The sequence below is a fragment of the Mesoplodon mirus genome (genome assembly GCF_964341445.2).
Source record: "Mesoplodon mirus genome assembly, chromosome: 2".
Classification (NCBI taxonomy): Eukaryota; Metazoa; Chordata; class Mammalia; order Artiodactyla; family Ziphiidae; genus Mesoplodon; species Mesoplodon mirus.
Window position 1 is genome coordinate 105,692,687 of NC_138977.1, and position 72,089 is coordinate 105,764,775.

Here is a 72,089-nt window from a genome sequence, read left to right on the forward strand (position 1 = left end):
AGTTTTATAAATTGAATTTATATTTTTTTATTGGAGTCATATTCCATTGTGTACATGGACCACTTTTTCTTGGTGCATTCCTCTGTTGATGGACATTTTCGTAGCTTCCAAGTGTTGGCTATGGTAAATATTGCTGGAGTGCAGGATTGCCAGCCTGTGTCTTTATTTACTGTTTTTTTTTTTTGCGTCGTATGTGTGCCTCTCACTGCTGTGGACCCTCCCATTGCAGAGCACAGGCTCCGGATGCACAGGCCCAGCGGCCATAGCTCACGGGACCAGCCGCTCCACGGCATGTGGGATCTTCCCGAAACGGGGCATGAACCCATGTCTCCTGCATTGGCAGGCGGACTCTCAACCACTGCGCCACCAGTGAAGCCCAGCCTCTGTCTTCTTGATTCTCATCCCCTCAGGCGATAGGCCCAGCAGCGGGTATGCTTGATTGAATGGTAGCTCAGTATTTACCTTTACATTATTGGCTCACGTCCCACGTTGAACCAAGGGTAGGCATTTCTCCAGAACCCCTTCAGCATTTATTGTTTGCAGAATTTTTGCTGATGGCCATTCTGACTGGTATGAGCTGATAGGTTTTTGTAATTTGGATTTGCATATCTTTAATTATTGCTAATGTTCAGCATTTTTCCACGCCTTTTAAAATTTCTGCTACAGAAAAACAGAAAAAAACGGAGAGTACAATTAACCTCTTGAAATTGTCTTCTTGGATGGTTGCCCTCTGTTGAATTTTGTGGTCAATTTTCGACGCCAGGATTGTTTTGGAGGGCAGGTGTCATTTACAGGCCTGCAATGAGTGTGAATATTTAGTGACCATTAGCACTGGGTTTAAAGCTGCTGTTGTGGGAAACGGCCACAAGGCGGCAGCATTTCTCCATTCCCAAATCTGGTTACTAGGGCAGCAGAGCCTTTCTGGGACCAATGGAATACAGAAGAAGGCATCATTGAATTCTAATACAGAATACCATGTCCTGGTGGATGGTAGAATGAGCAGCAGGGTGTAGGAATTAGGAACTACTGGATGTATATCCTCGGTGGCTTCACTGACTGTCCTGACATCCTTTACCAGGTCCCTAGCTGCCCACGGGGCTCTCATGCTCAGGGCACTCCCAGGTTACGGAGTTCACCTGCACAACTACCCAGCAGCAAATGGGGCTCTCGTAGTCAGGCCCCTTCCAGGATATGGGCCTAACCTGGGCATGTCCCCAGCAGCCCACGGGGCTCTCATGGTCAGGCCACTCCCAGGTTATGGAGCTCACCTGTGCATCTACCCAGCAGCCCATGGGGCTCTCGTGGTCAGGCCCCTCCCAGGATATGGAGCTCACCGGGGCAGGTCCCGAGCAGCCAACGGGGCTCTCATGGTCAGGGCACTCCCAGGTTATGGAGCTCACCTGTGCATCTACCCAGCAGCCTATGGGGCTCTCATAGTCAGGCCCTTCCCAGGATACGGAGCTCCCCTTGGCAGGTACCCTGGCAGGGCTTGGCACACAGGAACCATGCACATAGCCCTCATTGCAGAGCACCCCAGATTGCCTGTCACTCAGAGCTGACACAGAGCACCTCAGAGCAGACTTGAACTAACAAACAGCAGCTCTGACAGGTCTGTGACCCTGGGCATCACTCTGTGTGGCTTCACTCTGCCTGGTCTTCCAGAGACTTCCACTGCAGCCGGGGCACCAAGCCTCTGTCTCCACCCATCACCCCTCCTCTCCCTGACTCCTGAGTTCCTCTCATTAGGAGAGGGTCTTCTTGAAGTTGTCTCCCACTCATGGGCCAGATAAAATGATTAGAAAACAAGCCGGAGCTGCAGCCCCTTGTGTATCGTGACTCTCAGGAGCCCACACGTGTTCCTTGGACGTGGCCGGTTCAGCGAGGTCCATTTTCGGCAATGTGAGCCCCTGAGGGGTGAGGATTGGCTGACCTGGGCAGCCTGACCCTGCCGGCCAGCCCTCCCCAGGTGTGCCTGGGTTGAGGTCAATATAAACACCGCTCCAGGCAGCAAGAGCCCCTGCAGCTGTGCCTGACGTCATATTCTCTGCCCCGTCAGCAGTCTCGGGGCTGTGCTGGTGGGAGTGAGCGAGGGGCCACAGCTTTGTGGGAGGCCCGGTGTCAGTGGGGCTCTGCTGGACTTTCTGCAGGAGTTGCCAGGCTGCCATCTGCTAAAGAAGAGGATGTGTCACCCATACCTATCGCTGGAATTGCTCCCCGGGCAGAGGTGAGGAAGGAAAAAAAGCAGTGGGGGCCGGGACAGGAGGGGTATCTCAGGCAAGGAAATGGAAAGCTTCCAGAAGAGCGCCCGGGGCCAGGACCATCGTGGCTGGACTGCAGGCACCAAGTCGGCCTGCGTGCTGTCGCTGGTGTGGCTCCAGGGCCCTTCCTCTAGGCTTTCAAGTCCTTGTACATATTCAGCTGTTTTACCTGGGAAGGGTGGGAACAGTTCAGCAGCAGCTGGCCTGGGGCTCAACTCACGTTTACTCACAGACGCCTCGGCACGGTCCCCCAGCTTTGCAATGAGGACGCTCCTTGCGGGGGGCTGCTGGCTGCATGGCAGATGTTCAGAATTGTTGACCACTGGAGCAAGTGCCCTGATAGGATTTTCCTCTGTATAACTGGTGGTGTCTGTTCTTTTTTTTTCTTTTTTGGTTCAAGGTAGATTTTATTCCTCTTTAATGTATTTATAGATATAAGCATGGAAATTATTCATTCATATAAATACATCTTTGTGAAGGGAAGAACATTTTTCTGTTTTATTTTTAAATTTTATTTATTTTAAAAATTTTTGATATTTTATTTATTTTTTATACAGCAGGTTATTATTAGTTATCTATATTATACATATACATGTATACAGGTCAATCTCAGTCTCCCAACTCATCCCACCACCACCACCCCATGGCTTCCCCTCCTTGATGTCCATAGGTTTGTTCTCTACCTCTGTGTCTCTATTTCTGCCCTGCAAACCTGTTCATCTGTACCATTTCTCTAGGTTCCACATATATGCATTAATATACAATATTTGTTTTTCTCTTTCTGATTTACTTCACTCTGTATGACAGTCTCTAGGTCCATCGACGTCTCTACAAATGATCCAGTTTCACTCCTTTTTATGGCTGAGTAATATTCCATTTTATATATGTACCACATCTTTATCCATTCCTCTGTCTGTGGGCATTTAGGTTGCTTCCATTACCTGGCTATTGTAAATAGTGCTGCAATGAACATTGTGGTGAATGTGTCTTTTTGATTTATGGTTTTCTCTGGGTATGTGCCCAGAAGTGGGATTGCTGGATCATATGGTAATTCTATTTTTCGTTTTTTAAGGAACCTCCATACTGTTCTCCACAGTGACTGTATCAAGTTACATTCCCACCAATAGTGGAAGAGGGTTCCTTTTGTCCACACCCTCCCCAGCATTTGTTGTTTCTAGATTTTCTGATGATGCCCATTCTAACAGGTGTGAGGTGATACCTCATTGTAGTTTGGATTTGCATTTCTCTAATAAGTAGTGATGTTGAGCAGCTTTTCCTGTGCATCTTGGCCATCTCTGTGTCTTCTTTGAAGAAAGGTCAATTTAGATGTTCTACCCATTTTTGTATCGGGTTGTTTGTTTTTTTAATATTAAGCTGCATGAGCTGTTTATATATATTGGAGATTAAACCTTTGTCCATTGATTCGTTTGCAAATATTTTCTCCCATTCTGAGGGTTGCCTTTTTCCATTCCCGTTGTTTTAACAAAAAAAGAAAGAAAGAAAAAGATGCAGAACACACATGTGCATAAAATATGTCTCTTGAAACTGTCGTTTTGAAATGTGGACGTCTTTTGAAATTTTTGGTCGATATACGACCCCAGGATTTGTTTTCAGAGCAGGTGTCATTTACAGGCCTGCAATTATTTTGAATATCCACTGACCATTAGCGCTGGGATTAAAGCTGCTGTTGTGTGAAACGGCCACAGGGTGGCAGCAGTTCTCCTTTACCAAATCTGGTTACTAGGGCAACAGAGCCTCAGTGGAAGTCGTGTTCTAGGTTGTAATTTAGAAGGGAATGTGCCAGGAGAAAGCCCCTTATGTTTGTCTCACTATTCTTGTTCTTTCTTTAAATTTAATTTTTATTTTTATATCACAGCAAGTTTGAGTAAAATGTTTGGCTTGTTGTAGGTGTGCAAGATATGGTTCTTTTACACATATACCTATGTCTGTTCTTCCTGGGATCCTTTTCCCACGTACCTTATGACAGAATGTTGAGTAGTCTTCTCTTGGTATTTCGTAGGTCTTGGTGATTATATATGTCACCTGTGTTTGTATATGTCTCTTAACGCCAATATCCTAATGTATCCAATCCTCACACCTTTCCATTGGTGAACCATAAGTTTGTTTAATGAATCTGTGATTGCCCTTCTCTGTGGAAGTATCTTCACTGGTATCAATTTTTATGTAACACCTCTAAGTGATATCATATGATATGTGTCTTTCTTTTTCTGACTTACTACAAGTCATGTGATTACCTCTAGACTCATCTACGGTGCTGCACATGGCATTGTGTCCTTTCTTTCCTTGGCTAATATTCCGTCTGTACATGTACCAGTTCTTCTTTGTCCACTCATCTGTTGATGGACTTTTTGGTTGCTTCCATGTCATGGCTATTGTAATGCTGCGGCAATGCACATTTGCCTGCCTGTGTCTTTGCAATTCTGTCTTCTTAGGTTATAGGCCCAGGAGTGGGCCTGCTGGATCATATGGTAGCAAAATGTTGACCTTATAGAGGCACCTCCATTCTGTTCTCATTAGTGGCTCTTACCAGGTTATGTCACACTTAAAGTTGATGGTATGCACTTCTCCACAACACCCTCAGCATTTACTGTTTGTAGATTTTTTTTGCTGATGTTTATTCTGACTAATGTGAGCTGATACCACTTTGTGGTTGGATTTGCATGCGTCTCATAATCACTTGAAATTCAGCTTTCTGGCATGTCCTTTTTTGCTTCAAACTGTGAGTACAGCTTACCTCTCCAAATTGTTTTCGTGAAGTAGGTGTGACATTTAGAAATATTTTGGCCATTACCTCCCTCAAGATATTTTGAGGGCAGGTTTCATTTACAGACCTCCAGTACTGGTGCATAAGAAGTGACCCTCAGCACACGTTTTAAAGCTGCTGTTGCAGGTAATGGCCAGAGGGCGTCAGCATTTCTGCTTTTCCCAATCTGGTAACTACGGAAACAGACCCTCCTGACAGTGGTGTTCCTCGGTTATATATTAGAGTGGAATGTGACCCCAAAACCTGATGTGTCCTTACTTATGTTAGTTTTATAAATTGAATTTATATTTTTTTATTGGAGTCATATTCCATTGTGTACATGGACCACTTTTTCTTGGTGCATTCCTCTGTTGATGGACATTTTCGTAGCTTCCAAGTGTTGGCTATGGTAAATATTGCTGGAGTGCAGGATTGCCAGCCTGTGTCTTTATTTACTGTTTTTTTTTTTTTTGCGTCGTATGTGTGCCTCTCACTGCTGTGGACCCTCCCATTGCAGAGCACAGGCTCCGGATGCACAGGCCCAGCGGCCATAGCTCACGGGACCAGCCGCTCCACGGCATGTGGGATCTTCCCGAAACGGGGCATGAACCCATGTCTCCTGCATTGGCAGGCGGACTCTCAACCACTGCACCACCAGTGAAGCCCAGCCTCTGTCTTCTTGATTCTCATCCCCTCAGGCGATAGGCCCAGCAGCGGGTATGCTTGATTGAATGGTAGCTCAGTATTTACCTTTACATTATTGGCTCACGTCCCACGTTGAACCAAGGGTAGGCATTTCTCCAGAACCCCTTCAGCATTTATTGTTTGCAGAATTTTTGCTGATGGCCATTCTGACTGGTATGAGCTGATAGGTTTTTGTAATTTGGATTTGCATATCTTTAATTATTGCTAATGTTCAGCATTTTTCCACGCCTTTTAAAATTTCTGCTACAGAAAAACAGAAAAAAACGGAGAGTACAATTAACCTCTTGAAATTGTCTTCTTGGATGGTTGCCCTCTGTTGAATTTTGTGGTCAATTTTCGACGCCAGGATTGTTTTGGAGGGCAGGTGTCATTTACAGGCCTGCAATGAGTGTGAATATTTAGTGACCATTAGCACTGGGTTTAAAGCTGCTGTTGTGGGAAACGGCCACAAGGCGGCAGCATTTCTCCATTCCCAAATCTGGTTACTAGGGCAGCAGAGCCTTTCTGGGACCAATGGAATACAGAAGAAGGCATCATTGAATTCTAATACAGAATACCATGTCCTGGTGGATGGTAGAATGAGCAGCAGGGTGTAGGAATTAGGAACTACTGGATGTATATCCTCGGTGGCTTCACTGACTGTCCTGACATCCTTTACCAGGTCCCTAGCTGCCCACGGGGCTCTCATGCTCAGGGCACTCCCAGGTTACGGAGTTCACCTGCACAACTACCCAGCAGCAAATGGGGCTCTCGTAGTCAGGCCCCTTCCAGGATATGGGCCTAACCTGGGCATGTCCCCAGCAGCCCACGGGGCTCTCATGGTCAGGCCACTCCCAGGTTATGGAGCTCACCTGTGCATCTACCCAGCAGCCCATGGGGCTCTCGTGGTCAGGCCCCTCCCAGGATATGGAGCTCACCGGGGCAGGTCCCGAGCAGCCAACGGGGCTCTCATGGTCAGGGCACTCCCAGGTTATGGAGCTCACCTGTGCATCTACCCAGCAGCCTATGGGGCTCTCATAGTCAGGCCCTTCCCAGGATACGGAGCTCCCCTTGGCAGGTACCCTGGCAGGGCTTGGCACACAGGAACCATGCACATAGCCCTCATTGCAGAGCACCCCAGATCGCCTGTCACTCAGAGCTGACACAGAGCACCTCAGAGCAGACTTGAACTAACAAACAGCAGCTCTGACAGGTCTGTGACCCTGGGCATCACTCTGTGTGGCTTCACTCTGCCTGGTCTTCCAGAGACTTCCACTGCAGCCGGGGCACCAAGCCTCTGTCTCCACCCATCACCCCTCCTCTCCCTGACTCCTGAGTTCCTCTCATTAGGAGAGGGTCTTCTTGAAGTTGTCTCCCACTCATGGGCCAGATAAAATGATTAGAAAACAAGCCGGAGCTGCAGCCCCTTGTGTATCGTGACTCTCAGGAGCCCACACGTGTTCCTTGGACGTGGCCGGTTCAGCGAGGTCCATTTTCGGCAATGTGAGCCCCTGAGGGGTGAGGATTGGCTGACCTGGGCAGCCTGACCCTGCCGGCCAGCCCTCCCCAGGTGTGCCTGGGTTGAGGTCAATATAAACACCGCTCCAGGCAGCAAGAGCCCCTGCAGCTGTGCCTGACGTCATATTCTCTGCCCCGTCAGCAGTCTCGGGGCTGTGCTGGTGGGAGTGAGCGAGGGGCCACAGCTTTGTGGGAGGCCCGGTGTCAGTGGGGCTCTGCTGGACTTTCTGCAGGAGTTGCCAGGCTGCCATCTGCTAAAGAAGAGGATGTGTCACCCATACCTATCGCTGGAATTGCTCCCCGGGCAGAGGTGAGGAAGGAAAAAAAGCAGTGGGGGCCGGGACAGGAGGGGTATCTCAGGCAAGGAAATGGAAAGCTTCCAGAAGAGCGCCCGGGGCCAGGACCATCGTGGCTGGACTGCAGGCACCAAGTCGGCCTGCGTGCTGTCGCTGGTGTGGCTCCAGGGCCCTTCCTCTAGGCTTTCAAGTCCTTGTACATATTCAGCTGTTTTACCTGGGAAGGGTGGGAACAGTTCAGCAGCAGCTGGCCTGGGGCTCAACTCACGTTTACTCACAGACGCCTCGGCACGGTCCCCCAGCTTTGCAATGAGGACGCTCCTTGCGGGGGGCTGCTGGCTGCATGGCAGATGTTCAGAATTGTTGACCACTGGAGCAAGTGCCCTGATAGGATTTTCCTCTGTATAACTGGTGGTGTCTGTTTTTTTTTTTCTTTTTTGGTTCAAGGTAGATTTTATTCCTCTTTAATGTATTTATAGATATAAGCATGGAAATTATTCATTCATATAAATACATCTTTGTGAAGGGAAGAACATTTTTCTGTTTTATTTTTAAATTTTATTTATTTTAAAAATTTTTGATATTTTATTTTATTTATTTTTTATACAGCAGGTTATTATTAGTTATCTATATTATACATATACATGTATACAGGTCAATCTCAGTCTCCCAACTCATCCCACCACCACCACCCCATGGCTTCCCCTCCTTGATGTCCATAGGTTTGTTCTCTACCTCTGTGTCTCTATTTCTGCCCTGCAAACCTGTTCATCTGTACCATTTCTCTAGGTTCCACATATATGCATTAATATACAATATTTGTTTTTCTCTTTCTGACTTACTTCACTCTGTATGACAGTCTCTAGGTCCATCGACGTCTCTACAAATGATCCAGTTTCACTCCTTTTTATGGCTGAGTAATATTCCATTTTATATATGTACCACATCTTTATCCATTCCTCTGTCTGTGGGCATTTAGGTTGCTTCCATTACCTGGCTATTGTAAATAGTGCTGCAATGAACATTGTGGTGAATGTGTCTTTTTGATTTATGGTTTTCTCTGGGTATGTGCCCAGAAGTGGGATTGCTGGATCATATGGTAATTCTATTTTTCGTTTTTTAAGGAACCTCCATACTGTTCTCCACAGTGACTGTATCAAGTTACATTCCCACCAATAGTGGAAGAGGGTTCCTTTTGTCCACACCCTCCCCAGCATTTGTTGTTTCTAGATTTTCTGATGATGCCCATTCTAACAGGTGTGAGGTGATACCTCATTGTAGTTTGGATTTGCATTTCTCTAATAAGTAGTGATGTTGAGCAGCTTTTCCTGTGCATCTTGGCCATCTCTGTGTCTTCTTTGAAGAAAGGTCAATTTAGATGTTCTACCCATTTTTGTATCGGGTTGTTTGTTTTTTTAATATTAAGCTGCATGAGCTGTTTATATATATTGGAGATTAAACCTTTGTCCATTGATTCGTTTGCAAATATTTTCTCCCATTCTGAGGGTTGCCTTTTTCCATTCCCGTTGTTTTAACAAAAAAAGAAAGAAAGAAAAAGATGCAGAACACACATGTGCATAAAATATGTCTCTTGAAACTGTCGTTTTGAAATGTGGACGTCTTTTGAAATTTTTGGTCGATATACGACCCCAGGATTTGTTTTCAGAGCAGGTGTCATTTACAGGCCTGCAATTATTTTGAATATCCACTGACCATTAGCGCTGGGATTAAAGCTGCTGTTGTGTGAAACGGCCACAGGGTGGCAGCAGTTCTCCTTTACCAAATCTGGTTACTAGGGCAACAGAGCCTCAGTGGAAGTCGTGTTCTAGGTTGTAATTTAGAAGGGAATGTGCCAGGAGAAAGCCCCTTATGTTTGTCTCACTATTCTTGTTCTTTCTTTAAATTTAATTTTTATTTTTATATCACAGCAAGTTTGAGTAAAATGTTTGGCTTGTTGTAGGTGTGCAAGATATGGTTCTTTTACACATATACCTATGTCTGTTCTTCCTGGGATCCTTTTCCCACGTACCTTATGACAGAATGTTGAGTAGTCTTCTCTTGGTATTTCGTAGGTCTTGGTGATTATATATGTCACCTGTGTTTGTATATGTCTCTTAACGCCAATATCCTAATGTATCCAATCCTCACACCTTTCCATTGGTGAACCATAAGTTTGTTTAATGAATCTGTGATTGCCCTTCTCTGTGGAAGTATCTTCACTGGTATCAATTTTTATGTAACACCTCTAAGTGATATCATATGATATGTGTCTTTCTTTTTCTGACTTACTACAAGTCATGTGATTACCTCTAGACTCATCTACGGTGCTGCACATGGCATTGTGTCCTTTCTTTCCTTGGCTAATATTCCGTCTGTACATGTACCAGTTCTTCTTTGTCCACTCATCTGTTGATGGACTTTTTGGTTGCTTCCATGTCATGGCTATTGTAATGCTGCGGCAATGCACATTTGCCTGCCTGTGTCTTTGCAATTCTGTCTTCTTAGGTTATAGGCCCAGGAGTGGGCCTGCTGGATCATATGGTAGCAAAATGTTGACCTTATAGAGGCACCTCCATTCTGTTCTCATTAGTGGCTCTTACCAGGTTATGTCACACTTAAAGTTGATGGTATGCACTTCTCCACAACACCCTCAGCATTTACTGTTTGTAGATTTTTTTTGCTGATGTTTATTCTGACTAATGTGAGCTGATACCACTTTGTGGTTGGATTTGCATGCGTCTCATAATCACTTGAAATTCAGCTTTCTGGCATGTCCTTTTTTGCTTCAAACTGTGAGTACAGCTTACCTCTCCAAATTGTTTTCGTGAAGTAGGTGTGACATTTAGAAATATTTTGGCCATTACCTCCCTCAAGATATTTTGAGGGCAGGTTTCATTTACAGACCTCCAGTACTGGTGCATAAGAAGTGACCCTCAGCACACGTTTTAAAGCTGCTGTTGCAGGTAATGGCCAGAGGGCGTCAGCATTTCTGCTTTTCCCAATCTGGTAACTACGGAAACAGACCCTCCTGACAGTGGTGTTCCTCGGTTATATATTAGAGTGGAATGTGACCCCAAAACCTGATGTGTCCTTACTTATGTTAGTTTTATAAATTGAATTTATATTTTTTTATTGGAGTCATATTCCATTGTGTACATGGACCACTTTTTCTTGGTGCATTCCTCTGTTGATGGACATTTTCGTAGCTTCCAAGTGTTGGCTATGGTAAATATTGCTGGAGTGCAGGATTGCCAGCCTGTGTCTTTATTTACTGTTTTTTTTTTTTTTGCGTCGTATGTGTGCCTCTCACTGCTGTGGACCCTCCCATTGCAGAGCACAGGCTCCGGATGCACAGGCCCAGCGGCCATAGCTCACGGGACCAGCCGCTCCACGGCATGTGGGATCTTCCCGAAACGGGGCATGAACCCATGTCTCCTGCATTGGCAGGCGGACTCTCAACCACTGCACCACCAGTGAAGCCCAGCCTCTGTCTTCTTGATTCTCATCCCCTCAGGCGATAGGCCCAGCAGCGGGTATGCTTGATTGAATGGTAGCTCAGTATTTACCTTTACATTATTGGCTCACGTCCCACGTTGAACCAAGGGTAGGCATTTCTCCAGAACCCCTTCAGCATTTATTGTTTGCAGAATTTTTGCTGATGGCCATTCTGACTGGTATGAGCTGATAGGTTTTTGTAATTTGGATTTGCATATCTTTAATTATTGCTAATGTTCAGCATTTTTCCACGCCTTTTAAAATTTCTGCTACAGAAAAACAGAAAAAAACGGAGAGTACAATTAACCTCTTGAAATTGTCTTCTTGGATGGTTGCCCTCTGTTGAATTTTGTGGTCAATTTTCGACGCCAGGATTGTTTTGGAGGGCAGGTGTCATTTACAGGCCTGCAATGAGTGTGAATATTTAGTGACCATTAGCACTGGGTTTAAAGCTGCTGTTGTGGGAAACGGCCACAAGGCGGCAGCATTTCTCCATTCCCAAATCTGGTTACTAGGGCAGCAGAGCCTTTCTGGGACCAATGGAATACAGAAGAAGGCATCATTGAATTCTAATACAGAATACCATGTCCTGGTGGATGGTAGAATGAGCAGCAGGGTGTAGGAATTAGGAACTACTGGATGTATATCCTCGGTGGCTTCACTGACTGTCCTGACATCCTTTACCAGGTCCCTAGCTGCCCACGGGGCTCTCATGCTCAGGGCACTCCCAGGTTACGGAGTTCACCTGCACAACTACCCAGCAGCAAATGGGGCTCTCGTAGTCAGGCCCCTTCCAGGATATGGGCCTAACCTGGGCATGTCCCCAGCAGCCCACGGGGCTCTCATGGTCAGGCCACTCCCAGGTTATGGAGCTCACCTGTGCATCTACCCAGCAGCCCATGGGGCTCTCGTGGTCAGGCCCCTCCCAGGATATGGAGCTCACCGGGGCAGGTCCCGAGCAGCCAACGGGGCTCTCATGGTCAGGGCACTCCCAGGTTATGGAGCTCACCTGTGCATCTACCCAGCAGCCTATGGGGCTCTCATAGTCAGGCCCTTCCCAGGATACGGAGCTCCCCTTGGCAGGTACCCTGGCAGGGCTTGGCACACAGGAACCATGCACATAGCCCTCATTGCAGAGCACCCCAGATCGCCTGTCACTCAGAGCTGACACAGAGCACCTCAGAGCAGACTTGAACTAACAAACAGCAGCTCTGACAGGTCTGTGACCCTGGGCATCACTCTGTGTGGCTTCACTCTGCCTGGTCTTCCAGAGACTTCCACTGCAGCCGGGGCACCAAGCCTCTGTCTCCACCCATCACCCCTCCTCTCCCTGACTCCTGAGTTCCTCTCATTAGGAGAGGGTCTTCTTGAAGTTGTCTCCCACTCATGGGCCAGATAAAATGATTAGAAAACAAGCCGGAGCTGCAGCCCCTTGTGTATCGTGACTCTCAGGAGCCCACACGTGTTCCTTGGACGTGGCCGGTTCAGCGAGGTCCATTTTCGGCAATGTGAGCCCCTGAGGGGTGAGGATTGGCTGACCTGGGCAGCCTGACCCTGCCGGCCAGCCCTCCCCAGGTGTGCCTGGGTTGAGGTCAATATAAACACCGCTCCAGGCAGCAAGAGCCCCTGCAGCTGTGCCTGACGTCATATTCTCTGCCCCGTCAGCAGTCTCGGGGCTGTGCTGGTGGGAGTGAGCGAGGGGCCACAGCTTTGTGGGAGGCCCGGTGTCAGTGGGGCTCTGCTGGACTTTCTGCAGGAGTTGCCAGGCTGCCATCTGCTAAAGAAGAGGATGTGTCACCCATACCTATCGCTGGAATTGCTCCCCGGGCAGAGGTGAGGAAGGAAAAAAAGCAGTGGGGGCCGGGACAGGAGGGGTATCTCAGGCAAGGAAATGGAAAGCTTCCAGAAGAGCGCCCGGGGCCAGGACCATCGTGGCTGGACTGCAGGCACCAAGTCGGCCTGCGTGCTGTCGCTGGTGTGGCTCCAGGGCCCTTCCTCTAGGCTTTCAAGTCCTTGTACATATTCAGCTGTTTTACCTGGGAAGGGTGGGAACAGTTCAGCAGCAGCTGGCCTGGGGCTCAACTCACGTTTACTCACAGACGCCTCGGCACGGTCCCCCAGCTTTGCAATGAGGACGCTCCTTGCGGGGGGCTGCTGGCTGCATGGCAGATGTTCAGAATTGTTGACCACTGGAGCAAGTGCCCTGATAGGATTTTCCTCTGTATAACTGGTGGTGTCTGTTTTTTTTTTTCTTTTTTGGTTCAAGGTAGATTTTATTCCTCTTTAATGTATTTATAGATATAAGCATGGAAATTATTCATTCATATAAATACATCTTTGTGAAGGGAAGAACATTTTTCTGTTTTATTTTTAAATTTTATTTATTTTAAAAATTTTTGATATTTTATTTTATTTATTTTTTATACAGCAGGTTATTATTAGTTATCTATATTATACATATACATGTATACAGGTCAATCTCAGTCTCCCAACTCATCCCACCACCACCACCCCATGGCTTCCCCTCCTTGATGTCCATAGGTTTGTTCTCTACCTCTGTGTCTCTATTTCTGCCCTGCAAACCTGTTCATCTGTACCATTTCTCTAGGTTCCACATATATGCATTAATATACAATATTTGTTTTTCTCTTTCTGACTTACTTCACTCTGTATGACAGTCTCTAGGTCCATCGACGTCTCTACAAATGATCCAGTTTCACTCCTTTTTATGGCTGAGTAATATTCCATTTTATATATGTACCACATCTTTATCCATTCCTCTGTCTGTGGGCATTTAGGTTGCTTCCATTACCTGGCTATTGTAAATAGTGCTGCAATGAACATTGTGGTGAATGTGTCTTTTTGATTTATGGTTTTCTCTGGGTATGTGCCCAGAAGTGGGATTGCTGGATCATATGGTAATTCTATTTTTCGTTTTTTAAGGAACCTCCATACTGTTCTCCACAGTGACTGTATCAAGTTACATTCCCACCAATAGTGGAAGAGGGTTCCTTTTGTCCACACCCTCCCCAGCATTTGTTGTTTCTAGATTTTCTGATGATGCCCATTCTAACAGGTGTGAGGTGATACCTCATTGTAGTTTGGATTTGCATTTCTCTAATAAGTAGTGATGTTGAGCAGCTTTTCCTGTGCATCTTGGCCATCTCTGTGTCTTCTTTGAAGAAAGGTCAATTTAGATGTTCTACCCATTTTTGTATCGGGTTGTTTGTTTTTTTAATATTAAGCTGCATGAGCTGTTTATATATATTGGAGATTAAACCTTTGTCCATTGATTCGTTTGCAAATATTTTCTCCCATTCTGAGGGTTGCCTTTTTCCATTCCCGTTGTTTTAACAAAAAAAGAAAGAAAGAAAAAGATGCAGAACACACATGTGCATAAAATATGTCTCTTGAAACTGTCGTTTTGAAATGTGGACGTCTTTTGAAATTTTTGGTCGATATACGACCCCAGGATTTGTTTTCAGAGCAGGTGTCATTTACAGGCCTGCAATTATTTTGAATATCCACTGACCATTAGCACTGGGATTAAAGCTGCTGTTGTGTGAAACGGCCACAGGGTGGCAGCAGTTCTCCTTTACCAAATCTGGTTACTAGGGCAACAGAGCCTCAGTGGAAGTCGTGTTCTAGGTTGTAATTTAGAAGGGAATGTGCCAGGAGAAAGCCCCTTATGTTTGTCTCACTATTCTTGTTCTTTCTTTAAATTTAATTTTTATTTTTATATCACAGCAAGTTTGAGTAAAATGTTTGGCTTGTTGTAGGTGTGCAAGATATGGTTCTTTTACACATATACCTATGTCTGTTCTTCCTGGGATCCTTTTCCCACGTACCTTATGACAGAATGTTGAGTAGTCTTCTCTTGGTATTTCGTAGGTCTTGGTGATTATATATGTCACCTGTGTTTGTATATGTCTCTTAACGCCAATATCCTAATGTATCCAATCCTCACACCTTTCCATTGGTGAACCATAAATTTGTTTAATGAATCTGTGATTGCCCTTCTCTGTGGAAGTATCTTCACTGGTATCAATTTTTATGTAACACCTCTAAGTGATATCATATGATATGTGTCTTTCTTTTTCTGACTTACTACAAGTCATGTGATTACCTCTAGACTCATCTACGGTGCTGCACATGGCATTGTGTCCTTTCTTTCCTTGGCTAATATTCCGTCTGTACATGTACCAGTTCTTCTTTGTCCACTCATCTGTTGATGGACTTTTTGGTTGCTTCCATGTCATGGCTATTGTAATGCTGCGGCAATGCACATTTGCCTGCCTGTGTCTTTGCAATTCTGTCTTCTTAGGTTATAGGCCCAGGAGTGGGCCTGCTGGATCATATGGTAGCAAAATGTTGACCTTATAGAGGCACCTCCATTCTGTTCTCATTAGTGGCTCTTACCAGGTTATGTCACACTTAAAGTTGATGGTATGCACTTCTCCACAACACCCTCAGCATTTACTGTTTGTAGATTTTTTTTTGCTGATGTTTATTCTGACTAATGTGAGCTGATACCACTTTGTGGTTGGATTTGCATGCGTCTCATAATCACTTGAAATTCAGCTTTCTGGCATGTCCTTTTTTGCTTCAAACTGTGAGTACAGCTTACCTCTCCAAATTGTTTCCGTGAAGTAGGTGTGACATTTAGAAATATTTTGGCCATTACCTCCCTCAAGATATTTTGAGGGCAGGTTTCATTTACAGACCTCCAGTACTGGTGCATAAGAAGTGACCCTCAGCACACGTTTTAAAGCTGCTGTTGCAGGTAATGGCCAGAGGGCGTCAGCATTTCTGCTTTTCCCAATCTGGTAACTACGGAAACAGACCCTCCTGACAGTGGTGTTCCTCGGTTATATATTAGAGTGGAATGTGACCCCAAAACCTGATGTGTCCTTACTTATGTTAGTTTTATAAATTGAATTTATATTTTTTTATTGGAGTCATATTCCATTGTGTACATGGACCACTTTTTCTTGGTGCATTCCTCTGTTGATGGACATTTTCGTAGCTTCCAAGTGTTGGCTATGGTAAATATTGCTGGAGTGCAGGATTGCCAGCCTGTGTCTTTATTTACTGTTTTTTTTTTGGCGTCGTACGTGTGCCTCTCACTGCTGTGGAACCTCCCATTGCAGAGCACAGGCTCCGGATGCACAGGCCCAGCGGCCATAGCTCACGGGACCAGCCGCTCCACGGCATGTGGGATCTTCCCGAAACGGGGCATGAACCCATGTCTCCTGCATTGGCAGGCGGACTCTCAACCACTGCGCCACCAGTGAAGCCCAGCCTCTGTCTTCTTGATTCTCATCCCCTCAGGCGATAGGCCCAGCAGCGGGTATGCTTGATTGAATGGTAGCTCAGTATTTACCTTTACATTATTGGCTCACGTCCCACGTTGAACCAAGGGTAGGCATTTCTCCAGAACCCCTTCAGCATTTATTGTTTGCAGAATTTTTGCTGATGGCCATTCTGACTGGTATGAGCTGATAGGTTTTTGTAATTTGGATTTGCATATCTTTAATTATTGCTAATGTTCAGCATTTTTCCACGCCTTTTAAAATTTCTGCTACAGAAAAACAGAAAAAAACGGAGAGTACAATTAACCTCTTGAAATTGTCTTCTTGGATGGTTGCCCTCTGTTGAATTTTGTGGTCAATTTTCGACGCCAGGATTGTTTTGGAGGGCAGGTGTCATTTACAGGCCTGCAATGAGTGTGAATATTTAGTGACCATTAGCACTGGGTTTAAAGCTGCTGTTGTGGGAAACGGCCACAAGGCGGCAGCATTTCTCCATTCCCAAATCTGGTTACTAGGGCAGCAGAGCCTTTCTGGGACCAATGGAATACAGAAGAAGGCATCATTGAATTCTAATACAGAATACCATGTCCTGGTGGATGGTAGAATGACCAGCAGGGTGTAGGAATTAGGAACTACTGGATGTATATCCTCGGTGGCTTCACTGACTGTCCTGACATCCTTTACCAGGTCCCTAGCTGCCCACGGGGCTCTCATGCTCAGGGCACTCCCAGGTTACGGAGTTCACCTGCACAACTACCCAGCAGCAAATGGGGCTCTCGTAGTCAGGCCCCTTCCAGGATATGGGCCTAACCTGGGCATGTCCCCAGCAGCCCACGGGGCTCTCATGGTCAGGCCACTCCCAGGTTATGGAGCTCACCTGTGCATCTACCCAGCAGCCCATGGGGCTCTCGTGGTCAGGCCCCTCCCAGGATATGGAGCTCACCGGGGCAGGTCCCGAGCAGCCAACGGGGCTCTCATGGTCAGGGCACTCCCAGGTTATGGAGCTCACCTGTGCATCTACCCAGCAGCCTATGGGGCTCTCATAGTCAGGCCCTTCCCAGGATACGGAGCTCCCCTTGGCAGGTACCCTGGCAGGGCTTGGCACACAGGAACCATGCACATAGCCCTCATTGCAGAGCACCCCAGATCGCCTGTCACTCAGAGCTGACACAGAGCACCTCAGAGCAGACTTGAACTAACAAACAGCAGCTCTGACAGGTCTGTGACCCTGGGCATCACTCTGTGTGGCTTCACTCTGCCTGGTCTTCCAGAGACTTCCACTGCAGCCGGGGCACCAAGCCTCTGTCTCCACCCATCACCCCTCCTCTCCCTGACTCCTGAGTTCCTCTCATTAGGAGAGGGTCTTCTTGAAGTTGTCTCCCACTCATGGGCCAGATAAAATGATTAGAAAACAAGCCGGAGCTGCAGCCCCTTGTGTATCGTGACTCTCAGGAGCCCACACCTGTTCCTTGGACGTGGCCGGTTCAGCGAGGTCCATTTTCGGCAATGTGAGCCCCTGAGGGGTGAGGATTGGCTGACCTGGGCAGCCTGACCCTGCCGGCCAGCCCTCCCCAGGTGTGCCTGGGTTGAGGTCAATATAAACACCACTCCAGGCAGCAAGAGCCCCTGCAGCTGTGCCTGACGTCATATTCTCTGCCCCGTCAGCAGTCTCGGGGCTGTGCTGGTGGGAATGAGCGAGGGGCCACAGCTTTGTGGGAGGCCCGGTGTCAGTGGGGCTCTGCTGGACTTTCTGCAGGAGTTGCCAGGCTGCCATCTGCTAAAGAAGAGGATGTGTCACCCATACCTATCGCTGGAATTGCTCCCCGGGCAGAGGTGAGGAAGGAAAAAAAGCAGTGGGGGCCGGGACAGGAGGGGTATCTCAGGCAAGGAAATGGAAAGCTTCCAGAAGAGCGCCCGGGGCCAGGACCATCGTGGCTGGACTGCAGGCACCAAGTCGGCCTGCGTGCTGTCGCTGGTGTGGCTCCAGGGCCCTTCCTCTAGGCTTTCAAGTCCTTGTACATATTCAGCTGTTTTACCTGGGAAGGGTGGGAACAGTTCAGCAGCAGCTGGCCTGGGGCTCAACTCACGTTTACTCACAGACGCCTCGGCACGGTCCCCCAGCTTTGCAATGAGGACGCTCCTTGCGGGGGGCTGCTGGCTGCATGGCAGATGTTCAGAATTGTTGACCACTGGAGCAAGTGCCCTGATAGGATTTTCCTCTGTATAACTGGTGGTGTCTGTTCTTTTTTTTTCTTTTTTGGTTCAAGGTAGATTTTATTCCTCTTTAATGTATTTATAGATATAAGCATGGAAATTATTCATTCATATAAATACATCTTTGTGAAGGGAAGAACATTTTTCTGTTTTATTTTTAAATTTTATTTATTTTAAAAATTTTTGATATTTTATTTTATTTATTTTTTATACAGCAGGTTATTATTAGTTATCTATATTATACATATACATGTATACAGGTCAATCTCAGTCTCCCAACTCATCCCACCACCACCACCCCATGGCTTCCCCTCCTTGATGTCCATAGGTTTGTTCTCTACCTCTGTGTCTCTATTTCTGCCCTGCAAACCTGTTCATCTGTACCATTTCTCTAGGTTCCACATATATGCATTAATATACAATATTTGTTTTTCTCTTTCTGACTTACTTCACTCTGTATGACAGTCTCTAGGTCCATCGACGTCTCTACAAATGATCCAGTTTCACTCCTTTTTATGGCTGAGTAATATTCCATTTTATATATGTACCACATCTTTATCCATTCCTCTGTCTGTGGGCATTTAGGTTGCTTCCATTACCTGGCTATTGTAAATAGTGCTGCAATGAACATTGTGGTGAATGTGTCTTTTTGATTTATGGTTTTCTCTGGGTATGTGCCCAGAAGTGGGATTGCTGGATCATATGGTAATTCTATTTTTCGTTTTTTAAGGAACCTCCATACTGTTCTCCACAGTGACTGTATCAAGTTACATTCCCACCAATAGTGGAAGAGGGTTCCTTTTGTCCACACCCTCCCCAGCATTTGTTGTTTCTAGATTTTCTGATGATGCCCATTCTAACAGGTGTGAGGTGATACCTCATTGTAGTTTGGATTTGCATTTCTCTAATAAGTAGTGATGTTGAGCAGCTTTTCCTGTGCATCTTGGCCATCTCTGTGTCTTCTTTGAAGAAAGGTCAATTTAGATGTTCTACCCATTTTTGTATCGGGTTGTTTGTTTTTTTAATATTAAGCTGCATGAGCTGTTTATATATATTGGAGATTAAACCTTTGTCCATTGATTCGTTTGCAAATATTTTCTCCCATTCTGAGGGTTGCCTTTTTCCATTCCCGTTGTTTTAACAAAAAAAGAAAGAAAGAAAAAGATGCAGAACACACATGTGCATAAAATATGTCTCTTGAAACTGTCGTTTTGAAATGTGGACGTCTTTTGAAATTTTTGGTCGATATACGACCCCAGGATTTGTTTTCAGAGCAGGTGTCATTTACAGGCCTGCAATTATTTTGAATATCCACTGACCATTAGCGCTGGGATTAAAGCTGCTGTTGTGTGAAACGGCCACAGGGTGGCAGCAGTTCTCCTTTACCAAATCTGGTTACTAGGGCAACAGAGCCTCAGTGGAAGTCGTGTTCTAGGTTGTAATTTAGAAGGGAATGTGCCAGGAGAAAGCCCCTTATGTTTGTCTCACTATTCTTGTTCTTTCTTTAAATTTAATTTTTATTTTTATATCACAGCAAGTTTGAGTAAAATGTTTGGCTTGTTGTAGGTGTGCAAGATATGGTTCTTTTACACATATACCTATGTCTGTTCTTCCTGGGATCCTTTTCCCACGTACCTTATGACAGAATGTTGAGTAGTCTTCTCTCGGTATTTCGTAGGTCTTGGTGATTATATATGTCACCTGTGTTTGTATATGTCTCTTAACGCCAATATCCTAATGTATCCAATCCTCACACCTTTCCATTGGTGAACCATAAGTTTGTTTAATGAATCTGTGATTGCCCTTCTCTGTGGAAGTATCTTCACTGGTATCAATTTTTATGTAACACCTCTAAGTGATATCATATGATATGTGTCTTTCTTTTTCTGACTTACTACAAGTCATGTGATTACCTCTAGACTCATCTACGGTGCTGCACATGGCATTGTGTCCTTTCTTTCCTTGGCTAATATTCCGTCTGTACATGTACCAGTTCTTCTTTGTCCACTCATCTGTTGATGGACTTTTTGGTTGCTTCCATGTCATGGCTATTGTAATGCTGCGGCAATGCACATTTGCCTGCCTGTGTCTTTGCAATTCTGTCTTCTTAGGTTATAGGCCCAGGAGTGGGCCTGCTGGATCATATGGTAGCAAAATGTTGACCTTATAGAGGCACCTCCATTCTGTTCTCATTAGTGGCTCTTACCAGGTTATGTCACACTTAAAGTTGATGGTATGCACTTCTCCACAACACCCTCAGCATTTACTGTTTGTAGATTTTTTTTTGCTGATGTTTATTCTGACTAATGTGAGCTGATACCACTTTGTGGTTGGATTTGCATGCGTCTCATAATCACTTGAAATTCAGCTTTCTGGCATGTCCTTTTTTGCTTCAAACTGTGAGTACAGCTTACCTCTCCAAATTGTTTTCGTGAAGTAGGTGTGACATTTAGAAATATTTTGGCCATTACCTCCCTCAAGATATTTTGAGGGCAGGTTTCATTTACAGACCTCCAGTACTGGTGCATAAGAAGTGACCCTCAGCACACGTTTTAAAGCTGCTGTTGCAGGTAATGGCCAGAGGGCGTCAGCATTTCTGCTTTTCCCAATCTGGTAACTACGGAAACAGACCCTCCTGACAGTGGTGTTCCTCGGTTATATATTAGAGTGGAATGTGACCCCAAAACCTGATGTGTCCTTACTTATGTTAGTTTTATAAATTGAATTTATATTTTTTTATTGGAGTCATATTCCATTGTGTACATGGACCACTTTTTCTTGGTGCATTCCTCTGTTGATGGACATTTTCGTAGCTTCCAAGTGTTGGCTATGGTAAATATTGCTGGAGTGCAGGATTGCCAGCCTGTGTCTTTATTTACTGTTTTTTTTTTTTGCGTCGTACGTGTGCCTCTCACTGCTGTGGAACCTCCCATTGCAGAGCACAGGCTCCGGATGCACAGGCCCAGCGGCCATAGCTCACGGGACCAGCCGCTCCACGGCATGTGGGATCTTCCCGAAACGGGGCATGAACCCATGTCTCCTGCATTGGCAGGCGGACTCTCAACCACTGCGCCACCAGTGAAGCCCAGCCTCTGTCTTCTTGATTCTCATCCCCTCAGGCGATAGGCCCAGCAGCGGGTATGCTTGATTGAATGGTAGCTCAGTATTTACCTTTACATTATTGGCTCACGTCCCACGTTGAACCAAGGGTAGGCATTTCTCCAGAACCCCTTCAGCATTTATTGTTTGCAGAATTTTTGCTGATGGCCATTCTGACTGGTATGAGCTGATAGGTTTTTGTAATTTGGATTTGCATATCTTTAATTATTGCTAATGTTCAGCATTTTTCCACGCCTTTTAAAATTTCTGCTACAGAAAAACAGAAAAAAACGGAGAGTACAATTAACCTCTTGAAATTGTCTTCTTGGATGGTTGCCCTCTGTTGAATTTTGTGGTCAATTTTCGACGCCAGGATTGTTTTGGAGGGCAGGTGTCATTTACAGGCCTGCAATGAGTGTGAATATTTAGTGACCATTAGCACTGGGTTTAAAGCTGCTGTTGTGGGAAACGGCCACAAGGCGGCAGCATTTCTCCATTCCCAAATCTGGTTACTAGGGCAGCAGAGCCTTTCTGGGACCAATGGAATACAGAAGAAGGCATCATTGAATTCTAATACAGAATACCATGTCCTGGTGGATGGTAGAATGACCAGCAGGGTGTAGGAATTAGGAACTACTGGATGTATATCCTCGGTGGCTTCACTGACTGTCCTGACATCCTTTACCAGGTCCCTAGCTGCCCACGGGGCTCTCATGCTCAGGGCACTCCCAGGTTACGGAGTTCACCTGCACAACTACCCAGCAGCAAATGGGGCTCTCGTAGTCAGGCCCCTTCCAGGATATGGGCCTAACCTGGGCATGTCCCCAGCAGCCCACGGGGCTCTCATGGTCAGGCCACTCCCAGGTTATGGAGCTCACCTGTGCATCTACCCAGCAGCCCATGGGGCTCTCGTGGTCAGGCCCCTCCCAGGATATGGAGCTCACCGGGGCAGGTCCCGAGCAGCCAACGGGGCTCTCATGGTCAGGGCACTCCCAGGTTATGGAGCTCACCTGTGCATCTACCCAGCAGCCTATGGGGCTCTCATAGTCAGGCCCTTCCCAGGATACGGAGCTCCCCTTGGCAGGTACCCCGGCAGGGCTTGGCACACAGGAACCATGCACATAGCCCTCATTGCAGAGCACCCCAGATCGCCTGTCACTCAGAGCTGACACAGAGCACCTCAGAGCAGACTTGAACTAACAAACAGCAGCTCTGACAGGTCTGTGACCCTGGGCATCACTCTGTGTGGCTTCACTCTGCCTGGTCTTCCAGAGACTTCCACTGCAGCCGGGGCACCAAGCCTCTGTCTCCACCCATCACCCCTCCTCTCCCTGACTCCTGAGTTCCTCTCATTAGGAGAGGGTCTTCTTGAAGTTGTCTCCCACTCATGGGCCAGATAAAATGATTAGAAAACAAGCCGGAGCTGCAGCCCCTTGTGTATCGTGACTCTCAGGAGCCCACACGTGTTCCTTGGACGTGGCCGGTTCAGCGAGGTCCATTTTCGGCAATGTGAGCCCCTGAGGGGTGAGGATTGGCTGACCTGGGCAGCCTGACCCTGCCGGCCAGCCCTCCCCAGGTGTGCCTGGGTTGAGGTCAATATAAACACCGCTCCAGGCAGCAAGAGCCCCTGCAGCTGTGCCTGACGTCATATTCTCTGCCCCGTCAGCAGTCTCGGGGCTGTGCTGGTGGGAGTGAGCGAGGGGCCACAGCTTTGTGGGAGGCCCGGTGTCAGTGGGGCTCTGCTGGACTTTCTGCAGGAGTTGCCAGGCTGCCATCTGCTAAAGAAGAGGATGTGTCACCCATACCTATCGCTGGAATTGCTCCCCGGGCAGAGGTGAGGAAGGAAAAAAAGCAGTGGGGGCCGGGACAGGAGGGGTATCTCAGGCAAGGAAATGGAAAGCTTCCAGAAGAGCGCCCGGGGCCAGGACCATCGTGGCTGGACTGCAGGCACCAAGTCGGCCTGCGTGCTGTCGCTGGTGTGGCTCCAGGGCCCTTCCTCTAGGCTTTCAAGTCCTTGTACATATTCAGCTGTTTTACCTGGGAAGGGTGGGAACAGTTCAGCAGCAGCTGGCCTGGGGCTCAACTCACGTTTACTCACAGACGCCTCGGCACGGTCCCCCAGCTTTGCAATGAGGACGCTCCTTGCGGGGGGCTGCTGGCTGCATGGCAGATGTTCAGAATTGTTGACCACTGGAGCAAGTGCCCTGATAGGATTTTCCTCTGTATAACTGGTGGTGTCTGTTCTTTTTTTTTCTTTTTTGGTTCAAGGTAGATTTTATTCCTCTTTAATGTATTTATAGATATAAGCATGGAAATTATTCATTCATATAAATACATCTTTGTGAAGGGAAGAACATTTTTCTGTTTTATTTTTAAATTTTATTTATTTTAAAAATTTTTGATATTTTATTTATTTTTTATACAGCAGGTTATTATTAGTTATCTATATTATACATATACATGTATACAGGTCAATCTCAGTCTCCCAACTCATCCCACCACCACCACCCCATGGCTTCCCCTCCTTGATGTCCATAGGTTTGTTCTCTACCTCTGTGTCTCTATTTCTGCCCTGCAAACCTGTTCATCTGTACCATTTCTCTAGGTTCCACATATATGCATTAATATACAATATTTGTTTTTCTCTTTCTGACTTACTTCACTCTGTATGACAGTCTCTAGGTCCATCGACGTCTCTACAAATGATCCAGTTTCACTCCTTTTTATGGCTGAGTAATATTCCATTTTATATATGTACCACATCTTTATCCATTCCTCTGTCTGTGGGCATTTAGGTTGCTTCCATTACCTGGCTATTGTAAATAGTGCTGCAATGAACATTGTGGTGAATGTGTCTTTTTGATTTATGGTTTTCTCTGGGTATGTGCCCAGAAGTGGGATTGCTGGATCATATGGTAATTCTATTTTTCGTTTTTTAAGGAACCTCCATACTGTTCTCCACAGTGACTGTATCAAGTTACATTCCCACCAATAGTGGAAGAGGGTTCCTTTTGTCCACACCCTCCCCAGCATTTGTTGTTTCTAGATTTTCTGATGATGCCCATTCTAACAGGTGTGAGGTGATACCTCATTGTAGTTTGGATTTGCATTTCTCTAATAAGTAGTGATGTTGAGCAGCTTTTCCTGTGCATCTTGGCCATCTCTGTGTCTTCTTTGAAGAAAGGTCAATTTAGATGTTCTACCCATTTTTGTATCGGGTTGTTTGTTTTTTTAATATTAAGCTGCATGAGCTGTTTATATATATTGGAGATTAAACCTTTGTCCATTGATTCGTTTGCAAATATTTTCTCCCATTCTGAGGGTTGCCTTTTTCCATTCCCGTAGTTTTAACAAAAAAAGAAAGAAAGAAAAAGATGCAGAACACACATGTGCATAAAATATGTCTCTTGAAACTGTCGTTTTGAAATGTGGACGTCTTTTGAAATTTTTGGTCGATATACGACCCCAGGATTTGTTTTCAGAGCAGGTGTCATTTACAGGCCTGCAATTATTTTGAATATCCACTGACCATTAGCGCTGGGATTAAAGCTGCTGTTGTGTGAAACGGCCACAGGGTGGCAGCAGTTCTCCTTTACCAAATCTGGTTACTAGGGCAACAGAGCCTCAGTGGAAGTCGTGTTCTAGGTTGTAATTTAGAAGGGAATGTGCCAGGAGAAAGCCCCTTATGTTTGTCTCACTATTCTTGTTCTTTCTTTAAATTTAATTTTTATTTTTATATCACAGCAAGTTTGAGTAAAATGTTTGGCTTGTTGTAGGTGTGCAAGATATGGTTCTTTTACACATATACCTATGTCTGTTCTTCCTGGGATCCTTTTCCCACGTACCTTATGACAGAATGTTGAGTAGTCTTCTCTTGGTATTTCGTAGGTCTTGGTGATTATATATGTCACCTGTGTTTGTATATGTCTCTTAACGCCAATATCCTAATGTATCCAATCCTCACACCTTTCCATTGGTGAACCATAAATTTGTTTAATGAATCTGTGATTGCCCTTCTCTGTGGAAGTATCTTCACTGGTATCAATTTTTATGTAACACCTCTAAGTGATATCATATGATATGTGTCTTTCTTTTTCTGACTTACTACAAGTCATGTGATTACCTCTAGACTCATCTACGGTGCTGCACATGGCATTGTGTCCTTTCTTTCCTTGGCTAATATTCCGTCTGTACATGTACCAGTTCTTCTTTGTCCACTCATCTGTTGATGGACTTTTTGGTTGCTTCCATGTCATGGCTATTGTAATGCTGCGGCAATGCACATTTGCCTGCCTGTGTCTTTGCAATTCTGTCTTCTTAGGTTATAGGCCCAGGAGTGGGCCTGCTGGATCATATGGTAGCAAAATGTTGACCTTATAGAGGCACCTCCATTCTGTTCTCATTAGTGGCTCTTACCAGGTTATGTCACACTTAAAGTTGATGGTATGCACTTCTCCACAACACCCTCAGCATTTACTGTTTGTAGATTTTTTTTTGCTGATGTTTATTCTGACTAATGTGAGCTGATACCACTTTGTGGTTGGATTTGCATGCGTCTCATAATCACTTGAAATTCAGCTTTCTGGCATGTCCTTTTTTGCTTCAAACTGTGAGTACAGCTTACCTCTCCAAATTGTTTCCGTGAAGTAGGTGTGACATTTAGAAATATTTTGGCCATTACCTCCCTCAAGATATTTTGAGGGCAGGTTTCATTTACAGACCTCCAGTACTGGTGCATAAGAAGTGACCCTCAGCACACGTTTTAAAGCTGCTGTTGCAGGTAATGGCCAGAGGGCGTCAGCATTTCTGCTTTTCCCAATCTGGTAACTACGGAAACAGACCCTCCTGACAGTGGTGTTCCTCGGTTATATATTAGAGTGGAATGTGACCCCAAAACCTGATGTGTCCTTACTTATGTTAGTTTTATAAATTGAATTTATATTTTTTTATTGGAGTCATATTCCATTGTGTACATGGACCACTTTTTCTTGGTGCATTCCTCTGTTGATGGACATTTTCGTAGCTTCCAAGTGTTGGCTATGGTAAATATTGCTGGAGTGCAGGATTGCCAGCCTGTGTCTTTATTTACTGTTTTTTTTTTGGCGTCGTACGTGTGCCTCTCACTGCTGTGGAACCTCCCATTGCAGAGCACAGGCTCCGGATGCACAGGCCCAGCGGCCATAGCTCACGGGACCAGCCGCTCCACGGCATGTGGGATCTTCCCGAAACGGGGCATGAACCCATGTCTCCTGCATTGGCAGGCGGACTCTCAACCACTGCGCCACCAGTGAAGCCCAGCCTCTGTCTTCTTGATTCTCATCCCCTCAGGCGATAGGCCCAGCAGCGGGTATGCTTGATTGAATGGTAGCTCAGTATTTACCTTTACATTATTGGCTCACGTCCCACGTTGAACCAAGGGTAGGCATTTCTCCAGAACCCCTTCAGCATTTATTGTTTGCAGAATTTTTGCTGATGGCCATTCTGACTGGTATGAGCTGATAGGTTTTTGTAATTTGGATTTGCATATCTTTAATTATTGCTAATGTTCAGCATTTTTCCACGCCTTTTAAAATTTCTGCTACAGAAAAACAGAAAAAAACGGAGAGTACAATTAACCTCTTGAAATTGTCTTCTTGGATGGTTGCCCTCTGTTGAATTTTGTGGTCAATTTTCGACGCCAGGATTGTTTTGGAGGGCAGGTGTCATTTACAGGCCTGCAATGAGTGTGAATATTTAGTGACCATTAGCACTGGGTTTAAAGCTGCTGTTGTGGGAAACGGCCACAAGGCGGCAGCATTTCTCCATTCCCAAATCTGGTTACTAGGGCAGCAGAGCCTTTCTGGGACCAATGGAATACAGAAGAAGGCATCATTGAATTCTAATACAGAATACCATGTCCTGGTGGATGGTAGAATGAGCAGCAGGGTGTAGGAATTAGGAACTACTGGATGTATATCCTCGGTGGCTTCACTGACTGTCCTGACATCCTTTACCAGGTCCCTAGCTGCCCACGGGGCTCTCATGCTCAGGGCACTCCCAGGTTACGGAGTTCACCTGCACAACTACCCAGCAGCAAATGGGGCTCTCGTAGTCAGGCCCCTTCCAGGATATGGGCCTAACCTGGGCATGTCCCCAGCAGCCCACGGGGCTCTCATGGTCAGGCCACTCCCAGGTTATGGAGCTCACCTGTGCATCTACCCAGCAGCCCATGGGGCTCTCGTGGTCAGGCACCTCCCAGGATATGGAGCTCACCGGGGCAGGTCCCCAGCAGCCAACGGGGCTCTCATGGTCAGGGCACTCCCAGGTTATGGAGCTCACCTGTGCATCTACCCAGCAGCCTATGGGGCTCTCATAGTCAGGCCCTTCCCAGGATACGGAGCTCCCCTTGGCAGGTACCCCGGCAGGGCTTGGCACACAGGAACCATGCACATAGCCCTCATTGCAGAGCACCCCAGATCGCCTGTCACTCAGAGCTGACACAGAGCACCTCAGAGCAGACTTGAACTAACAAACAGCAGCTCTGACAGGTCTGTGACCCTGGGCATCACTCTGTGTGGCTTCACTCTGCCTGGTCTTCCAGAGACTTCCACTGCAGCCGGGGCACCAAGCCTCTGTCTCCACCCATCACCCCTCCTCTCCCTGACTCCTGAGTTCCTCTCATTAGGAGAGGGTCTTCTTGAAGTTGTCTCCCACTCATGGGCCAGATAAAATGATTAGAAAACAAGCCGGAGCTGCAGCCCCTTGTGTATCGTGACTCTCAGGAGCCCACACCTGTTCCTTGGACGTGGCCGGTTCAGCGAGGTCCATTTTCGGCAATGTGAGCCCCTGAGGGGTGAGGATTGGCTGACCTGGGCAGCCTGACCCTGCCGGCCAGCCCTCCCCAGGTGTGCCTGGGTTGAGGTCAATATAAACACCGCTCCAGGCAGCAAGAGCCCCTGCAGCTGTGCCTGACGTCATATTCTCTGCCCCGTCAGCAGTCTCGGGGCTGTGCTGGTGGGAGTGAGCGAGGGGCCACAGCTTTGTGGGAGGCCCGGTGTCAGTGGGGCTCTGCTGGACTTTCTGCAGGAGTTGCCAGGCTGCCATCTGCTAAAGAAGAGGATGTGTCACCCATACCTATCGCTGGAATTGCTCCCCGGGCAGAGGTGAGGAAGGAAAAAAAGCAGTGGGGGCCGGGACAGGAGGGGTATCTCAGGCAAGGAAATGGAAAGCTTCCAGAAGAGCGCCCGGGGCCAGGACCATCGTGGCTGGACTGCAGGCACCAAGTCGGCCTGCGTGCTGTCGCTGGTGTGGCTCCAGGGCCCTTCCTCTAGGCTTTCAAGTCCTTGTACATATTCAGCTGTTTTACCTGGGAAGGGTGGGAACAGTTCAGCAGCAGCTGGCCTGGGGCTCAACTCACGTTTACTCACAGACGCCTCGGCACGGTCCCCCAGCTTTGCAATGAGGACGCTCCTTGCGGGGGGCTGCTGGCTGCATGGCAGATGTTCAGAATTGTTGACCACTGGAGCAAGTGCCCTGATAGGATTTTCCTCTGTATAACTGGTGGTGTCTGTTCTTTTTTTTTCTTTTTTGGTTCAAGGTAGATTTTATTCCTCTTTAATGTATTTATAGATATAAGCATGGAAATTATTCATTCATATAAATACATCTTTGTGAAGGGAAGAACATTTTTCTGTTTTATTTTTAAATTTTATTTATTTTAAAAATTTTTGATATTTTATTTATTTTTTATACAGCAGGTTATTATTAGTTATCTATATTATACATATACATGTATACAGGTCAATCTCAGTCTCCCAACTCATCCCACCACCACCACCCCATGGCTTCCCCTCCTTGATGTCCATAGGTTTGTTCTCTACCTCTGTGTCTCTATTTCTGCCCTGCAAACCTGTTCATCTGTACCATTTCTCTAGGTTCCACATATATGCATTAATATACAATATTTGTTTTTCTCTTTCTGACTTACTTCACTCTGTATGACAGTCTCTAGGTCCATCGACGTCTCTACAAATGATCCAGTTTCACTCCTTTTTATGGCTGAGTAATATTCCATTTTATATATGTACCACATCTTTATCCATTCCTCTGTCTGTGGGCATTTAGGTTGCTTCCATTACCTGGCTATTGTAAATAGTGCTGCAATGAACATTGTGGTGAATGTGTCTTTTTGATTTATGGTTTTCTCTGGGTATGTGCCCAGAAGTGGGATTGCTGGATCATATGGTAATTCTATTTTTCGTTTTTTAAGGAACCTCCATACTGTTCTCCACAGTGACTGTATCAAGTTACATTCCCACCAATAGTGGAAGAGGGTTCCTTTTGTCCACACCCTCCCCAGCATTTGTTGTTTCTAGATTTTCTGATGATGCCCATTCTAACAGGTGTGAGGTGATACCTCATTGTAGTTTGGATTTGCATTTCTCTAATAAGTAGTGATGTTGAGCAGCTTTTCCTGTGCATCTTGGCCATCTCTGTGTCTTCTTTGAAGAAAGGTCAATTTAGATGTTCTACCCATTTTTGTATCGGGTTGTTTGTTTTTTTAATATTAAGCTGCATGAGCTGTTTATATATATTGGAGATTAAACCTTTGTCCATTGATTCGTTTGCAAATATTTTCTCCCATTCTGAGGGTTGCCTTTTTCCATTCCCGTAGTTTTAACAAAAAAAGAAAGAAAGAAAAAGATGCAGAACACACATGTGCATAAAATATGTCTCTTGAAACTGTCGTTTTGAAATGTGGACGTCTTTTGAAATTTTTGGTCGATATACGACCCCAGGATTTGTTTTCAGAGCAGGTGTCATTTACAGGCCTGCAATTATTTTGAATATCCACTGACCATTAGCGCTGGGATTAAAGCTGCTGTTGTGTGAAACGGCCACAGGGTGGCAGCAGTTCTCCTTTACCAAATCTGGTTACTAGGGCAACAGAGCCTCAGTGGAAGTCGTGTTCTAGGTTGTAATTTAGAAGGGAATGTGCCAGGAGAAAGCCCCTTATGTTTGTCTCACTATTCTTGTTCTTTCTTTAAATTTAATTTTTATTTTTATATCACAGCAAGTTTGAGTAAAATGTTTGGCTTGTTGTAGGTGTGCAAGATATGGTTCTTTTACACATATACCTATGTCTGTTCTTCCTGGGATCCTTTTCCCACGTACCTTATGACAGAATGTTGAGTAGTCTTCTCTTGGTATTTCGTAGGTCTTGGTGATTATATATGTCACCTGTGTTTGTATATGTCTCTTAACGCCAATATCCTAATGTATCCAATCCTCACACCTTTCCATTGGTGAACCATAAGTTTGTTTAATGAATCTGTGATTGCCCTTCTCTGTGGAAGTATCTTCACTGGTATCAATTTTTATGTAACACCTCTAAGTGATATCATATGATATGTGTCTTTCTTTTTCTGACTTACTACAAGTCATGTGATTACCTCTAGACTCATCTACGGTGCTGCACATGGCATTGTGTCCTTTCTTTCCTTGGCTAATATTCCGTCTGTACATGTACCAGTTCTTCTTTGTCCACTCATCTGTTGATGGACTTTTTGGTTGCTTCCATGTCATGGCTATTGTAATGCTGCGGCAATGCACATTTGCCTGCCTGTGTCTTTGCAATTCTGTCTTCTTAGGTTATAGGCCCAGGAGTGGGCCTGCTGGATCATATGGTAGCAAAATGTTGACCTTATAGAGGCACCTCCATTCTGTTCTCATTAGTGGCTCTTACCAGGTTATGTCACACTTAAAGTTGATGGTATGCACTTCTCCACAACACCCTCAGCATTTACTGTTTGTAGATTTTTTTTTGCTGATGTTTATTCTGACTAATGTGAGCTGATAACACTTTGTGGTTGGATTTGCATGCGTCTCATAATCACTTGAAATTCAGCTTTCTGGCATGTCCTTTTTTGCTTCAAACTGTGAGTACAGCTTACCTCTCCAAATTGTTTCCGTGAAGTAGGTGTGACATTTAGAAATATTTTGGCCATTACCTCCCTCAAGATATTTTGAGGGCAGGTTTCATTTACAGACCTCCAGTACTGGTGCATAAGAAGTGACCCTCAGCACACGTTTTAAAGCTGCTGTTGCAGGTAATGGCCAGAGGGCGTCAGCATTTCTGCTTTTCCCAATCTGGTAACTACGGAAACAGACCCTCCTGACAGTGGTGTTCCTCGGTTATATATTAGAGTGGAATGTGACCCCAAAACCTGATGTGTCCTTACTTATGTTAGTTTTATAAATTGAATTTATATTTTTTTATTGGAGTCATATTCCATTGTGTACATGGACCACTTTTTCTTGGTGCATTCCTCTGTTGATGGACATTTTCGTAGCTTCCAAGTGTTGGCTATGGTAAATATTGCTGGAGTGCAGGATTGCCAGCCTGTGTCTTTATTTACTGTTTTTTTTTTGGCGTCGTACGTGTGCCTCTCACTGCTGTGGAACCTCCCATTGCAGAGCACAGGCTCCGGATGCACAGGCCCAGCGGCCATAGCTCACGGGACCAGCCGCTCCACGGCATGTGGGATCTTCCCGAAACGGGGCATGAACCCATGTCTCCTGCATTGGCAGGCGGACTCTCAACCACTGCGCCACCAGTGAAGCCCAGCCTCTGTCTTCTTGATTCTCATCCCCTCAGGCGATAGGCCCAGCAGCGGGTATGCTTGATTGAATGGTAGCTCAGTATTTACCTTTACATTATTGGCTCACGTCCCACGTTGAACCAAGGGTAGGCATTTCTCCAGAACCCCTTCAGCATTTATTGTTTGCAGAATTTTTGCTGATGGCCATTCTGACTGGTATGAGCTGATAGGTTTTTGTAATTTGGATTTGCATATCTTTAATTATTGCTAATGTTCAGCATTTTTCCACGCCTTTTAAAATTTCTGCTACAGAAAAACAGAAAAAAACGGAGAGTACAATTAACCTCTTGAAATTGTCTTCTTGGATGGTTGCCCTCTGTTGAATTTTGTGGTCAATTTTCGACGCCAGGATTGTTTTGGAGGGCAGGTGTCATTTACAGGCCTGCAATGAGTGTGAATATTTAGTGACCATTAGCACTGGGTTTAAAGCTGCTGTTGTGGGAAACGGCCACAAGGCGGCAGCATTTCTCCATTCCCAAATCTGGTTACTAGGGCAGCAGAGCCTTTCTGGGACCAATGGAATACAGAAGAAGGCATCATTGAATTCTAATACAGAATACCATGTCCTGGTGGATGGTAGAATGACCAGCAGGGTGTAGGAATTAGGAACTACTGGATGTATATCCTCGGTGGCTTCACTGACTGTCCTGACATCCTTTACCAGGTCCCTAGCTGCCCACGGGGCTCTCATGCTCAGGGCACTCCCAGGTTACGGAGTTCACCTGCACAACTACCCAGCAGCAAATGGGGCTCTCGTAGTCAGGCCCCTTCCAGGATATGGGCCTAACCTGGGCATGTCCCCAGCAGCCCACGGGGCTCTCATGGTCAGGCCACTCCCAGGTTATGGAGCTCACCTGTGCATCTACCCAGCAGCCCATGGGGCTCTCGTGGTCAGGCCCCTCCCAGGATATGGAGCTCACCGGGGCAGGTCCCGAGCAGCCAACGGGGCTCTCATGGTCAGGGCACTCCCAGGTTATGGAGCTCACCTGTGCATCTACCCAGCAGCCTATGGGGCTCTCATAGTCAGGCCCTTCCCAGGATACGGAGCTCCCCTTGGCAGGTACCCCGGCAGGGCTTGGCACACAGGAACCATGCACATAGCCCTCATTGCAGAGCACCCCAGATCGCCTGTCACTCAGAGCTGACACAGAGCACCTCAGAGCAGACTTGAACTAACAAACAGCAGCTCTGACAGGTCTGTGACCCTGGGCATCACTCTGTGTGGCTTCACTCTGCCTGGTCTTCCAGAGACTTCCACTGCAGCCGGGGCACCAAGCCTCTGTCTCCACCCATCACCCCTCCTCTCCCTGACTCCTGAGTTCCTCTCATTAGGAGAGGGTCTTCTTGAAGTTGTCTCCCACTCATGGGCCAGATAAAATGATTAGAAAACAAGCCGGAGCTGCAGCCCCTTGTGTATCGTGACTCTCAGGAGCCCACACCTGTTCCTTGGACGTGGCCGGTTCAGCGAGGTCCATTTTCGGCAATGTGAGCCCCTGAGGGGTGAGGATTGGCTGACCTGGGCAGCCTGACCCTGCCGGCCAGCCCTCCCCAGGTGTGCCTGGGTTGAGGTCAATATAAACACCACTCCAGGCAGCAAGAGCCCCTGCAGCTGTGCCTGACGTCATATTCTCTGCCCCGTCAGCAGTCTCGGGGCTGTGCTGGTGGGAGTGAGCGAGGGGCCACAGCTTTGTGGGAGGCCCGGTGTCAGTGGGGCTCTGCTGGACTTTCTGCAGGAGTTGCCAGGCTGCCATCTGCTAAAGAAGAGGATGTGTCACCCGTACCTATTGCTGGAATTGCTCCCCGGGCAGAGGTGAGGAAGGAAAAAAAGCAGTGGGGGCCGGGACAGGAGGGGTATCTCAGGCAAGGAAATGGAAAGCTTCCAGAAGAGCGCCCGGGGCTAGGACCATCGTGGCTGGACTGCAGGCACCAAGTCGGCCTGCGTGCTGTCGCTGGTGTGGCTCCAGGGCCCTTCCTCTAGGCTTTCAAGTCCTTGTACATATTCAGCTGTTTTACCTGGGAAGGGTGGGAACAGTTCAGCAGCAGCTGGCCTGGGGCTCAACTCACGTTTACTCACAGACGCCTCGGCACGGTCCCCCAGCTTTGCAATGAGGACGCTCCTTGCGGGGGGCTGCTGGCTGCATGGCAGATGTTCAGAATTGTTGACCACTGGAGCAAGTGCCCTGATAGGATTTTCCTCTGTATAACTGGTGGTGTCTGTTTTTTTTTTTCTTTTTTGGTTCAAGGTAGATTTTATTCCTCTTTAATGTATTTATAGATATAAGCATGGAAATTATTCATTCATATAAATACATCTTTGTGAAGGGAAGAACATTTTTCTGTTTTATTTTTAAATTTTATTTATTTTAAAAATTTTTGATATTTTATTTTATTTATTTTTTATACAGCAGGTTATTATTAGTTATCTATATTATACATATACATGTATACAGGTCAATCTCAGTCTCCCAACTCATCCCACCACCACCACCCCATGGCTTCCCCTCCTTGATGTCCATAGGTTTGTTCTCTACCTCTGTGTCTCTATTTCTGCCCTGCAAACCTGTTCATCTGTACCATTTCTCTAGGTTCCACATATATGCATTAATATACAATATTTGTTTTTCTCTTTCTGACTTACTTCACTCTGTATGACAGTCTCTAGGTCCATCGACGTCTCTACAAATGATCCAGTTTCACTCCTTTTTATGGCTGAGTAATATTCCATTTTATATATGTACCACATCTTTATCCATTCCTCTGTCTGTGGGCATTTAGGTTGCTTCCATTACCTGGCTATTGTAAATAGTGCTGCAATGAACATTGTGGTGAATGTGTCTTTTTGATTTATGGTTTTCTCTGGGTATGTGCCCAGAAGTGGGATTGCTGGATCATATGGTAATTCTATTTTTCGTTTTTTAAGGAACCTCCATACTGTTCTCCACAGTGACTGTATCAAGTTACATTCCCACCAATAGTGGAAGAGGGTTCCTTTTGTCCACACCCTCCCCAGCATTTGTTGTTTCTAGATTTTCTGATGATGCCCATTCTAACAGGTGTGAGGTGATACCTCATTGTAGTTTGGATTTGCATTTCTCTAATAAGTAGTGATGTTGAGCAGCTTTTCCTGTGCATCTTGGCCATCTCTGTGTCTTCTTTGAAGAAAGGTCAATTTAGATGTTCTACCCATTTTTGTATCGGGTTGTTTGTTTTTTTAATATTAAGCTGCATGAGCTGTTTATATATATTGGAGATTAAACCTTTGTCCATTGATTCGTTTGCAAATATTTTCTCCCATTCTGAGGGTTGCCTTTTTCCATTCCCGTTGTTTTAACAAAAAAAGAAAGAAAGAAAAAGATGCAGAACACACATGTGCATAAAATATGTCTCTTGAAACTGTCGTTTTGAAATGTGGACGTCTTTTGAAATTTTTGGTCGATATACGACCCCAGGATTTGTTTTCAGAGCAGGTGTCATTTACAGGCCTGCAATTATTTTGAATATCCACTGACCATTAGCGCTGGGATTAAAGCTGCTGTTGTGTGAAACGGCCACAGGGTGGCAGCAGTTCTCCTTTACCAAATCTGGTTACTAGGGCAACAGAGCCTCAGTGGAAGTCGTGTTCTAGGTTGTAATTTAGAAGGGAATGTGCCAGGAGAAAGCCCCTTATGTTTGTCTCACTATTCTTGTTCTTTCTTTAAATTTAATTTTTATTTTTATATCACAGCAAGTTTGAGTAAAATGTTTGGCTTGTTGTAGGTGTGCAAGATATGGTTCTTTTACACATATACCTATGTCTGTTCTTCCTGGGATCCTTTTCCCACGTACCTTATGACAGAATGTTGAGTAGTCTTCTCTCGGTATTTCGTAGGTCTTGGTGATTATATATGTCACCTGTGTTTGTATATGTCTCTTAACGCCAATATCCTAATGTATCCAATCCTCACACCTTTCCATTGGTGAACCATAAGTTTGTTTAATGAATCTGTGATTGCCCTTCTCTGTGGAAGTATCTTCACTGGTATCAATTTTTATGTAACACCTCTAAGTGATATCATATGATATGTGTCTTTCTTTTTCTGACTTACTACAAGTCATGTGATTACCTCTAGACTCATCTACGGTGCTGCACATGGCATTGTGTCCTTTCTTTCCTTGGCTAATATTCCATCTGTACATGTACCAGTTCTTCTTTGTCCACTCATCTGTTGATGGACTTTTTGGTTGCTTCCATGTCATGGCTATTGTAATGCTGCGGCAATGCACATTTGCCTGCCTGTGTCTTTGCAATTCTGTCTTCTTAGGTTATAGGCCCAGGAGTGGGCCTGCTGGATCATATGGTAGCAAAATGTTGACCTTATAGAGGCACCTCCATTCTGTTCTCATTAGTGGCTCTTACCAGGTTATGTCACACTTAAAGTTGATGGTATGCACTTCTCCACAACACCCTCAGCATTTACTGTTTGTAGATTTTTTTTTGCTGATGTTTATTCTGACTAATGTGAGCTGATACCACTTTGTGGTTGGATTTGCATGCGTCTCATAATCACCTGAAATTCAGCTTTCTGGCATGTCCTTTTTTGCTTCAAACTGTGAGTACAGCTTACCTCTCCAAATTGTTTTCGTGAAGTAGGTGTGACATTTAGAAATATTTTGGCCATTACCTCCCTCAAGATATTTTGAGGGCAGGTTTCATTTACAGACCTCCAGTACTGGTGCATAAGAAGTGACCCTCAGCACACGTTTTAAAGCTGCTGTTGCAGGTAATGGCCAGAGGGCGTCAGCATTTCTGCTTTTCCCAATCTGGTAACTACGGAAACAGACCCTCCTGACAGTGGTGTTCCTCGGTTATATATTAGAGTGGAATGTGACCCCAAAACCTGATGTGTCCTTACTTATGTTAGTTTTATAAATTGAATTTATATTTTTTTATTGGAGTCATATTCCATTGTGTACATGGACCACTTTTTCTTGGTGCATTCCTCTGTTGATGGACATTTTCGTAGCTTCCAAGTGTTGGCTATGGTAAATATTGCTGGAGTGCAGGATTGCCAGCCTGTGTCTTTATTTACTGTTTTTTTTTTTTGCGTCGTACGTGTGCCTCTCACTGCTGTGGAACCTCCCATTGCAGAGCACAGGCTCCGGATGCACAGGCCCAGCGGCCATAGCTCACGGGACCAGCCGCTCCACGGCATGTGGGATCTTCCCGAAACGGGGCATGAACCCATGTCTCCTGCATTGGCAGGCGGACTCTCAACCACTGCGCCACCAGTGAAGCCCAGCCTCTGTCTTCTTGATTCTCATCCCCTCAGGCGATAGGCCCAGCAGCGGGTATGCTTGATTGAATGGTAGCTCAGTATTTACCTTTACATTATTGGCTCACGTCCCACGTTGAACCAAGGGTAGGCATTTCTCCAGAACCCCTTCAGCATTTATTGTTTGCAGAATTTTTGCTGATGGCCATTCTGACTGGTATGAGCTGATAGGTTTTTGTAATTTGGATTTGCATATCTTTAATTATTGCTAATGTTCAGCATTTTTCCACGCCTTTTAAAATTTCTGCTACAGAAAAACAGAAAAAAACGGAGAGTACAATTAACCTCTTGAAATTGTCTTCTTGGATGGTTGCCCTCTGTTGAATTTTGTGGTCAATTTTCGACGCCAGGATTGTTTTGGAGGGCAGGTGTCATTTACAGGCCTGCAATGAGTGTGAATATTTAGTGACCATTAGCACTGGGTTTAAAGCTGCTGTTGTGGGAAACGGCCACAAGGCGGCAGCATTTCTCCATTCCCAAATCTGGTTACTAGGGCAGCAGAGCCTTTCTGGGACCAATGGAATACAGAAGAAGGCATCATTGAATTCTAATACAGAATACCATGTCCTGGTGGATGGTAGAATGAGCAGCAGGGTGTAGGAATTAGGAACTACTGGATGTATATCCTCGGTGGCTTCACTGACTGTCCTGACATCCTTTACCAGGTCCCTAGCTGCCCACGGGGCTCTCATGCTCAGGGCACTCCCAGGTTACGGAGTTCACCTGCACAACTACCCAGCAGCAAATGGGGCTCTCGTAGTCAGGCCCCTTCCAGGATATGGGCCTAACCTGGGCATGTCCCCAGCAGCCCACGGGGCTCTCATGGTCAGGCCACTCCCAGGTTATGGAGCTCACCTGTGCATCTACCCAGCAGCCCATGGGGCTCTCGTGGTCAGGCACCTCCCAGGATATGGAGCTCACCGGGGCAGGTCCCCAGCAGCCAACGGGGCTCTCATGGTCAGGGCACTCCCAGGTTATGGAGCTCACCTGTGCATCTACCCAGCAGCCTATGGGGCTCTCATAGTCAGGCCCTTCCCAGGATACGGAGCTCCCCTTGGCAGGTACCCCGGCAGGGCTTGGCACACAGGAACCATGCACATAGCCCTCATTGCAGAGCACCCCAGATCGCCTGTCACTCAGAGCTGACACAGAGCACCTCAGAGCAGACTTGAACTAACAAACAGCAGCTCTGACAGGTCTGTGACCCTGGGCATCACTCTGTGTGGCTTCACTCTGCCTGGTCTTCCAGAGACTTCCACTGCAGCCGGGGCACCAAGCCTCTGTCTCCACCCATCACCCCTCCTCTCCCTGACTCCTGAGTTCCTCTCATTAGGAGAGGGTCTTCTTGAAGTTGTCTCCCACTCATGGGCCAGATAAAATGATTAGAAAACAAGCCGGAGCTGCAGCCCCTTGTGTATCGTGACTCTCAGGAGCCCACACCTGTTCCTTGGACGTGGCCGGTTCAGCGAGGTCCATTTTCGGCAATGTGAGCCCCTGAGGGGTGAGGATTGGCTGACCTGGGCAGCCTGACCCTGCCGGCCAGCCCTCCCCAGGTGTGCCTGGGTTGAGGTCAATATAAACACCGCTCCAGGCAGCAAGAGCCCCTGCAGCTGTGCCTGACGCCATATTCTCTGCCCCGTCAGCAGTCTCGGGGCTGTGCTGGTGGGAGTGAGCGAGGGGCCACAGCTTTGTGGGAGGCCCGGTGTCAGTGGGGCTCTGCTGGACTTTCTGCAGGAGTTGCCAGGCTGCCATCTGCTAAAGAAGAGGATGTGTCACCCATACCTATCGCTGGAATTGCTCCCCGGGCAGAGGTGAGGAAGGAAAAAAAGCAGTGGGGGCCGGGACAGGAGGGGTATCTCAGGCAAGGAAATGGAAAGCTTCCAGAAGAGCGCCCGGGGCCAGGACCATCGTGGCTGGACTGCAGGCACCAAGTCGGCCTGCGTGCTGTCGCTGGTGTGGCTCCAGGGCCCTTCCTCTAGGCTTTCAAGTCCTTGTACATATTCAGCTGTTTTACCTGGGAAGGGTGGGAACAGTTCAGCAGCAGCTGGCCTGGGGCTCAACTCACGTTTACTCACAGACGCCTCGGCACGGTCCCCCAGCTTTGCAATGAGGACGCTCCTTGCGGGGGGCTGCTGGCTGCATGGCAGATGTTCAGAATTGTTGACCACTGGAGCAAGTGCCCTGATAGGATTTTCCTCTGTATAACTGGTGGTGTCTGTTTTTTTTTTTTCTTTTTTGGTTCAAGGTAGATTTTATTCCTCTTTAATGTATTTATAGATATAAGCATGGAAATTATTCATTCATATAAATACATCTTTGTGAAGGGAAGAACATTTTTCTGTTTTATTTTTAAATTTTATTTATTTTAAAAATTTTTGATATTTTATTTTATTTATTTTTTATACAGCAGGTTATTATTAGTTATCTATATTATACATATACATGTATACAGGTCAATCTCAGTCTCCCAACTCATCCCACCACCACCACCCCATGGCTTCCCCTCCTTGATGTCCATAGGTTTGTTCTCTACCTCTGTGTCTCTATTTCTGCCCTGCAAACCTGTTCATCTGTACCATTTCTCTAGGTTCCACATATATGCATTAATATACAATATTTGTTTTTCTCTTTCTGACTTACTTCACTCTGTATGACAGTCTCTAGGTCCATCGACGTCTCTACAAATGATCCAGTTTCACTCCTTTTTATGGCTGAGTAATATTCCATTTTATATATGTACCACATCTTTATCCATTCCTCTGTCTGTGGGCATTTAGGTTGCTTCCATTACCTGGCTATTGTAAATAGTGCTGCAATGAACATTGTGGTGAATGTGTCTTTTTGATTTATGGTTTTCTCTGGGTATGTGCCCAGAAGTGGGATTGCTGGATCATATGGTAATTCTATTTTTCGTTTTTTAAGGAACCTCCATACTGTTCTCCACAGTGACTGTATCAAGTTACATTCCCACCAATAGTGGAAGAGGGTTCCTTTTGTCCACACCCTCCCCAGCATTTGTTGTTTCTAGATTTTCTGATGATGCCCATTCTAACAGGTGTGAGGTGATACCTCATTGTAGTTTGGATTTGCATTTCTCTAATAAGTAGTGATGTTGAGCAGCTTTTCCTGTGCATCTTGGCCATCTCTGTGTCTTCTTTGAAGAAAGGTCAATTTAGATGTTCTACCCATTTTTGTATCGGGTTGTTTGTTTTTTTAATATTAAGCTGCATGAGCTGTTTATATATATTGGAGATTAAACCTTTGTCCATTGATTCGTTTGCAAATATTTTCTCCCATTCTGAGGGTTGCCTTTTTCCATTCCCGTTGCTTTAACAAAAAAAGAAAGAAAGAAAAAGATGCAGAACACACATGTGCATAAAATATGTCTCTTGAAACTGTCGTTTTGAAATGTGGACGTCTTTTGAAATTTTTGGTCGATATACGACCCCAGGATTTGTTTTCAGAGCAGGTGTCATTTACAGGCCTGCAATTATTTTGAATATCCACTGACCATTAGCGCTGGGATTAAAGCTGCTGTTGTGTGAAACGGCCACAGGGTGGCAGCAGTTCTCCTTTACCAAATCTGGTTACTAGGGCAACAGAGCCTCAGTGGAAGTCGTGTTCTAGGTTGTAATTTAGAAGGGAATGTGCCAGGAGAAAGCCCCTTATGTTTGTCTCACTATTCTTGTTCTTTCTTTAAATTTAATTTTTATTTTTATATCACAGCAAGTTTGAGTAAAATGTTTGGCTTGTTGTAGGTGTGCAAGATATGGTTCTTTTACACATATACCTATGTCTGTTCTTCCTGGGATCCTTTTCCCACGTACCTTATGACAGAATGTTGAGTAGTCTTCTCTCGGTATTTCGTAGGTCTTGGTGATTATATATGTCACCTGTGTTTGTATATGTCTCTTAACGCCAATATCCTAATGTATCCAATCCTCACACCTTTCCATTGGTGAACCATAAGTTTGTTTAATGAATCTGTGATTGCCCTTCTCTGTGGAAGTATCTTCACTGGTATCAATTTTTATGTAACACCTCTAAGTGATATCATATGATATGTGTCTTTCTTCTTCTGACTTACTACAAGTCATGTGATTACCTCTAGACTCATCTACGGTGCTGCACATGGCATTGTGTCCTTTCTTTCCTTGGCTAATATTCCGTCTGTACATGTACCAGTTCTTCTTTGTCCACTCATCTGTTGATGGACTTTTTGGTTGCTTCCATGTCATGGCTATTGTAATGCTGCGGCAATGCACATTTGCCTGCCTGTGTCTTTGCAATTCTGTCTTCTTAGGTTATAGGCCCAGGAGTGGGCCTGCTGGATCATATGGTAGCAAAATGTTGACCTTATAGAGGCACCTCCATTCTGTTCTCATTAGTGGCTCTTACCAGGTTATGTCACACTTAAAGTTGATGGTATGCACTTCTCCACAACACCCTCAGCATTTACTGTTTGTAGATTTTTTTTTGCTGATGTTTATTCTGACTAATGTGAGCTGATACCACTTTGTGGTTGGATTTGCATGCGTCTCATAATCACTTGAAATTCAGCTTTCTGGCATGTCCTTTTTTGCTTCAAACTGTGAGTACAGCTTACCTCTCCAAATTGTTTTCGTGAAGTAGGTGTGACATTTAGAAATATTTTGGCCATTACCTCCCTCAAGATATTTTGAGGGCAGGTTTCATTTACAGACCTCCAGTACTGGTGCATAAGAAGTGACCCTCAGCACACGTTTTAAAGCTGCTGTTGCAGGTAATGGCCAGAGGGCGTCAGCATTTCTGCTTTTCCCAATCTGGTAACTACGGAAACAGACCCTCCTGACAGTGGTGTTCCTCGGTTATATATTAGAGTGGAATGTGACCCCAAAACCTGATGTGTCCTTACTTATGTTAGTTTTATAAATTGAATTTATATTTTTTTATTGGAGTCATATTCCATTGTGTACATGGACCACTTTTTCTTGGTGCATTCCTCTGTTGATGGACATTTTCGTAGCTTCCAAGTGTTGGCTATGGTAAATATTGCTGGAGTGCAGGATTGCCAGCCTGTGTCTTTATTTACTGTTTTTTTTTTGGCGTCGTACGTGTGCCTCTCACTGCTGTGGAACCTCCCATTGCAGAGCACAGGCTCCGGATGCACAGGCCCAGCGGCCATAGCTCACGGGACCAGCCGCTCCACGGCATGTGGGATCTTCCCGAAACGGGGCATGAACCCATGTCTCCTGCATTGGCAGGCGGACTCTCAACCACTGCGCCACCAGTGAAGCCCAGCCTCTGTCTTCTTGATTCTCATCCCCTCAGGCGATAGGCCCAGCAGCGGGTATGCTTGATTGAATGGTAGCTCAGTATTTACCTTTACATTATTGGCTCACGTCCCACGTTGAACCAAGGGTAGGCATTTCTCCAGAACCCCTTCAGCATTTATTGTTTGCAGAATTTTTGCTGATGGCCATTCTGACTGGTATGAGCTGATAGGTTTTTGTAATTTGGATTTGCATATCTTTAATTATTGCTAATGTTCAGCATTTTTCCACGCCTTTTAAAATTTCTGCTACAGAAAAACAGAAAAAAACGGAGAGTACAATTAACCTCTTGAAATTGTCTTCTTGGATGGTTGCCCTCTGTTGAATTTTGTGGTCAATTTTCGACGCCAGGATTGTTTTGGAGGGCAGGTGTCATTTACAGGCCTGCAATGAGTGTGAATATTTAGTGACCATTAGCACTGGGTTTAAAGCTGCTGTTGTGGGAAACGGCCACAAGGCGGCAGCATTTCTCCATTCCCAAATCTGGTTACTAGGGCAGCAGAGCCTTTCTGGGACCAATGGAATACAGAAGAAGGCATCATTGAATTCTAATACAGAATACCATGTCCTGGTGGATGGTAGAATGACCAGCAGGGTGTAGGAATTAGGAACTACTGGATGTATATCCTCGGTGGCTTCACTGACTGTCCTGACATCCTTTACCAGGTCCCTAGCTGCCCACGGGGCTCTCATGCTCAGGGCACTCCCAGGTTACGGAGTTCACCTGCACAACTACCCAGCAGCAAATGGGGCTCTCGTAGTCAGGCCCCTTCCAGGATATGGGCCTAACCTGGGCATGTCCCCAGCAGCCCACGGGGCTCTCATGGTCAGGCCACTCCCAGGTTATGGAGCTCACCTGTGCATCTACCCAGCAGCCCATGGGGCTCTCGTGGTCAGGCCCCTCCCAGGATATGGAGCTCACCGGGGCAGGTCCCGAGCAGCCAACGGGGCTCTCATGGTCAGGGCACTCCCAGGTTATGGAGCTCACCTGTGCATCTACCCAGCAGCCTATGGGGCTCTCATAGTCAGGCCCTTCCCAGGATACGGAGCTCCCCTTGGCAGGTACCCCGGCAGGGCTTGGCACACAGGAACCATGCACATAGCCCTCATTGCAGAGCACCCCAGATCGCCTGTCACTCAGAGCTGACACAGAGCACCTCAGAGCAGACTTGAACTAACAAACAGCAGCTCTGACAGGTCTGTGACCCTGGGCATCACTCTGTGTGGCTTCACTCTGCCTGGTCTTCCAGAGACTTCCACTGCAGCCGGGGCACCAAGCCTCTGTCTCCACCCATCACCCCTCCTCTCCCTGACTCCTGAGTTCCTCTCATTAGGAGAGGGTCTTCTTGAAGTTGTCTCCCACTCATGGGCCAGATAAAATGATTAGAAAACAAGCCGGAGCTGCAGCCCCTTGTGTATCGTGACTCTCAGGAGCCCACACCTGTTCCTTGGACGTGGCCGGTTCAGCGAGGTCCATTTTCGGCAATGTGAGCCCCTGAGGGGTGAGGATTGGCTGACCTGGGCAGCCTGACCCTGCCGGCCAGCCCTCCCCAGGTGTGCCTGGGTTGAGGTCAATATAAACACCGCTCCAGGCAGCAAGAGCCCCTGCAGCTGTGCCTGACGTCATATTCTCTGCCCCGTCAGCAGTCTCGGGGCTGTGCTGGTGGGAGTGAGCGAGGGGCCACAGCTTTGTGGGAGGCCCGGTGTCAGTGGGGCTCTGCTGGACTTTCTGCAGGAGTTGCCAGGCTGCCATCTGCTAAAGAAGAGGATGTGTCACCCATACCTATCGCTGGAATTGCTCCCCGGGCAGAGGTGAGGAAGGAAAAAAAGCAGTGGGGGCCGGGACAGGAGGGGTATCTCAGGCAAGGAAATGGAAAGCTTCCAGAAGAGCGCCCGGGGCCAGGACCATCGTGGCTGGACTGCAGGCACCAAGTCGGCCTGCGTGCTGTCGCTGGTGTGGCTCCAGGGCCCTTCCTCTAGGCTTTCAAGTCCTTGTACATATTCAGCTGTTTTACCTGGGAAGGGTGGGAACAGTTCAGCAGCAGCTGGCCTGGGGCTCAACTCACGTTTACTCACAGACGCCTCGGCACGGTCCCCCAGCTTTGCAATGAGGACGCTCCTTGCGGGGGTCTGCTGGCTGCATGGCACATGTTCAGAATTGTTGACCACTGGAGCAAGTGCCCTGATAGGATTTTCCTCTGTATAACTGGTGGTGTCTGTTTTTTTTTTTTCTTTTTTGGTTCAAGGTAGATTTTATTCCTCTTTAATGTATTTATAGATATAAGCATGGAAATTATTCATTCATATAAATACATCTTTGTGAAGGGAAGAACATTTTTCTGTTTTATTTTTAAATTTTATTTATTTTAAAAATTTTTGATATTTTATTTTATTTATTTTTTATACAGCAGGTTATTATTAGTTATCTATATTATACATATACATGTATACAGGTCAATCTCAGTCTCCCAACTCATCCCACCACCACCACCCCATGGCTTCCCCTCCTTGATGTCCATAGGTTTGTTCTCTACCTCTGTGTCTCTATTTCTGCCCTGCAAACCTGTTCATCTGTACCATTTCTCTAGGTTCCACATATATGCATTAATATACAATATTTGTTTTTCTCTTTCTGACTTACTTCACTCTGTATGACAGTCTCTAGGTCCATCGACGTCTCTACAAATGATCCAGTTTCACTCCTTTTTATGGCTGAGTAATATTCCATTTTATATATGTACCACATCTTTATCCATTCCTCTGTCTGTGGGCATTTAGGTTGCTTCCATTACCTGGCTATTGTAAATAGTGCTGCAATGAACATTGTGGTGAATGTGTCTTTTTGATTTATGGTTTTCTCTGGGTATGTGCCCAGAAGTGGGATTGCTGGATCATATGGTAATTCTATTTTTCGTTTTTTAAGGAACCTCCATACTGTTCTCCACAGTGACTGTATCAAGTTACATTCCCACCAATAGTGGAAGAGGGTTCCTTTTGTCCACACCCTCCCCAGCATTTGTTGTTTCTAGATTTTCTGATGATGCCCATTCTAACAGGTGTGAGGTGATACCTCATTGTAGTTTGGATTTGCATTTCTCTAATAAGTAGTGATGTTGAGCAGCTTTTCCTGTGCATCTTGGCCATCTCTGTGTCTTCTTTGAAGAAAGGTCAATTTAGATGTTCTACCCATTTTTGTATCGGGTTGTTTGTTTTTTTAATATTAAGCTGCATGAGCTGTTTATATATATTGGAGATTAAACCTTTGTCCATTGATTCGTTTGCAAATATTTTCTCCCATTCTGAGGGTTGCCTTTTTCCATTCCCGTTGTTTTAACAAAAAAAGAAAGAAAGAAAAAGATGCAGAACACACATGTGCATAAAATATGTCTCTTGAAACTGTCGTTTTGAAATGTGGACGTCTTTTGAAATTTTTGGTCGATATACGACCCCAGGATTTGTTTTCAGAGCAGGTGTCATTTACAGGCCTGCAATTATTTTGAATATCCACTGACCATTAGCGCTGGGATTAAAGCTGCTGTTGTGTGAAACGGCCACAGGGTGGCAGCAGTTCTCCTTTACCAAATCTGGTTACTAGGGCAACAGAGCCTCAGTGGAAGTCGTGTTCTAGGTTGTAATTTAGAAGGGAATGTGCCAGGAGAAAGCCCCTTATGTTTGTCTCACTATTCTTGTTCTTTCTTTAAATTTAATTTTTATTTTTATATCACAGCAAGTTTGAGTAAAATGTTTGGCTTGTTGTAGGTGTGCAAGATATGGTTCTTTTACACATATACCTATGTCTGTTCTTCCTGGGATCCTTTTCCCACGTACCTTATGACAGAATGTTGAGTAGTCTTCTCTTGGTATTTCGTAGGTCTTGGTGATTATATATGTCACCTGTGTTTGTATATGTCTCTTAACGCCAATATCCTAATGTATCCAATCCTCACACCTTTCCATTGGTGAACCATAAGTTTGTTTAATGAATCTGTGATTGCCCTTCTCTGTGGAAGTATCTTCACTGGTATCAATTTTTATGTAACACCTCTAAGTGATATCATATGATATGTGTCTTTCTTTTTCTGACTTACTACAAGTCATGTGATTACCTCTAGACTCATCTACGGTGCTGCACATGGCATTGTGTCCTTTCTTTCCTTGGCTAATATTCCGTCTGTACATGTACCAGTTCTTCTTTGTCCACTCATCTGTTGATGGACTTTTTGGTTGCTTCCATGTCATGGCTATTGTAATGCTGCGGCAATGCACATTTGCCTGCCTGTGTCTTTGCAATTCTGTCTTCTTAGGTTATAGGCCCAGGAGTGGGCCTGCTGGATCATATGGTAGCAAAATGTTGACCTTATAGAGGCACCTCCATTCTGTTCTCATTAGTGGCTCTTACCAGGTTATGTCACACTTAAAGTTGATGGTATGCACTTCTCCACAACACCCTCAGCATTTACTGTTTGTAGATTTTTTTTTGCTGATGTTTATTCTGACTAATGTGAGCTGATACCACTTTGTGGTTGGATTTGCATGCGTCTCATAATCACTTGAAATTCAGCTTTCTGGCATGTCCTTTTTTGCTTCAAACTGTGAGTACAGCTTACCTCTCCAAATTGTTTTCGTGAAGTAGGTGTGACATTTAGAAATATTTTGGCCATTACCTCCCTCAAGATATTTTGAGGGCAGGTTTCATTTACAGACCTCCAGTACTGGTGCATAAGAAGTGACCCTCAGCACACGTTTTAAAGCTGCTGTTGCAGGTAATGGCCAGAGGGCGTCAGCATTTCTGCTTTTCCCAATCTGGTAACTACGGAAACAGACCCTCCTGACAGTGGTGTTCCTCGGTTATATATTAGAGTGGAATGTGACCCCAAAACCTGATGTGTCCTTACTTATGTTAGTTTTATAAATTGAATTTATATTTTTTTATTGGAGTCATATTCCATTGTGTACATGGACCACTTTTTCTTGGTGCATTCCTCTGTTGATGGACATTTTCGTAGCTTCCAAGTGTTGGCTATGGTAAATATTGCTGGAGTGCAGGATTGCCAGCCTGTGTCTTTATTTACTGTTTTTTTTTTTTTGCGTCGTACGTGTGCCTCTCACTGCTGTGGAACCTCCCATTGCAGAGCACAGGCTCCGGATGCACAGGCCCAGCGGCCATAGCTCACGGGACCAGCCGCTCCACGGCATGTGGGATCTTCCCGAAACGGGGCATGAACCCATGTCTCCTGCATTGGCAGGCGGACTCTCAACCACTGCGCCACCAGTGAAGCCCAGCCTCTGTCTTCTTGATTCTCATCCCCTCAGGCGATAGGCCCAGCAGCGGGTATGCTTGATTGAATGGTAGCTCAGTATTTACCTTTACATTATTGGCTCACGTCCCACGTTGAACCAAGGGTAGGCATTTCTCCAGAACCCCTTCAGCATTTATTGTTTGCAGAATTTTTGCTGATGGCCATTCTGACTGGTATGAGCTGATAGGTTTTTGTAATTTGGATTTGCATATCTTTAATTATTGCTAATGTTCAGCATTTTTCCACGCCTTTTAAAATTTCTGCTACAGAAAAACAGAAAAAAACGGAGAGTACAATTAACCTCTTGAAATTGTCTTCTTGGATGGTTGCCCTCTGTTGAATTTTGTGGTCAATTTTCGACGCCAGGATTGTTTTGGAGGGCAGGTGTCATTTACAGGCCTGCAATGAGTGTGAATATTTAGTGATCATTAGCACTGGGTTTAAAGCTGCTGTTGTGGGAAACGGCCACAAGGCGGCAGCATTTCTCCATTCCCAAATCTGGTTACTAGGGCAGCAGAGCCTTTCTGGGACCAATGGAATACAGAAGAAGGCATCATTGAATTCTAATACAGAATACCATGTCCTGGTGGATGGTAGAATGAGCAGCAGGGTGTAGGAATTAGGAACTACTGGATGTATATCCTCGGTGGCTTCACTGACTGTCCTGACATCCTTTACCAGGTCCCTAGCTGCCCACGGGGCTCTCATGCTCAGGGCACTCCCAGGTTACGGAGTTCACCTGCACAACTACCCAGCAGCAAATGGGGCTCTCGTAGTCAGGCCCCTTCCAGGATATGGGCCTAACCTGGGCATGTCCCCAGCAGCCCACGGGGCTCTCATGGTCAGGCCACTCCCAGGTTATGGAGCTCACCTGTGCATCTACCCAGCAGCCCATGGGGCTCTCGTGGTCAGGCCCCTCCCAGGATATGGAGCTCACCGGGGCAGGTCCCGAGCAGCCAACGGGGCTCTCATGGTCAGGGCACTCCCAGGTTATGGAGCTCACCTGTGCATCTACCCAGCAGCCTATGGGGCTCTCATAGTCAGGCCCTTCCCAGGATACGGAGCTCCCCTTGGCAGGTACCCCGGCAGGGCTTGGCACACAGGAACCATGCACATAGCCCTCATTGCAGAGCACCCCAGATCGCCTGTCACTCAGAGCTGACACAGAGCACCTCAGAGCAGACTTGAACTAACAAACAGCAGCTCTGACAGGTCTGTGACCCTGGGCATCACTCTGTGTGGCTTCACTCTGCCTGGTCTTCCAGAGACTTCCACTGCAGCCGGGGCACCAAGCCTCTGTCTCCACCCATCACCCCTCCTCTCCCTGACTCCTGAGTTCCTCTCATTAGGAGAGGGTCTTCTTGAAGTTGTCTCCCACTCATGGGCCAGATAAAATGATTAGAAAACAAGCCGGAGCTGCAGCCCCTTGTGTATCGTGACTCTCAGGAGCCCACACCTGTTCCTTGGACGTGGCCGGTTCAGCGAGGTCCATTTTCGGCAATGTGAGCCCCTGAGGGGTGAGGATTGGCTGACCTGGGCAGCCTGACCCTGCCGGCCAGCCCTCCCCAGGTGTGCCTGGGTTGAGGTCAATATAAACACCGCTCCAGGCAGCAAGAGCCCCTGCAGCTGTGCCTGACGTCATATTCTCTGCCCCGTCAGCAGTCTCGGGGCTGTGCTGGTGGGAGTGAGCGAGGGGCCACAGCTTTGTGGGAGGCCCGGTGTCAGTGGGGCTCTGCTGGACTTTCTGCAGGAGTTGCCAGGCTGCCATCTGCTAAAGAAGAGGATGTGTCACCCATACCTATCGCTGGAATTGCTCCCCGGGCAGAGGTGAGGAAGGAAAAAAAGCAGTGGGGGCCGGGACAGGAGGGGTATCTCAGGCAAGGAAATGGAAAGCTTCCAGAAGAGCGCCCGGGGCCAGGACCATCGTGGCTGGACTGCAGGCACCAAGTCGGCCTGCGTGCTGTCGCTGGTGTGGCTCCAGGGCCCTTCCTCTAGGCTTTCAAGTCCTTGTACATATTCAGCTGTTTTACCTGGGAAGGGTGGGAACAGTTCAGCAGCAGCTGGCCTGGGGCTCAACTCACGTTTACTCACAGACGCCTCGGCACGGTCCCCCAGCTTTGCAATGAGGACGCTCCTTGCGGGGGTCTGCTGGCTGCATGGCACATGTTCAGAATTGTTGACCACTGGAGCAAGTGCCCTGATAGGATTTTCCTCTGTATAACTGGTGGTGTCTGTTTTTTTTTTTTCTTTTTTGGTTCAAGGTAGATTTTATTCCTCTTTAATGTATTTATAGATATAAGCATGGAAATTATTCATTCATATAAATACATCTTTGTGAAGGGAAGAACATTTTTCTGTTTTATTTTTAAATTTTATTTATTTTAAAAATTTTTGATATTTTATTTTATTTATTTTTTATACAGCAGGTTATTATTAGTTATCTATATTATACATATACATGTATACAGGTCAATCTCAGTCTCCCAACTCATCCCACCACCACCACCCCATGGCTTCCCCTCCTTGATGTCCATAGGTTTGTTCTCTACCTCTGTGTCTCTATTTCTGCCCTGCAAACCTGTTCATCTGTACCATTTCTCTAGGTTCCACATATATGCATTAATATACAATATTTGTTTTTCTCTTTCTGACTTACTTCACTCTGTATGACAGTCTCTAGGTCCATCGACGTCTCTACAAATGATCCAGTTTCACTCCTTTTTATGGCTGAGTAATATTCCATTTTATATATGTACCACATCTTTATCCATTCCTCTGTCTGTGGGCATTTAGGTTGCTTCCATTACCTGGCTATTGTAAATAGTGCTGCAATGAACATTGTGGTGAATGTGTCTTTTTGATTTATGGTTTTCTCTGGGTATGTGCCCAGAAGTGGGATTGCTGGATCATATGGTAATTCTATTTTTCGTTTTTTAAGGAACCTCCATACTGTTCTCCACAGTGACTGTATCAAGTTACATTCCCACCAATAGTGGAAGAGGGTTCCTTTTGTCCACACCCTCCCCAGCATTTGTTGTTTCTAGATTTTCTGATGATGCCCATTCTAACAGGTGTGAGGTGATACCTCATTGTAGTTTGGATTTGCATTTCTCTAATAAGTAGTGATGTTGAGCAGCTTTTCCTGTGCATCTTGGCCATCTCTGTGTCTTCTTTGAAGAAAGGTCAATTTAGATGTTCTACCCATTTTTGTATCGGGTTGTTTGTTTTTTTAATATTAAGCTGCATGAGCTGTTTATATATATTGGAGATTAAACCTTTGTCCATTGATTCGTTTGCAAATATTTTCTCCCATTCTGAGGGTTGCCTTTTTCCATTCCCGTTGTTTTAACAAAAAAAGAAAGAAAGAAAAAGATGCAGAACACACATGTGCATAAAATATGTCTCTTGAAACTGTCGTTTTGAAATGTGGACGTCTTTTGAAATTTTTGGTCGATATACGACCCCAGGATTTGTTTTCAGAGCAGGTGTCATTTACAGGCCTGCAATTATTTTGAATATCCACTGACCATTAGCGCTGGGATTAAAGCTGCTGTTGTGTGAAACGGCCACAGGGTGGCAGCAGTTCTCCTTTACCAAATCTGGTTACTAGGGCAACAGAGCCTCAGTGGAAGTCGTGTTCTAGGTTGTAATTTAGAAGGGAATGTGCCAGGAGAAAGCCCCTTATGTTTGTCTCACTATTCTTGTTCTTTCTTTAAATTTAATTTTTATTTTTATATCACAGCAAGTTTGAGTAAAATGTTTGGCTTGTTGTAGGTGTGCAAGATATGGTTCTTTTACACATATACCTATGTCTGTTCTTCCTGGGATCCTTTTCCCACGTACCTTATGACAGAATGTTGAGTAGTCTTCTCTTGGTATTTCGTAGGTCTTGGTGATTATATATGTCACCTGTGTTTGTATATGTCTCTTAACGCCAATATCCTAATGTATCCAATCCTCACACCTTTCCATTGGTGAACCATAAGTTTGTTTAATGAATCTGTGATTGCCCTTCTCTGTGGAAGTATCTTCACTGGTATCAATTTTTATGTAACACCTCTAAGTGATATCATATGATATGTGTCTTTCTTTTTCTGACTTACTACAAGTCATGTGATTACCTCTAGACTCATCTACGGTGCTGCACATGGCATTGTGTCCTTTCTTTCCTTGGCTAATATTCCGTCTGTACATGTACCAGTTCTTCTTTGTCCACTCATCTGTTGATGGACTTTTTGGTTGCTTCCATGTCATGGCTATTGTAATGCTGCGGCAATGCACATTTGCCTGCCTGTGTCTTTGCAATTCTGTCTTCTTAGGTTATAGGCCCAGGAGTGGGCCTGCTGGATCATATGGTAGCAAAATGTTGACCTTATAGAGGCACCTCCATTCTGTTCTCATTAGTGGCTCTTACCAGGTTATGTCACACTTAAAGTTGATGGTATGCACTTCTCCACAACACCCTCAGCATTTACTGTTTGTAGATTTTTTTTTGCTGATGTTTATTCTGACTAATGTGAGCTGATACCACTTTGTGGTTGGATTTGCATGCGTCTCATAATCACTTGAAATTCAGCTTTCTGGCATGTCCTTTTTTGCTTCAAACTGTGAGTACAGCTTACCTCTCCAAATTGTTTTCGTGAAGTAGGTGTGACATTTAGAAATATTTTGGCCATTACCTCCCTCAAGATATTTTGAGGGCAGGTTTCATTTACAGACCTCCAGTACTGGTGCATAAGAAGTGACCCTCAGCACACGTTTTAAAGCTGCTGTTGCAGGTAATGGCCAGAGGGCGTCAGCATTTCTGCTTTTCCCAATCTGGTAACTACGGAAACAGACCCTCCTGACAGTGGTGTTCCTCGGTTATATATTAGAGTGGAATGTGACCCCAAAACCTGATGTGTCCTTACTTATGTTAGTTTTATAAATTGAATTTATATTTTTTTATTGGAGTCATATTCCATTGTGTACATGGACCACTTTTTCTTGGTGCATTCCTCTGTTGATGGACATTTTCGTAGCTTCCAAGTGTTGGCTATGGTAAATATTGCTGGAGTGCAGGATTGCCAGCCTGTGTCTTTATTTACTGTTTTTTTTTTTTTGCGTCGTACGTGTGCCTCTCACTGCTGTGGAACCTCCCATTGCAGAGCACAGGCTCCGGATGCACAGGCCCAGCGGCCATAGCTCACGGGACCAGCCGCTCCACGGCATGTGGGATCTTCCCGAAACGGGGCATGAACCCATGTCTCCTGCATTGGCAGGCGGACTCTCAACCACTGCGCCACCAGTGAAGCCCAGCCTCTGTCTTCTTGATTCTCATCCCCTCAGGCGATAGGCCCAGCAGCGGGTATGCTTGATTGAATGGTAGCTCAGTATTTACCTTTACATTATTGGCTCACGTCCCACGTTGAACCAAGGGTAGGCATTTCTCCAGAACCCCTTCAGCATTTATTGTTTGCAGAATTTTTGCTGATGGCCATTCTGACTGGTATGAGCTGATAGGTTTTTGTAATTTGGATTTGCATATCTTTAATTATTGCTAATGTTCAGCATTTTTCCACGCCTTTTAAAATTTCTGCTACAGAAAAACAGAAAAAAACGGAGAGTACAATTAACCTCTTGAAATTGTCTTCTTGGATGGTTGCCCTCTGTTGAATTTTGTGGTCAATTTTCGACGCCAGGATTGTTTTGGAGGGCAGGTGTCATTTACAGGCCTGCAATGAGTGTGAATATTTAGTGATCATTAGCACTGGGTTTAAAGCTGCTGTTGTGGGAAACGGCCACAAGGCGGCAGCATTTCTCCATTCCCAAATCTGGTTACTAGGGCAGCAGAGCCTTTCTGGGACCAATGGAATACAGAAGAAGGCATCATTGAATTCTAATACAGAATACCATGTCCTGGTGGATGGTAGAATGAGCAGCAGGGTGTAGGAATTAGGAACTACTGGATGTATATCCTCGGTGGCTTCACTGACTGTCCTGACATCCTTTACCAGGTCCCTAGCTGCCCACGGGGCTCTCATGCTCAGGGCACTCCCAGGTTACGGAGTTCACCTGCACAACTACCCAGCAGCAAATGGGGCTCTCGTAGTCAGGCCCCTTCCAGGATATGGGCCTAACCTGGGCATGTCCCCAGCAGCCCACGGGGCTCTCATGGTCAGGCCACTCCCAGGTTATGGAGCTCACCTGTGCATCTACCCAGCAGCCCATGGGGCTCTCGTGGTCAGGCCCCTCCCAGGATATGGAGCTCACCGGGGCAGGTCCCGAGCAGCCAACGGGGCTCTCATGGTCAGGGCACTCCCAGGTTATGGAGCTCACCTGTGCATCTACCCAGCAGCCTATGGGGCTCTCATAGTCAGGCCCTTCCCAGGATACGGAGCTCCCCTTGGCAGGTACCCCGGCAGGGCTTGGCACACAGGAACCATGCACATAGCCCTCATTACAGAGCACCCCAGATCGCCTGTCACTCAGAGCTGACACAGAGCACCTCAGAGCAGACTTGAACTAACAAACAGCAGCTCTGACAGGTCTGTGACCCTGGGCATCACTCTGTGTGGCTTCACTCTGCCTGGTCTTCCAGAGACTTCCACTGCAGCCGGGGCACCAAGCCTCTGTCTCCACCCATCACCCCTCCTCTCCCTGACTCCTGAGTTCCTCTCATTAGGAGAGGGTCTTCTTGAAGTTGTCTCCCACTCATGGGCCAGATAAAATGATTAGAAAACAAGCCGGAGCTGCAGCCCCTTGTGTATCGTGACTCTCAGGAGCCCACACCTGTTCCTTGGACGTGGCCGGTTCAGCAAGGTCCATTTTCGGCAATGTGAGCCTCTGAGGGGTGAGGATTGGCTGACCTGGGCAGCCTGACCCTGCCGGCCAGCCCTCCCCAGGTGTGCCTGGGTTGAGGTCAATATAAACACCGCTCCAGGCAGCAAGAGCCCCTGCAGCTGTGCCTGACGCCATATTCTCTGCCCCGTCAGCAGTCTCGGGGCTGTGCTGGTGGGAGTGAGCGAGGGGCCACAGCTTTGTGGGAGGCCCGGTGTCAGTGGGGCTCTGCTGGACTTTCTGCAGGAGTTGCCAGGCTGCCATCTGCTAAAGAAGAGGATGTGTCACCCATACCTATCGCTGGAATTGCTCCCCGGGCAGAGGTGAGGAAGGAAAAAAAGCAGTGGGGGCCGGGACAGGAGGGGTATCTCAGGCAAGGAAATGGAAAGCTTCCAGAAGAGCGCCCGGGGCCAGGACCATCGTGGCTGGACTGCAGGCACCAAGTCGGCCTGCGTGCTGTCGCTGGTGTGGCTCCAGGGCCCTTCCTCTAGGCTTTCAAGTCCTTGTACATATTCAGCTGTTTTACCTGGGAAGGGTGGGAACAGTTCAGCAGCAGCTGGCCTGGGGCTCAACTCACGTTTACTCACAGACGCCTCGGCACGGTCCCCCAGCTTTGCAATGAGGACGCTCCTTGCGGGGGGCTGCTGGCTGCATGGCAGATGTTCAGAATTGTTGACCACTGGAGCAAGTGCCCTGATAGGATTTTCCTCTGTATAACTGGTGGTGTCTGTTTTTTTTTTTTCTTTTTTGGTTCAAGGTAGATTTTATTCCTCTTTAATGTATTTATAGATATAAGCATGGAAATTATTCATTCATATAAATACATCTTTGTGAAGGGAAGAACATTTTTCTGTTTTATTTTTAAATTTTATTTATTTTAAAAATTTTTGATATTTTATTTTATTTATTTTTTATAAAGCAGGTTATTATTAGTTATCTATATTATACATATACATGTATACAGGTCAATCTCAGTCTCCCAACTCATCCCACCACCACCACCCCATGGCTTCCCCTCCTTGATGTCCATAGGTTTGTTCTCTACCTCTGTGTCTCTATTTCTGCCCTGCAAACCTGTTCATCTGTACCATTTCTCTAGGTTCCACATATATGCATTAATATACAATATTTGTTTTTCTCTTTCTGACTTACTTCACTCTGTATGACAGTCTCTAGGTCCATCGACGTCTCTACAAATGATCCAGTTTCACTCCTTTTTATGGCTGAGTAATATTCCATTTTATATATGTACCACATCTTTATCCATTCCTCTGTCTGTGGGCATTTAGGTTGCTTCCATTACCTGGCTATTGTAAATAGTGCTGCAATGAACATTGTGGTGAATGTGTCTTTTTGATTTATGGTTTTCTCTGGGTATGTGCCCAGAAGTGGGATTGCTGGATCATATGGTAATTCTATTTTTCGTTTTTTAAGGAACCTCCATACTGTTCTCCACAGTGACTGTATCAAGTTACATTCCCACCAATAGTGGAAGAGGGTTCCTTTTGTCCACACCCTCCCCAGCATTTGTTGTTTCTAGATTTTCTGATGATGCCCATTCTAACAGGTGTGAGGTGATACCTCATTGTAGTTTGGATTTGCATTTCTCTAATAAGTAGTGATGTTGAGCAGCTTTTCCTGTGCATCTTGGCCATCTCTGTGTCTTCTTTGAAGAAAGGTCAATTTAGATGTTCTACCCATTTTTGTATCGGGTTGTTTGTTTTTTTAATATTAAGCTGCATGAGCTGTTTATATATATTGGAGATTAAACCTTTGTCCATTGATTCGTTTGCAAATATTTTCTCCCATTCTGAGGGTTGCCTTTTTCCATTCCCGTTGCTTTAACAAAAAAAGAAAGAAAGAAAAAGATGCAGAACACACATGTGCATAAAATATGTCTCTTGAAACTGTCGTTTTGAAATGTGGACGTCTTTTGAAATTTTTGGTCGATATACGACCCCAGGATTTGTTTTCAGAGCAGGTGTCATTTACAGGCCTGCAATTATTTTGAATATCCACTGACCATTAGCGCTGGGATTAAAGCTGCTGTTGTGTGAAACGGCCACAGGGTGGCAGCAGTTCTCCTTTACCAAATCTGGTTACTAGGGCAACAGAGCCTCAGTGGAAGTCGTGTTCTAGGTTGTAATTTAGAAGGGAATGTGCCAGGAGAAAGCCCCTTATGTTTGTCTCACTATTCTTGTTCTTTCTTTAAATTTAATTTTTATTTTTATATCACAGCAAGTTTGAGTAAAATGTTTGGCTTGTTGTAGGTGTGCAAGATATGGTTCTTTTACACATATACCTATGTCTGTTCTTCCTGGGATCCTTTTCCCACGTACCTTATGACAGAATGTTGAGTAGTCTTCTCTTGGTATTTCGTAGGTCTTGGTGATTATATATGTCACCTGTGTTTGTATATGTCTCTTAACGCCAATATCCTAATGTATCCAATCCTCACACCTTTCCATTGGTGAACCATAAGTTTGTTTAATGAATCTGTGATTGCCCTTCTCTGTGGAAGTATCTTCACTGGTATCAATTTTTATGTAACACCTCTAAGTGATATCATATGATATGTGTCTTTCTTTTTCTGACTTACTACAAGTCATGTGATTACCTCTAGACTCATCTACGGTGCTGCACATGGCATTGTGTCCTTTCTTTCCTTGGCTAATATTCCGTCTGTACATGTACCAGTTCTTCTTTGTCCACTCATCTGTTGATGGACTTTTTGGTTGCTTCCATGTCATGGCTATTGTAATGCTGCGGCAATGCACATTTGCCTGCCTGTGTCTTTGCAATTCTGTCTTCTTAGGTTATAGGCCCAGGAGTGGGCCTGCTGGATCATATGGTAGCAAAATGTTGACCTTATAGAGGCACCTCCATTCTGTTCTCATTAGTGGCTCTTACCAGGTTATGTCACACTTAAAGTTGATGGTATGCACTTCTCCACAACACCCTCAGCATTTACTGTTTGTAGATTTTTTTTTGCTGATGTTTATTCTGACTAATGTGAGCTGATACCACTTTGTGGTTGGATTTGCATGCGTCTCATAATCACTTGAAATTCAGCTTTCTGGCATGTCCTTTTTTGCTTCAAACTGTGAGTACAGCTTACCTCTCCAAATTGTTTTCGTGAAGTAGGTGTGACATTTAGAAATATTTTGGCCATTACCTCCCTCAAGATATTTTGAGGGCAGGTTTCATTTACAGACCTCCAGTACTGGTGCATAAGAAGTGACCCTCAGCACACGTTTTAAAGCTGCTGTTGCAGGTAATGGCCAGAGGGCGTCAGCATTTCTGCTTTTCCCAATCTGGTAACTACGGAAACAGACCCTCCTGACAGTGGTGTTCCTCGGTTATATATTAGAGTGGAATGTGACCCCAAAACCTGATGTGTCCTTACTTATGTTAGTTTTATAAATTGAATTTATATTTTTTTATTGGAGTCATATTCCATTGTGTACATGGACCACTTTTTCTTGGTGCATTCCTCTGTTGATGGACATTTTCGTAGCTTCCAAGTGTTGGCTATGGTAAATATTGCTGGAGTGCAGGATTGCCAGCCTGTGTCTTTATTTACTGTTTTTTTTTTTTTGCGTCGTACGTGTGCCTCTCACTGCTGTGGAACCTCCCATTGCAGAGCACAGGCTCCGGATGCACAGGCCCAGCGGCCATAGCTCACGGGACCAGCCGCTCCACGGCATGTGGGATCTTCCCGAAACGGGGCATGAACCCATGTCTCCTGCATTGGCAGGCGGACTCTCAACCACTGCGCCACCAGTGAAGCCCAGCCTCTGTCTTCTTGATTCTCATCCCCTCAGGCGATAGGCCCAGCAGCGGGTATGCTTGATTGAATGGTAGCTCAGTATTTACCTTTACATTATTGGCTCACGTCCCACGTTGAACCAAGGGTAGGCATTTCTCCAGAACCCCTTCAGCATTTATTGTTTGCAGAATTTTTGCTGATGGCCATTCTGACTGGTATGAGCTGATAGGTTTTTGTAATTTGGATTTGCATATCTTTAATTATTGCTAATGTTCAGCATTTTTCCACGCCTTTTAAAATTTCTGCTACAGAAAAACAGAAAAAAACGGAGAGTACAATTAACCTCTTGAAATTGTCTTCTTGGATGGTTGCCCTCTGTTGAATTTTGTGGTCAATTTTCGACGCCAGGATTGTTTTGGAGGGCAGGTGTCATTTACAGGCCTGCAATGAGTGTGAATATTTAGTGATCATTAGCACTGGGTTTAAAGCTGCTGTTGTGGGAAACGGCCACAAGGCGGCAGCATTTCTCCATTCCCAAATCTGGTTACTAGGGCAGCAGAGCCTTTCTGGGACCAATGGAATACAGAAGAAGGCATCATTGAATTCTAATACAGAATACCATGTCCTGGTGGATGGTAGAATGAGCAGCAGGGTGTAGGAATTAGGAACTACTGGATGTATATCCTCGGTGGCTTCACTGACTGTCCTGACATCCTTTACCAGGTCCCTAGCTGCCCACGGGGCTCTCATGCTCAGGGCACTCCCAGGTTACGGAGTTCACCTGCACAACTACCCAGCAGCAAATGGGGCTCTCGTAGTCAGGCCCCTTCCAGGATATGGGCCTAACCTGGGCATGTCCCCAGCAGCCCACGGGGCTCTCATGGTCAGGCCACTCCCAGGTTATGGAGCTCACCTGTGCATCTACCCAGCAGCCCATGGGGCTCTCGTGGTCAGGCCCCTCCCAGGATATGGAGCTCACCGGGGCAGGTCCCGAGCAGCCAACGGGGCTCTCATGGTCAGGGCACTCCCAGGTTATGGAGCTCACCTGTGCATCTACCCAGCAGCCTATGGGGCTCTCATAGTCAGGCCCTTCCCAGGATACGGAGCTCCCCTTGGCAGGTACCCCGGCAGGGCTTGGCACACAGGAACCATGCACATAGCCCTCATTGCAGAGCACCCCAGATCGCCTGTCACTCAGAGCTGACACAGAGCACCTCAGAGCAGACTTGAACTAACAAACAGCAGCTCTGACAGGTCTGTGACCCTGGGCATCACTCTGTGTGGCTTCACTCTGCCTGGTCTTCCAGAGACTTCCACTGCAGCCGGGGCACCAAGCCTCTGTCTCCACCCATCACCCCTCCTCTCCCTGACTCCTGAGTTCCTCTCATTAGGAGAGGGTCTTCTTGAAGTTGTCTCCCACTCATGGGCCAGATAAAATGATTAGAAAACAAGCCGGAGCTGCAGCCCCTTGTGTATCGTGACTCTCAGGAGCCCACACCTGTTCCTTGGACGTGGCCGGTTCAGCGAGGTCCATTTTCGGCAATGTGAGCCCCTGAGGGGTGAGGATTGGCTGACCTGGGCAGCCTGACCCTGCCGGCCAGCCCTCCCCAGGTGTGCCTGGGTTGAGGTCAATATAAACACCGCTCCAGGCAGCAAGAGCCCCTGCAGCTGTGCCTGACGCCATATTCTCTGCCCCGTCAGCAGTCTCGGGGCTGTGCTGGTGGGAGTGAGCGAGGGGCCACAGCTTTGTGGGAGGCCCGGTGTCAGTGGGGCTCTGCTGGACTTTCTGCAGGAGTTGCCAGGCTGCCATCTGCTAAAGAAGAGGATGTGTCACCCATACCTATCGCTGGAATTGCTCCCCGGGCAGAGGTGAGGAAGGAAAAAAAGCAGTGGGGGCCGGGACAGGAGGGGTATCTCAGGCAAGGAAATGGAAAGCTTCCAGAAGAGCGCCCGGGGCCAGGACCATCGTGGCTGGACTGCAGGCACCAAGTCGGCCTGCGTGCTGTCGCTGGTGTGGCTCCAGGGCCCTTCCTCTAGGCTTTCAAGTCCTTGTACATATTCAGCTGTTTTACCTGGGAAGGGTGGGAACAGTTCAGCAGCAGCTGGCCTGGGGCTCAACTCACGTTTACTCACAGACGCCTCGGCACGGTCCCCCAGCTTTGCAATGAGGACGCTCCTTGCGGGGGGCTGCTGGCTGCATGGCAGATGTTCAGAATTGTTGACCACTGGAGCAAGTGCCCTGATAGGATTTTCCTCTGTATAACTGGTGGTGTCTGTTTTTTTTTTTTCTTTTTTGGTTCAAGGTAGATTTTATTCCTCTTTAATGTATTTATAGATATAAGCATGGAAATTATTCATTCATATAAATACATCTTTGTGAAGGGAAGAACATTTTTCTGTTTTATTTTTAAATTTTATTTATTTTAAAAATTTTTGATATTTTATTTTATTTATTTTTTATAAAGCAGGTTATTATTAGTTATCTATATTATACATATACATGTATACAGGTCAATCTCAGTCTCCCAACTCATCCCACCACCACCACCCCATGGCTTCCCCTCCTTGATGTCCATAGGTTTGTTCTCTACCTCTGTGTCTCTATTTCTGCCCTGCAAACCTGTTCATCTGTACCATTTCTCTAGGTTCCACATATATGCATTAATATACAATATTTGTTTTTCTCTTTCTGACTTACTTCACTCTGTATGACAGTCTCTAGGTCCATCGACGTCTCTACAAATGATCCAGTTTCACTCCTTTTTATGGCTGAGTAATATTCCATTTTATATATGTACCACATCTTTATCCATTCCTCTGTCTGTGGGCATTTAGGTTGCTTCCATTACCTGGCTATTGTAAATAGTGCTGCAATGAACATTGTGGTGAATGTGTCTTTTTGATTTATGGTTTTCTCTGGGTATGTGCCCAGAAGTGGGATTGCTGGATCATATGGTAATTCTATTTTTCGTTTTTTAAGGAACCTCCATACTGTTCTCCACAGTGACTGTATCAAGTTACATTCCCACCAATAGTGGAAGAGGGTTCCTTTTGTCCACACCCTCCCCAGCATTTGTTGTTTCTAGATTTTCTGATGATGCCCATTCTAACAGGTGTGAGGTGATACCTCATTGTAGTTTGGATTTGCATTTCTCTAATAAGTAGTGATGTTGAGCAGCTTTTCCTGTGCATCTTGGCCATCTCTGTGTCTTCTTTGAAGAAAGGTCAATTTAGATGTTCTACCCATTTTTGTATCGGGTTGTTTGTTTTTTTAATATTAAGCTGCATGAGCTGTTTATATATATTGGAGATTAAACCTTTGTCCATTGATTCGTTTGCAAATATTTTCTCCCATTCTGAGGGTTGCCTTTTTCCATTCCCGTTGCTTTAACAAAAAAAGAAAGAAAGAAAAAGATGCAGAACACACATGTGCATAAAATATGTCTCTTGAAACTGTCGTTTTGAAATGTGGACGTCTTTTGAAATTTTTGGTCGATATACGACCCCAGGATTTGTTTTCAGAGCAGGTGTCATTTACAGGCCTGCAATTATTTTGAATATCCACTGACCATTAGCGCTGGGATTAAAGCTGCTGTTGTGTGAAACGGCCACAGGGTGGCAGCAGTTCTCCTTTACCAAATCTGGTTACTAGGGCAACAGAGCCTCAGTGGAAGTCGTGTTCTAGGTTGTAATTTAGAAGGGAATGTGCCAGGAGAAAGCCCCTTATGTTTGTCTCACTATTCTTGTTCTTTCTTTAAATTTAATTTTTATTTTTATATCACAGCAAGTTTGAGTAAAATGTTTGGCTTGTTGTAGGTGTGCAAGATATGGTTCTTTTACACATATACCTATGTCTGTTCTTCCTGGGATCCTTTTCCCACGTACCTTATGACAGAATGTTGAGTAGTCTTCTCTTGGTATTTCGTAGGTCTTGGTGATTATATATGTCACCTGTGTTTGTATATGTCTCTTAACGCCAATATCCTAATGTATCCAATCCTCACACCTTTCCATTGGTGAACCATAAGTTTGTTTAATGAATCTGTGATTGCCCTTCTCTGTGGAAGTATCTTCACTGGTATCAATTTTTATGTAACACCTCTAAGTGATATCATATGATATGTGTCTTTCTTTTTCTGACTTACTACAAGTCATGTGATTACCTCTAGACTCATCTACGGTGCTGCACATGGCATTGTGTCCTTTCTTTCCTTGGCTAATATTCCGTCTGTACATGTACCAGTTCTTCTTTGTCCACTCATCTGTTGATGGACTTTTTGGTTGCTTCCATGTCATGGCTATTGTAATGCTGCGGCAATGCACATTTGCCTGCCTGTGTCTTTGCAATTCTGTCTTCTTAGGTTATAGGCCCAGGAGTGGGCCTGCTGGATCATATGGTAGCAAAATGTTGACCTTATAGAGGCACCTCCATTCTGTTCTCATTAGTGGCTCTTACCAGGTTATGTCACACTTAAAGTTGATGGTATGCACTTCTCCACAACACCCTCAGCATTTACTGTTTGTAGATTTTTTTTTGCTGATGTTTATTCTGACTAATGTGAGCTGATACCACTTTGTGGTTGGATTTGCATGCGTCTCATAATCACTTGAAATTCAGCTTTCTGGCATGTCCTTTTTTGCTTCAAACTGTGAGTACAGCTTACCTCTCCAAATTGTTTCCGTGAAGTAGGTGTGACATTTAGAAATATTTTGGCCATTACCTCCCTCAAGATATTTTGAGGGCAGGTTTCATTTACAGACCTCCAGTACTGGTGCATAAGAAGTGACCCTCAGCACACGTTTTAAAGCTGCTGTTGCAGGTAATGGCCAGAGGGCGTCAGCATTTCTGCTTTTCCCAATCTGGTAACTACGGAAACAGACCCTCCTGACAGTGGTGTTCCTCGGTTATATATTAGAGTGGAATGTGACCCCAAAACCTGATGTGTCCTTACTTATGTTAGTTTTATAAATTGAATTTATATTTTTTTATTGGAGTCATATTCCATTGTGTACATGGACCACTTTTTCTTGGTGCATTCCTCTGTTGATGGACATTTTCGTAGCTTCCAAGTGTTGGCTATGGTAAATATTGCTGGAGTGCAGGATTGCCAGCCTGTGTCTTTATTTACTGTTTTTTTTTTTTGCGTCGTACGTGTGCCTCTCACTGCTGTGGAACCTCCCATTGCAGAGCACAGGCTCCGGATGCACAGGCCCAGCGGCCATAGCTCACGGGACCAGCCGCTCCACGGCATGTGGGATCTTCCCGAAACGGGGCATGAACCCATGTCTCCTGCATTGGCAGGCGGACTCTCAACCACTGCGCCACCAGTGAAGCCCAGCCTCTGTCTTCTTGATTCTCATCCCCTCAGGCGATAGGCCCAGCAGCGGGTATGCTTGATTGAATGGTAGCTCAGTATTTACCTTTACATTATTGGCTCACGTCCCACGTTGAACCAAGGGTAGGCATTTCTCCAGAACCCCTTCAGCATTTATTGTTTGCAGAATTTTTGCTGATGGCCATTCTGACTGGTATGAGCTGATAGGTTTTTGTAATTTGGATTTGCATATCTTTAATTATTGCTAATGTTCAGCATTTTTCCACGCCTTTTAAAATTTCTGCTACAGAAAAACAGAAAAAAACGGAGAGTACAATTAACCTCTTGAAATTGTCTTCTTGGATGGTTGCCCTCTGTTGAATTTTGTGGTCAATTTTCGACGCCAGGATTGTTTTGGAGGGCAGGTGTCATTTACAGGCCTGCAATGAGTGTGAATATTTAGTGATCATTAGCACTGGGTTTAAAGCTGCTGTTGTGGGAAACGGCCACAAGGCGGCAGCATTTCTCCATTCCCAAATCTGGTTACTAGGGCAGCAGAGCCTTTCTGGGACCAATGGAATACAGAAGAAGGCATCATTGAATTCTAATACAGAATACCATGTCCTGGTGGATGGTAGAATGAGCAGCAGGGTGTAGGAATTAGGAACTACTGGATGTATATCCTCGGTGGCTTCACTGACTGTCCTGACATCCTTTACCAGGTCCCTAGCTGCCCACGGGGCTCTCATGCTCAGGGCACTCCCAGGTTACGGAGTTCACCTGCACAACTACCCAGCAGCAAATGGGGCTCTCGTAGTCAGGCCCCTTCCAGGATATGGGCCTAACCTGGGCATGTCCCCAGCAGCCCACGGGGCTCTCATGGTCAGGCCACTCCCAGGTTATGGAGCTCACCTGTGCATCTACCCAGCAGCCCATGGGGCTCTCGTGGTCAGGCCCCTCCCAGGATATGGAGCTCACCGGGGCAGGTCCCGAGCAGCCAACGGGGCTCTCATGGTCAGGGCACTCCCAGGTTATGGAGCTCACCTGTGCATCTACCCAGCAGCCTATGGGGCTCTCATAGTCAGGCCCTTCCCAGGATACGGAGCTCCCCTTGGCAGGTACCCCGGCAGGGCTTGGCACACAGGAACCATGCACATAGCCCTCATTGCAGAGCACCCCAGATCGCCTGTCACTCAGAGCTGACACAGAGCACCTCAGAGCAGACTTGAACTAACAAACAGCAGCTCTGACAGGTCTGTGACCCTGGGCATCACTCTGTGTGGCTTCACTCTGCCTGGTCTTCCAGAGACTTCCACTGCAGCCGGGGCACCAAGCCTCTGTCTCCACCCATCACCCCTCCTCTCCCTGACTCCTGAGTTCCTCTCATTAGGAGAGGGTCTTCTTGAAGTTGTCTCCCACTCATGGGCCAGATAAAATGATTAGAAAACAAGCCGGAGCTGCAGCCCCTTGTGTATCGTGACTCTCAGGAGCCCACACCTGTTCCTTGGACGTGGCCGGTTCAGCGAGGTCCATTTTCGGCAATGTGAGCCCCTGAGGGGTGAGGATTGGCTGACCTGGGCAGCCTGACCCTGCCGGCCAGCCCTCCCCAGGTGTGCCTGGGTTGAGGTCAATATAAACACCGCTCCAGGCAGCAAGAGCCCCTGCAGCTGTGCCTGACGCCATATTCTCTGCCCCGTCAGCAGTCTCGGGGCTGTGCTGGTGGGAGTGAGCGAGGGGCCACAGCTTTGTGGGAGGCCCGGTGTCAGTGGGGCTCTGCTGGACTTTCTGCAGGAGTTGCCAGGCTGCCATCTGCTAAAGAAGAGGATGTGTCACCCATACCTATCGCTGGAATTGCTCCCCGGGCAGAGGTGAGGAAGGAAAAAAAGCAGTGGGGGCCGGGACAGGAGGGGTATCTCAGGCAAGGAAATGGAAAGCTTCCAGAAGAGCGCCCGGGGCCAGGACCATCGTGGCTGGACTGCAGGCACCAAGTCGGCCTGCGTGCTGTCGCTGGTGTGGCTCCAGGGCCCTTCCTCTAGGCTTTCAAGTCCTTGTACATATTCAGCTGTTTTACCTGGGAAGGGTGGGAACAGTTCAGCAGCAGCTGGCCTGGGGCTCAACTCACGTTTACTCACAGACGCCTCGGCACGGTCCCCCAGCTTTGCAATGAGGACGCTCCTTGCGGGGGGCTGCTGGCTGCATGGCAGATGTTCAGAATTGTTGACCACTGGAGCAAGTGCCCTGATAGGATTTTCCTCTGTATAACTGGTGGTGTCTGTTTTTTTTTTTTCTTTTTTGGTTCAAGGTAGATTTTATTCCTCTTTAATGTATTTATAGATATAAGCATGGAAATTATTCATTCATATAAATACATCTTTGTGAAGGGAAGAACATTTTTCTGTTTTATTTTTAAATTTTATTTATTTTAAAAATTTTTGATATTTTATTTTATTTATTTTTTATACAGCAGGTTATTATTAGTTATCTATATTATACATATACATGTATACAGGTCAATCTCAGTCTCCCAACTCATCCCACCACCACCACCCCATGGCTTCCCCTCCTTGATGTCCATAGGTTTGTTCTCTACCTCTGTGTCTCTATTTCTGCCCTGCAAACCTGTTCATCTGTACCATTTCTCTAGGTTCCACATATATGCATTAATATACAATATTTGTTTTTCTCTTTCTGACTTACTTCACTCTGTATGACAGTCTCTAGGTCCATCGACGTCTCTACAAATGATCCAGTTTCACTCCTTTTTATGGCTGAGTAATATTCCATTTTATATATGTACCACATCTTTATCCATTCCTCTGTCTGTGGGCATTTAGGTTGCTTCCATTACCTGGCTATTGTAAATAGTGCTGCAATGAACATTGTGGTGAATGTGTCTTTTTGATTTATGGTTTTCTCTGGGTATGTGCCCAGAAGTGGGATTGCTGGATCATATGGTAATCCTATTTTTCGTTTTTTAAGGAACCTCCATACTGTTCTCCACAGTGACTGTATCAAGTTACATTCCCACCAATAGTGGAAGAGGGTTCCTTTTGTCCACACCCTCCCCAGCATTTGTTGTTTCTAGATTTTCTGATGATGCCCATTCTAACAGGTGTGAGGTGATACCTCATTGTAGTTTGGATTTGCATTTCTCTAATAAGTAGTGATGTTGAGCAGCTTTTCCTGTGCATCTTGGCCATCTCTGTGTCTTCTTTGAAGAAAGGTCAATTTAGATGTTCTACCCATTTTTGTATCGGGTTGTTTGTTTTTTTAATATTAAGCTGCATGAGCTGTTTATATATATTGGAGATTAAACCTTTGTCCATTGATTCGTTTGCAAATATTTTCTCCCATTCTGAGGGTTGCCTTTTTCCATTCCCGTTGTTTTAACAAAAAAAGAAAGAAAGAAAAAGATGCAGAACACACATGTGCATAAAATATGTCTCTTGAAACTGTCGTTTTGAAATGTGGACGTCTTTTGAAATTTTTGGTCGATATACGACCCCAGGATTTGTTTTCAGAGCAGGTGTCATTTACAGGCCTGCAATTATTTTGAATATCCACTGACCATTAGCGCTGGGATTAAAGCTGCTGTTGTGTGAAACGGCCACAGGGTGGCAGCAGTTCTCCTTTACCAAATCTGGTTACTAGGGCAACAGAGCCTCAGTGGAAGTCGTGTTCTAGGTTGTAATTTAGAAGGGAATGTGCCAGGAGAAAGCCCCTTATGTTTGTCTCACTATTCTTGTTCTTTCTTTAAATTTAATTTTTATTTTTATATCACAGCAAGTTTGAGTAAAATGTTTGGCTTGTTGTAGGTGTGCAAGATATGGTTCTTTTACACATATACCTATGTCTGTTCTTCCTGGGATCCTTTTCCCACGTACCTTATGACAGAATGTTGAGTAGTCTTCTCTTGGTATTTCGTAGGTCTTGGTGATTATATATGTCACCTGTGTTTGTATATGTCTCTTAACGCCAATATCCTAATGTATCCAATCCTCACACCTTTCCATTGGTGAACCATAAATTTGTTTAATGAATCTGTGATTGCCCTTCTCTGTGGAAGTATCTTCACTGGTATCAATTTTTATGTAACACCTCTAAGTGATATCATATGATATGTGTCTTTCTTTTTCTGACTTACTACAAGTCATGTGATTACCTCTAGACTCATCTACGGTGCTGCACATGGCATTGTGTCCTTTCTTTCCTTGGCTAATATTCCGTCTGTACATGTACCAGTTCTTCTTTGTCCACTCATCTGTTGATGGACTTTTTGGTTGCTTCCATGTCATGGCTATTGTAATGCTGCGGCAATGCACATTTGCCTGCCTGTGTCTTTGCAATTCTGTCTTCTTAGGTTATAGGCCCAGGAGTGGGCCTGCTGGATCATATGGTAGCAAAATGTTGACCTTATAGAGGCACCTCCATTCTGTTCTCATTAGTGGCTCTTACCAGGTTATGTCACACTTAAAGTTGATGGTATGCACTTCTCCACAACACCCTCAGCATTTACTGTTTGTAGATTTTTTTTTGCTGATGTTTATTCTGACTAATGTGAGCTGATACCACTTTGTGGTTGGATTTGCATGCGTCTCATAATCACTTGAAATTCAGCTTTCTGGCATGTCCTTTTTTGCTTCAAACTGTGAGTACAGCTTACCTCTCCAAATTGTTTCCGTGAAGTAGGTGTGACATTTAGAAATATTTTGGCCATTACCTCCCTCAAGATATTTTGAGGGCAGGTTTCATTTACAGACCTCCAGTACTGGTGCATAAGAAGTGACCCTCAGCACACGTTTTAAAGCTGCTGTTGCAGGTAATGGCCAGAGGGCGTCAGCATTTCTGCTTTTCCCAATCTGGTAACTACGGAAACAGACCCTCCTGACAGTGGTGTTCCTCGGTTATATATTAGAGTGGAATGTGACCCCAAAACCTGATGTGTCCTTACTTATGTTAGTTTTATAAATTGAATTTATATTTTTTTATTGGAGTCATATTCCATTGTGTACATGGACCACTTTTTCTTGGTGCATTCCTCTGTTGATGGACATTTTCGTAGCTTCCAAGTGTTGGCTATGGTAAATATTGCTGGAGTGCAGGATTGCCAGCCTGTGTCTTTATTTACTGTTTTTTTTTTTTGCGTCGTACGTGTGCCTCTCACTGCTGTGGAACCTCCCATTGCAGAGCACAGGCTCCGGATGCACAGGCCCAGCGGCCATAGCTCACGGGACCAGCCGCTCCACGGCATGTGGGATCTTCCCGAAACGGGGCATGAACCCATGTCTCCTGCATTGGCAGGCGGACTCTCAACCACTGCGCCACCAGTGAAGCCCAGCCTCTGTCTTCTTGATTCTCATCCCCTCAGGCGATAGGCCCAGCAGCGGGTATGCTTGATTGAATGGTAGCTCAGTATTTACCTTTACATTATTGGCTCACGTCCCACGTTGAACCAAGGGTAGGCATTTCTCCAGAACCCCTTCAGCATTTATTGTTTGCAGAATTTTTGCTGATGGCCATTCTGACTGGTATGAGCTGATAGGTTTTTGTAATTTGGATTTGCATATCTTTAATTATTGCTAATGTTCAGCATTTTTCCACGCCTTTTAAAATTTCTGCTACAGAAAAACAGAAAAAAACGGAGAGTACAATTAACCTCTTGAAATTGTCTTCTTGGATGGTTGCCCTCTGTTGAATTTTGTGGTCAATTTTCGACGCCAGGATTGTTTTGGAGGGCAGGTGTCATTTACAGGCCTGCAATGAGTGTGAATATTTAGTGACCATTAGCACTGGGTTTAAAGCTGCTGTTGTGGGAAACGGCCACAAGGCGGCAGCATTTCTCCATTCCCAAATCTGGTTACTAGGGCAGCAGAGCCTTTCTGGGACCAATGGAATACAGAAGAAGGCATCATTGAATTCTAATACAGAATACCATGTCCTGGTGGATGGTAGAATGACCAGCAGGGTGTAGGAATTAGGAACTACTGGATGTATATCCTCGGTGGCTTCACTGACTGTCCTGACATCCTTTACCAGGTCCCTAGCTGCCCACGGGGCTCTCATGCTCAGGGCACTCCCAGGTTACGGAGTTCACCTGCACAACTACCCAGCAGCAAATGGGGCTCTCGTAGTCAGGCCCCTTCCAGGATATGGGCCTAACCTGGGCATGTCCCCAGCAGCCCACGGGGCTCTCATGGTCAGGCCACTCCCAGGTTATGGAGCTCACCTGTGCATCTACCCAGCAGCCCATGGGGCTCTCGTGGTCAGGCCCCTCCCAGGATATGGAGCTCACCGGGGCAGGTCCCGAGCAGCCAACGGGGCTCTCATGGTCAGGGCACTCCCAGGTTATGGAGCTCACCTGTGCATCTACCCAGCAGCCTATGGGGCTCTCATAGTCAGGCCCTTCCCAGGATACGGAGCTCCCCTTGGCAGGTACCCCGGCAGGGCTTGGCACACAGGAACCATGCACATAGCCCTCATTGCAGAGCACCCCAGATCGCCTGTCACTCAGAGCTGACACAGAGCACCTCAGAGCAGACTTGAACTAACAAACAGCAGCTCTGACAGGTCTGTGACCCTGGGCATCACTCTGTGTGGCTTCACTCTGCCTGGTCTTCCAGAGACTTCCACTGCAGCCGGGGCACCAAGCCTCTGTCTCCACCCATCACCCCTCCTCTCCCTGACTCCTGAGTTCCTCTCATTAGGAGAGGGTCTTCTTGAAGTTGTCTCCCACTCATGGGCCAGATAAAATGATTAGAAAACAAGCCGGAGCTGCAGCCCCTTGTGTATCGTGACTCTCAGGAGCCCACACCTGTTCCTTGGACGTGGCCGGTTCAGCGAGGTCCATTTTCGGCAATGTGAGCCCCTGAGGGGTGAGGATTGGCTGACCTGGGCAGCCTGACCCTGCCGGCCAGCCCTCCCCAGGTGTGCCTGGGTTGAGGTCAATATAAACACCGCTCCAGGCAGCAAGAGCCCCTGCAGCTGTGCCTGACGCCATATTCTCTGCCCCGTCAGCAGTCTCGGGGCTGTGCTGGTGGGAGTGAGCGAGGGGCCACAGCTTTGTGGGAGGCCCGGTGTCAGTGGGGCTCTGCTGGACTTTCTGCAGGAGTTGCCAGGCTGCCATCTGCTAAAGAAGAGGATGTGTCACCCATACCTATCGCTGGAATTGCTCCCCGGGCAGAGGTGAGGAAGGAAAAAAAGCAGTGGGGGCCGGGACAGGAGGGGTATCTCAGGCAAGGAAATGGAAAGCTTCCAGAAGAGCGCCCGGGGCCAGGACCATCGTGGCTGGACTGCAGGCACCAAGTCGGCCTGCGTGCTGTCGCTGGTGTGGCTCCAGGGCCCTTCCTCTGGGCTTTCAAGTCCTTGTACATATTCAGCTGTTTTACCTGGGAAGGGTGGGAACAGTTCAGCAGCAGCTGGCCTGGGGCTCAACTCACGTTTACTCACAGACGCCTCGGCACGGTCCCGCAGCTTTGCAATGAGGACGCTCCTTGCGGGGGGCTGCTGGCTGCATGGCAGATGTTCATTATTGTTGACCACTGGAGCAAGTGCCCTGATAGGATTTTCCTCTGTATAACTGGTGGTGTCTGTTTTTTTTTTTCTTTTTTGGTTCAAGGTAGATTTTATTCCTCTTTAATGTATTTATAGATATAAGCATGGAAATTATTCATTCATATAAATACATCTTTGTGAAGGGAAGAACATTTTTCTGTTTTATTTTTAAATTTTATTTATTTTAAAAATTTTTGATATTTTATTTTATTTATTTTTTATACAGCAGGTTATTATTAGTTATCTATATTATACATATACATGTATACAGGTCAATCTCAGTCTCCCAACTCATCCCACCACCACCACCCCATGGCTTCCCCTCCTTGATGTCCATAGGTTTGTTCTCTACCTCTGTGTCTCTATTTCTGCCCTGCAAACCTGTTCATCTGTACCATTTCTCTAGGTTCCACATATATGCATTAATATAC